Source organism: Lissotriton vulgaris, chromosome 8, assembly GCF_964263255.1.
Source record: "Lissotriton vulgaris chromosome 8, aLisVul1.2, whole genome shotgun sequence".
NCBI lineage: Eukaryota > Metazoa > Chordata > Amphibia > Caudata > Salamandridae > Lissotriton > Lissotriton vulgaris.
This window is the reverse complement of record NC_141696.1, coordinates 800,183,075-800,255,163: the sequence shown is the minus strand read 5'-3', so window position 1 is coordinate 800,255,163 and position 72,089 is coordinate 800,183,075. Positions and strand designations below refer to the sequence as shown.

The 72,089-nt window shown below is 45.4% G+C and overlaps 1 protein-coding gene across 1 annotated transcript; it reads right to left on the bottom strand.

Annotated features, from left to right (window-relative positions):
• Positions 1 to 23,664: 23,664 nt before the first annotated feature.
• On the bottom strand, positions 23,665 to 56,161 carry LOC147698005 (uncharacterized). Its single transcript, XM_086936171.1, has 4 exons — positions 55,796 to 56,161; positions 38,044 to 38,314; positions 36,907 to 37,277; positions 23,665 to 23,736 (listed from the first exon to the last, which is right to left on the bottom strand). The coding sequence occupies exons 1-4, from the start codon at positions 56,159 to 56,161 to the stop codon at positions 23,665 to 23,667; spliced, it is 1,080 nt and encodes a 359-aa protein (XP_086792297.1).
• Between the last annotated feature and the right edge of the window lie 15,928 nt (positions 56,162 to 72,089).

Here is a 72,089-nt window from a genome sequence, read left to right as displayed (position 1 = left end):
TCTCCTGAGAATGGAGGGCTCTTGTCTGTCTTTAATGTTTGTGGAGAGCCCCAGGCCACGAAGATGTCATCTAGCACAGGTAGAGTGGCACTTGCTGATGTCGACGATATCTGCCTCACAATCGGGAACCTTGAGAATTCATCAATGACGACCAACAGGTAATTTCCAGTCTCCAACGGTCCATAAAAGTCTGCCGCTAGCTCTGTCCATACTGCTTTTGGCAGTTCTGACATTTGTAGCGGTGCTGGTTTTGATGGCGGTCCCATCACTTGGCAGACATGGCAGCGTGTTATTGCTTCTTCCACCATGCCATACAGTCCTGGGAACCACACCTTTTCCCTCAGCATTTTCTTGGTAGCGACAATACCTCGATGAAACTCATGGGCTAGTTCAATTGTTCTCTTCCTCAGCCTGTATGGTATGACTATTCGTGATCCTCTCATTAGAATGCCGTTCTCCGTTTCTGACAGTTATTCATTTACTTTCTTGAAGGCCAGCATTTCTTCTTTTATTACCCCTTCTTCTGTGGGGCTGTTATTATTGATATGTCTCCATCTCTGTTCTCGCACTACTTTTCCGATGGCCTGCATGTTGGGATCTCTCCTTGTTTCTTGCTCTAGCTTGGCAATCGTTATTGACGTCGGAGTGTTTTGCTTGAGGATGAAGTTTAGGTATTCTTCTGCCATGGTAGTGTAAAATGTAAATTGATACTTGTATAGCGCACTACTCACCCGCAAGGGTCTCAAGGCGCTTGTACGAATACCGCTGTGAAACCCGTCCTGGCTTTCCCTGTGAGGCGTCCACTCCTGGGCACCCCCAGGGTGAAGTCCAGGCATCCTTAGCATTGTTGGGGCCATTGTGGAGATTAAGCAAGCTATTGGCCAGAGTTGCAGAGTGCGACTCCATGATTAGAATAAGCACCGAGGCGAGAATTATCAGGTCCGTGGAATTTTGAGCCCAAGACCCGCCGAGGCGGGGAATTGAACCCTGGTCCCGGGCTAGACCTCTGCATCAGGGTCTGCTGCTCTAACCATTGAGCCACACTTCTCTGTGGGGCAGCGGGTGTCGTGACATGTAGTCAGCGGGATTTTGTTCTTTTCCAGGTTTCTGAACTATTTTGAAGTTGTAGTCGATCAACCTTATTCCCCACCGCTCTATCCTTGGTGGTATCTTTGCGCTTGGGTTGCCATAGATGGTTACTAGTGCCTGGTGGTCTGTCACAATCGTGAAAGGCTTCCCATAAATGAACATGTGGTAGTGCTCACATGCCTACACCACAGCCAGACTCTCTTTTTCTGGTTGAGAGTACGCTCTCTCCACGCCTGACAAACTTTTGCTCCCATAAGCCACGACCCGTCGTGGCGAGTCCTTTACATGCTTGTGCTGTGCCAGTATTGCGCCCAGGCCCACTGGGCTGGCATCCACAGTGAGTTCGGTGCATAAGTTCGGGTCGAAGTACGCCAGGTGGTCTACTACCGTCACTGATGTCCTTATCTCTTCGAACGCCTTGCTGCATTCTGTTGTCCATTAAAACGTTTGTCATTGCTTCGTTAGCTCTCGCAGTGGTGTACTCACTGTCGCGAAGTCCTTGATATAGCGGGCACAATAGCTGGCAAGACCGAGGAATGACCGTACTTCAGCTATGTCTCTTGGTTGTTTTGCCTTCTCTAAGGTGTCTACCTTGCTGCGATCCGGCCTCATTCCTTTTTTTGAGAAGATGTGCCCAAAAAACACCAGTTCTTCCCTTCCTAGTTCACATTTCTTTTCATTTACTGTTAGACCAACTTCTTCTAGTTGTGAACATACTTCTCTCAGTGCTCTGTCATGTTCCTCATCTGACTTGCTGAACACTAACATGTCGTCACTATAGTTGAGACTGTTCTTGATTGGTCTTATTATATGTCTGATCGTTTCTTGGAAAATCTCAGCAGCTGATGAGATCCCAAAGCTCAACCTCTTGTAGCGAAACAGACCTAGATGTGTCGAGAACGTCGTTATGTACCTAGATTGTTGGTCCAGTTCTAATTGATGGTACCCCTTACACAAGTCCAGTTTTGAAAATCGTCGCACTCCCGTCAGACAGCTGATCATGTCATCCAGATGTGGCCCTGGATGTTGTTCTTTTTCGATGTTTGGGATTCTCATATCCACACATATTCTAATCTGTGCAGTGTCCTTCTTTGGTACTGCTACTATTGGAGATACCCATGGCGTTGGTCCTTCAGCTGGCTCGATGATGTCCTGATCCAGAATTGACTTTATTTTTTCTTTCCCAAATTTGTTACGGGTCTCTTTGCACCCCAGGTGAATACTTGTACTCTTGACGGTTGTAGGTGCGGTTTTCTCTTCATTTTCTCATATTCTGTGGCGCACATGATGTTGCACGTGGCGCCACTGTCTTTTGTACAAATTCTGCTTGGTGAGGCCCTACATCGATGGTCACAGATTCTGTTGTCTGTATTGACTGCTTGTCTACCAGTCCGATGCTTTCTTCGTTGTGTCCTTCATCCATGGACATGAGGTATAGGCGTTCTACTTTTTCTTTTGCTTCTTCTTCTCCTCCTGACTCTAGTGAGGAGCTTCTTGTTGTCATTTCCATGTGTCACACATGCCGGTTTGTCGTCATTCGTGGTCTCCCTGGTCTACCTCTTTCATTTTTGAATTGCATGCCTTGGCACATGGTGGCAAAATAATTACTTCTATTGCACCTTCGGCATGTCTGCCCAAATGCTGGGCACGCACCTTGGCGTGGAAACTCCACCCCACATCTGTAGCACTGTGAGCCTTGTTGTTACTTTGTCAGTTGTTCACCTGACCCTTTCTTCCAGTGGCCCAATCTATTATTCTCTGTCATTCTGTGTGCTTGTTCAACCCGTCTGTCCATTTGTCTCGAATGAGCCATCGCTCTCGCTTCTGCTCTTGCCAGTTCCAAAATCTTTTCTAGGGTGGTTGGCTCCTTTAATATTCTCGTGCGGAAGTCAGTGTCTCGACATCCTTCTATTATTCTTAGGGCCTGCTCATTGTCATATTTTTCGAACTCACAGTGGGTCACTAGTTTTCTTAGCCTTGTTGCGAAATCATCTAGTGACTCGTCGGGTTGTTGAAATGCGATGTTAAAACTGTATCTTTCAAAATCAATATTTCTCTGAGGGTCAAATTTGTTTGTTAAACACTTGATCAGTCCTGTGTACGTCTTTATCTCACTTGATGGTAGAGTTACTAGCAGGTCATCTACCTCATCTCCTACCAGGTTTAGGAACAGTCCTAGTTTCTTAGCTTCTACCACGTCAGTGGCGTCCATGTACCTTTCAAACTTAGTGATCCACTTCTCCCATCTTATTCCCACTTGTGGCTCCGATACGCTAAATTGTAGTGGTCTGCGATATTTTGCGCTTTGTTTGGTCTCAGCCATGTTCCTTTCCTTTATTTATTCTCTTTTGGTTCTTTGTTGTGCCCTTTTCTTGCTCCTTCCTTGTGTTGAGTGTTTTATTTCCACTCTATTTCTTTGTTTTCTTTTCTCTTTTGTTTATTCCTTCCTTTTTGGATCTATTGTCCCTTTTATTTCTTCTTTCTTTTTCTCTGTTTGACTTTATTTAGCCTCTTCTGGGCTTTCTTAGTCTTCTTTCCTCTTCATTCTCTTCTTATTTTCTCCCTTCCTGCCCTTAATATGGCAGCCCTGTTGTTTCCTATGCAATTCTTTTCAATGTCCTCTTTTTAAAATGGCCGCCGCTTTTCTCGCGAGATTTCGCGATCAAAATCACGCGCACCTGACTCCAAAATGGCTGCTTCCCCAGATCTCACCTCTGATTGGCCCAGCCACCTGATTCTAAGATGGCCGACGAGACTCTCAGACTCCTGCGAGAGCTCGCGCCTCTATTTTCAAAAGCTGCGCTTTATTCCGCGCTTACCGTAGTTAGCCTGATATCTCTTCAGAGGCGGTCGGGTGGGCTCCGATGTCGCTTGTTTCTTCTTCTGCTTTCCGCTGCCAGTACTTCCGGGGTGGGCACCTGGTTATTCCTGATGTCGACCTTGACGGAACACGCGTCGATTTACGCATCGGTTCATTTCCCTTCGTCGCCAGTTGTAGTGTTTACACTGGTAGCCAGGAGATACATCAATCACGAGACACAGGTTAGTCGGCAATACTTCTTTATTGATCTCTCTTACGACTGGTCACAGGTATGTCAGTCCTGCTTCCCGTCTTGGTCATTCTGTCCTCGCTTCCTGTCCCTAACCGGATGTGGTGTCCAGTGACCTGGTCACTGGCCACAGGGTCCTAGTGCCGTCCTGTCAGGTCGCCCTATCTGTCGAGTCACTACAAGTGATGGGTCAGAAAAACACTAAAATGCACAGTCTTCGATTCACAAAGTAATTTATGAATATATGAGGTAGTACTTATGCAGCATAACTGTGGTCTAAAATCATATACTCTTAAATACCTTCATAAATCGGGCAGAGTGGGTCAGCCTTCCTTTCGCCGAAAACCAATGACAGGATTTGAGATGTCATCATGTCATGAGTGATGTCACTGACCACGTCATGAGTGATGTAATATGTGACGTCATCAGCAGTGCATTGCGGGCGCGCAAGTTATAGCTAGCTGAACTAACTATAACGGGGATTTCTATGGTTTTGTATGAGTGAAATGTCCAACTAACTATAACGCCCCTGAAACCTATGGTTTTTTTCAGTGAATACATATATATATACTTATATACAGGGATGGTGAAACTGGCCAGCGCTGGGTGCAACAAATCTTCCAACAACATCTGTTGCACCCAGCGCTGTGTTTCTATAAGTGATTGTTTAAAGGAGTAAGTATGTGTACGGTTCTGTAGAAGTAAGTGTGGTGGTGTGCGTATAACTGTATATGCAATTAAATGGATTTTTGATACTTTGCATGTGTGACTATGTGTGTGAGTCAATCTATGGATGAGTGACGATGTGTAACAGGATGTATAGGTGTATGAGTACATATGATGAGTGAGTACATGTATGAGTGACTGTATAGGACCGTTGGTGAATGAATGGATATGTGTGTAGATCTTGGAATTACTGAATAGGTGTGTTGTAACTGGTATTGGTATGTCCATTGCTTTGAAAATGTTAGTTTCTATTTTTGAGTGTGTGCATCAAAGGTTATATTAGGGTGAGAGGAGGTCTGCCACTCTAAGACAAGGATGTTGTCATCAGTGATGTCATTTGAGATGTCATTAGGGATGTCATGAGTGATGTCACTGACCATGTGATGTAATATCTGACGTCATCAGCAGTGCATTGCGGGCATGCAAGTTATAGTTAGCTGAACTAACTATAAAAGGGGAATTTCTATGGTTTTCTACAAGTGAAATGTCCAACTAACTATAACGCCCCTGAAACCTATGGTTTTTTCAGTGAATTTCTAAGGTTTTTTAAATGCTAATTTCTAACTATAACGTGCCTGAAACCTATGGTTTTTTCAGTGAATTTCAAAGGTTCTTAAATGCTAATTTCTAACTATAACGTGCCTGAAACCTATGGATTTTTCAGTGAATTTCAAAGGTTTTTTAAATGCTAATTTCGAACTAGATAGCTGCCAACACTACCTAATTTGAAGTGCTGACAGCCAATGAGAATACAGCTCATGGTTGGGAGGGTGCACGGATCCACTGTGCCTCTATATATCAATATTATAATTTTTTGATTTACTCCGTAACTACTGAACAGATTTACACCATTTAAAAGGCAAGGGCTACCTTTATGCCAAATGTGGTGTAATTCCGTTCAGCAGTTCGAGCTGTAGCCGTGTCTAAAGTTTGCTATGGGAAGTGCATTTTTTTACCTCTTTTTTTTTTTTATTTATTAGGAACTACTGAACGGATTTACACCATTTAACAAAAAGAGTTCTTTTTTAACCAAGGGCAATTTGTGCAGGCTCCTCATAAACAGAAAATAACTAATTTCACTAAAGCTGTGCAGCAAAGTGGCAGACAATCACAAGCCAGAGTGCTACACATTAAACAGTTAAATAAATAAAAACAAACAAACAAATAAATAAATAAATATATCAAGGACAAAACACCATAATGCATTCAAACACAATATCTAAGGCACTCTGATTTAGGATCAATGTTGTGAAATGTCTATAGAGCCTGATAAGAGATCCTCGTGCTATTCCATCATGTGTCACTGGCTTATTTGTACATCAAGTACTGTGCTCGGGTACCTAAACTTGCCAGGTTATCAACAAATAAAAATAGTCTTATGCCATCATTGCTAATGTCATTTTTTGATGTAGTAATAAACAGAAACTGTGTTGTTGAAATAATGGCCATGTGGTAAAAAATAAGAGAAGGCACCCACTGCCTTTCTTACCTGCCTGGTACCGAATTCCAAACCTGCCCAAAATTGAGCACCGGTGCCCCATCACCTACAACCACTTGCACAAATTAAGCATTGGATATACATGGTGTGATGTCTCCTGCTCTGAACCTCTGCTTTACTTTGGGTGCAATTATGGCAACTGTTGTACTCATACCTTTACTCATATAAAATGGAACCCCCACATGTGCACTAAGGGTGGGTTCCCTTTGTCATGGACCACAATTTTGGCATCTTTGCAGTGAGCAATCTGCTTATATTTTCATGCCAGATTACACTGTTGAGCTTGTGTTGCTGCTATGTGTCTGTTCAGCTCTCTTTCACCAGAGGCCAGGTGCCATTACCTTAGACAAGTCTATATGGCACAACAATACGCTGCCAAAGACGGTGATTCAACATTCCATTGTTACTCACCTACAGATTGTTAAGAATATGCTAGTCACTACGAATTGTGTTATTTTGTCCTTACTGCAGGAATATTTCAGGTGTAGTGTGTCTGTTTCCGGCAATATTGGGTTTTACCTCAGAAAATTAGTTATGTGCACCTATCCTATCTGACAGATTTATTTCCCAGTTTATACACTAGAATGACAAAAAGGGCACCCATACCACATTAAAAAATCCTTGTAATAAATAAAGAAAGAAAGAAATACATACATATTTTGCTATGTCACATGCTAACATGTATGCACAGCATGTCCATACATTAATGAAACCTTGTCTGATGAGACCAGTTCACTGCAGTGAGATCTCATTGAAGTCTGAATTCACCCTTTACAATATAAAGCTAAACAGTGTCCAAGGGCCATATGTATCATCAAACTATTTTGCATTTCCTAAATAGTGAATTTTAAGGAATCGCTATTTAGGAAAGCGACCACTCAGCCCTCTCCCTCGGGCTGAGTGGTCGCTCTCCAGTGTCCCTCTGAGACATTTGGTATCGTTGTGGCGCTCTGCATTCTATAACTGCATTATTATTTTTGCCTGCTGTCTGCCTGATCGCCGCTTAGCTTTACTTGCACTTTTATTAGTTAATTCTGCTGATTTCACTCTGTTTGCGCGTTTGCTGTGCTCCCCCCTCTGCCTCCATTTTGCTTGTTGTTGTCGTCGTCTGTAGCCCGCCCCGCCTCCCAGCTGAGCCGCCCTCCCACTTACTAGAAACAGCGCTCCCTTACCTGAAGGCGCCGTGACTCGCTCCTCTCCCTCGGGCTGAGTGGTCGCTCCCCAGTGTCCCTCTGAGACATTTGGTATCGTTGTGGCGCTCTGCATTCTATAACTGCATTATTATTTTTGCCTGCTGTCTGCCTGATCGCCGCTTAGCTTTACTTGCACTTTTAATAGTTAATTTTGCTGATTTCACCCTGTTTGCGCGTTGTGCCGCATTGCATTCTATAACTGCATTACTATTTTTGCCTGCTGTCTGCCTGATCACCGCTTAGCTTTACTTGCACTTTTATTAGTTAATTCTGCTGATTTCACCCTGTTTGCGCGTTTGCTGTGCTCCCCCCTCCGCCTCCATTTTGTTTGTTGTTGTCGTCGTCTGTAGCTCGCCCCGCCTCCCAGCTGAGCCGCCCTCCCACTTACTAGAAACAGCGCTCCCTTACCTGAAGGCGCAGTGACTCGCTCCTCTCCCTCTGGCTGAGTGGTCGCTCCCCAGTGTCCCTCTGAGACATTTGGTATCGTTGTGGCGCTCTGCATTCTATAACTGCATTATTATTTTTGCCTGCTGTCTGCCTGATCGCCGCTTAGCTTTACTTGCACTTTTAATAGTTAATTTTGCTGATTTCACCCTGTTTGCGCGTTGTGCCGCATTGCATTCTATAACTGCATTACTATTTTTGCCTGCTGTCTGCCTGATCGCCGCTTAGCTTTACTTGCAGTTTTATTAGTTAATTCTGCTGATTTCACTCTGTTTGCGCGTTTGCTGTGCTCCCCCCTCCGCCTCCATTTTGTTTGCTGTTGTCGTCGTCTGTAGCCTGCCCCGCCTCCCAGCTGAGCCGCCCTCGCCCCTCCCCCTCCACTATCCATATATGACAGTGGTTCCCGCGCGCAGCGTTTACGCGCAGCGTTCGCGCCCCAGTCGCGCCGAAGGTGCACCAAAGGTAAGCCCGTCTACGCCCGTCCGCGCCTGGACCGCGCCCAGCGCCAGACCCCCTGGCCCTCGCATTGCCCAGCCCTCCCGCATTACCTACGATGCCACCACCCTCCTAGCCCTTAACCCCGGCCGTCCCCCCAACTGCGTCCAAGCCGCTCCTGGACACACCCATGGACCTTTCTCATGCTACTCCTGCAGATTCATCGGCACCGTCAACATCTCCGCTACGATCACACCTCAGATTCCCGACCCCAACCACCTACAATGCATCTTGCTCAACACCCGATCGGTCCACAGGCACGCCATTGACCTATGGAATCTACTAGACACCATCTCTCCGGACGTCGCCTTCCTTACAGAAACATGGATGAACGCCTCCTCCGCCCCAGACATCACCATTGCCATCCCAGAAGATTATAAGATCATACGCAAGGACCGTACCGGCCACACTGGAGGAGGAATCGCTATCGTCCATAAGAAATCCATCCACATCTCAACCAGCTCTGACGTCAATCTCGCCAACTCTGAACACCTTCACTTCCAGATCCACATCGACCCCAAGACCACACTCAGAGGCACCCTCCTTTACAGGCCACCAGGACCCCGCGCACAATTTAGTGAGGACATCACAGACTTCATCACCCCACACGCCCTCCCCTCCAAAGATTACATCCTTCTGGGAGACCTCAACTTTCACCTTGAAAAGAACAACGACCGCAACTCCACCACCCTTCTGGACAACCTCGCCAACCTCGGACTTAAACAACTGGTCACTTCCCCCACCCACATCGCAGGTCACACTCTCGACCCTATCTTCACCTCCAGCAATCATGTCTCCTTCAGCCACACTACGACTCTCCTCTGGACTGACCACAGCTGCGTTCACTTTACCTACAACAAGCCTAAACCCAACAACCACCCCCAACCAACTCTGCAAAGAAACTGGAACAAAATCACCACCGACCAGATCTCCTCATCGCTTCTCCTAAACCCCCCAGCCCACTCCTCAAACCCCGACCAGCCGCCACCAACCTCACCCTATGGCTATCCAACAGCGCCGACATCCTAGCACCACTGAAAAAACGACAAAGCAAACTTGGCAGCAAGAAGGCATCATGGTTCAACGATGATCTTAAGAAATCCAAGAAACTATGCCGCTCCCTTGAGAAGGCCTGGAAAAAAGACCCAACCACCAGCACCAAGGACGCCTTCAAAAACGCCACCCGCATACACCACCAACTGATCCGAAAAGCCAAGAAAACCGCCTTCAAGGAACGACTTGATAACAACGCCCACAACAGCAAGGAACTTTTCAACATCGTCAAGGAATTTACCAATCCCTCGGCCAACTCTAACGACATCACCCCCTCTCAAGCACTCTGCGACTCCCTAGCCTCATTCTTCCACAACAAAATTGCAGACATCCACAACAGCTTCGACAACCAACCCGAAGACCAACCCACCCAACCATCTGCTGAACCTCCACCCCCCTTGAACATCCTTAATGACTGGAACCCAATCTCCACTGAGGACACCATCCGCCTGATGAACTCCATCCACTCAGGATCCCCCACAGACCCATGCCCTCACCACATCTTCAACAAAGCAGATTCCATCATAGCACCGCACCTCCGAGACGTCATCAACTGCTCCTTCAAATCCGCCACCTTCCCGGAAAGCTGGAAACACGCTGAACTCAGCGCCCTTCTGAAAAAACCCACAGCGGACCCCACCGATCTCAAAAATTACCGCCCCATCTCGCTCCTTCCATTCCCGGCCAAAGTCATCGAGAAAGCTGTCAACAACCAGCTCGCCGCCTTCCTCGAAGCCAACAAATCCCTCGACTCCTCACAGTCCGGCTTCCGAGCAAAACACAGCACTGAGACCGCCCTCATCGCAGCAACAGACGACATTCGAACTCTACTGGACAATGGAGACACAGTCGCCCTCATCCTCCTCGACCTCTCCGCAGCCTTCGACACAGTCTGCCATAGCACCCTTCTACAGCGCCTCAGAAACGTTGGAATCCAAGGTAAAGCTCTGGAATGGATCACCTCATTCCTCACCGGAAGATCCCAGAGAGTCCGCCTTCCACCATTCAAGTCAGTGGCCACTGAAGTCATCTGCGGCGTACCACAAGGATCCTCACTCAGCCCCACCCTTTTCAACGTATACATGAGCCCCCTCGCGGCCATCGCTCGCCAACACAACCTCAACATCATCTCCTACGCGGATGACACTCAACTGATCCTATCACTCACCAATGACCCTAGCACCGCCAAAACGAACCTACACGAAGGAATGAAAGAAGTAGCCGAATGGATGAAACACAGCCGTCTGAAACTGAACTCAGATAAAACAGAAGTCCTCATCCTAGGTACCTCCCCCTCCGCATGGGACGACTCTTGGTGGCCAGAAGCCCTTGGAAAAGCACCCATCCCGACAGACCACGCACGGAACCTAGGCGTCATCCTGGATTCCTCACTTTCAATGAACAAACAAGTCAACGCCGTCTCCTCATCCTGCTTCAACATTCTTCGCATGCTCAAAAAAACATTCCGTTGGATCCCCACCGAAACTAGGAAAACAGTCACCCACGCTCTGGTCACGAGCCGACTGGACTATGGAAACACCCTCTACGCCGGGACTACCGCCAAACTCCAGAAAAAACTCCAACGAATCCAAAACGCCTCAGCCAGGCTCATATTACACTGCCAATGTAAATTAATATCAGTGACCTGCAAGCTCACTCTGTTTGCCTGATATTTCCTTTCACTTACTTTTACTTTCTCACTTCCCCCCTCTGTACGGCACAGGACTGTGCCCTACTATAACCCCAATGTTTCGGGTTATATGATGTATTTTGAGATTAAATAATCTATCAGATCATTAAATATTCCTTGCCCGGCTGGTCAAGGAACTCTGAATTATATAGAAGTCCATTGTGGTCTATATACAACATTTGTGTTTTCCCTTATTCTTGTATGCTCAGGACCGCTTGTTGTTTTGATAAATACTTGATACCCATGGTCCAGAGCCACTTAATGGGTTGCCCTTGTCCCTCTTTATTGAGTAAAGCTTGAGGCAGCATTGAAAAAATAAGACCCCCCAGAGCATTGCTGGAGCGGCATCGCACTTGCGACGCAACTCCAGCAATGCGCCGCTTTTACAGCACAGATGCGTGACGCCTCGGTGCCGTTTTAGCCCCATGGTGCGCCGCATTGTAAATGCGGCGCATCATGGGTGGCGGAGCTGCGGCGCACAAATACTGGTGCATCCCTGCTAATTTGCAGGGATGCGCCAGTAATTGTAAATCTGCCCCAGTGGTTTTTTTTGTGCTGGTTCATTTTTTATTTTTGAAGTCATAGTAAATAAACACAAAAAAAGTCAGAATGTTAAAAAAAATATAAAGGAATTCAAAATTGTTCCAAACAAAACAATACAATTATGTAAAATGTATGTTTGTCACAGTGTGAATATGTATATGTGGAGGATCTGAATGTGTGATTAATTGTATAAGTGAGTTAGTGTATGAATGAATAAGTAAATGTTTAGGGTTTTGGTGCCTGCCTTACTAAGTGAATGGGTGTATAAGTTATTATATAGTGAGTGAACTGGAGAATAAGAGATAATGGTGTCACTGAATATGTGATTGCTTATATGAGTAATGAGGGTGTGTGTGTGTTTAAAACCTGCATATGGGAGTGAGTGGCTAAATGCATGAACAGCTTAAGTAGTGGATGTTTTAGTAGGTGTATAGGAAAGTGTATGGAGGTGTGAGTGGTATATGTGTCACTGCCTGGTTGCTTGATTATATATATGGAAGATATGGGATCCAATTACGATACAGCCTTTAAAGGTTCCAACCTTCAGTCGGAGCCTTTAGGGCCGCATCGTAATGGGCCAGTCGGATTCCTTCCCAACCGCCTCATTTTGATGGAGCCCATCTGCCAGAAGGAATGCAGCTTGTATTCTCAAGGGCGGCTCTTTCTGCCCTTGAGATTACAATGCGTGGTTTCCAACATGGTTTCCATGCCAGCCGAAACCATGTTAGGGGCCCCAAGATTGGAGGCCGAGGGGGCACCTATGGTGCCCTCGGTTGATCCCTGCACCATGTGGCAGCCACCTTAAGGTGTCTGCCATGGGGTGCAGGGATGAACTGCACCTCCTATTTCACTATGGGAGCATATATCACAGCCGGTTTATGGCCGTAATGCATGCTCCCATAGTGAAATATCGGAATGCGACTGAACAGTGTTCGGTCGCATCCTAATGGGGCGGTCGGACCAACAACTGGGTCTCGGTTGGTCCCATCACTGAGTTGGTGTCGGTGCGAAAGTCATTACGCCCGACATCGTGATGAGCCCCTAAGTTTACATCAGTTCTTGTTTGAGGGAATGACTTAGTGTATCAGTTGGTCTAAGGATGGGGAAATATAGTTATGAGTAGTTGTATGGATCTATCATTGTTGAAGTGATTTATTGTGTGGATATGTAAATGGATGTGTGAAAGGTTGTATAGAAGTCGGAGCTCAATTCCTATCTGGGTGTTTTTTTGGATGTGTAATGAAATCTTTTAGAACCTTGCTAGCTCTGTTTCTGGCTATTTAGTTCTATAAATGTATATGTAAGTGGTGACATGGTTTGTCTCTTGGGTGTGTCAGTAAGTAATTACTTGTTTAGGTGTCAATGTTACTGTCTCGATTAGTGCTAGATATATCTGAGTTATGTTTGTGCATGTGAGTGAAGGTGTAAATGCTTTAAACACTGTCTTTGAGGCTGTATTATTAGCTCTACCCTTTAATAACTACTTACATGGCATTGAAGTCAACACTGCAAATATAAGTCAGCATTTGTTTTTAAAAATATACATATACCTTTCAAAACCTTCTAAATGAATATTTTTGGTTTCATGCACATACACTTTAACCTCTAGCCTAGCTTCAGAGGAGTCACTTTTAAGTAGTACTACAGCATATAAAGTCTTGTCAAGGGCTTTCACGTGCGCAGTCAGGCTAGCTGTATGACTGTATGTCCAAGCTGAACAGTACTGCGCCTGAGACATGTTGAAATGGCTACTTTTCTGGATGGTTCACCTGGTAATATCACAGCTTTACTAAATATTAGGATAGGTGTCTTAGTACCTGTCTATGTCTTTTTTCCAATATGAAGTAAAGTCTGTTAGTACACTTCTGGCTGTGTTTCTGGCTCTTTGGCTTTCTAAATATGGATATAAGGGGTGGCATGGATAGTCTCTTGGGTGTCTCAGTCCCTAATGGCTTGTTTAAGTCAGGGTATCACTGCCTTCATCAGTGTGAGTTAGATCCATACGATTTGAGCCTGTGCATGTGAGTGAAGGTGTAGATCCTTCAAACACTGTTTGAAAGGATGTATTAGTAGCTCTACACTTACATAACTACTTACAGAACATTCAACCGAATGTAGAATACTGGATGTATAAGTCAGTATATCTGCCGAAAAGTGTGCATATATCTGTGAAATACTTCTAACTACATGTGTTTGCTTTTATGCACATACACCTTAGCCTCTGGCCTAGCTACAGGCTACTTTAGGGGTGACTTTTAAGTACTAGTACAGCAGGTTAAGTTTCATCAAGGGCTTTGAAATACCAAGTTGGCCTAGCTGTAAAACTGCATGTAAAAACTCAAGGATGTAATAGTAGCTTTGCCCTTTTATGTTATGTGTCATATTATATAGCTTGTAGAGTGTGCAGCTGCCCCAACAAAGGGGCATACCGGCGCTAGTAACAATCAAATGGAAATACCACCGGAGAGGACTCAGGAACCTACGGTAACGGGAAAAGATGAGTCTTTATTGCCTTACGCCAAGTAGTTTTTCAAAATGCGAATAGGTAAAGGGAGAAAATTCCATAGTTTGGCTGCCCAAGTGCGAAAAGCGCACCCTCCGGCCTATACTCTCCTCACCCTCGGAACCACAGCCAGATGTTGGTCCGCAGAACAAAGTTGGCGGGAGGGAATGTAGGGTGAGGTAGTTAAATGCCAGGCAAAGGTAAATTCAAGATTTTAAAAGCGAGGCACAGGGACTTGAACTCCACACTTCTGGCCACTGGCAACCAATGTAGTTGGCGAATGGCAGCAGAGGTGGAGCAGTTTCTCGGGAGGCCAAGTAGGGTTCTGGCCGCCGCATTCTGAATCCTCTGTAATCTCAAGATCTCTGACTTGTTGGTCCCCAAGTAGAGAGAACTGGCATAGGCCAGTCTCGACAACCTAGCAGCCTGAATGATAATCTGCAGAGTGGAAGGGTCAAAGTATCCTCACAATGGTTTAAGCCCCCGCAAAATGCTGGTACAGGTCCCTGCCACTTTCTCTTGTTTGGGCGTGGAAGCTGAGAGCCAAATCCACCCAGATTCTTTACCAATACTTGTGGGGGGGGGGCAGCACTCAGAGTTGTGGGCTACCAGTGCTCATTCCACAGTTTTTCATCCCGCCCGACCAGCAGAACTTTAGTCTTGCTTGGGTTAAGCTGCAGGCAGTTGGCGGACATCCACTCTGCAATAGTCGAGAGATCGCTCCGAAATGTGGAGGCATCCTGCGCTGAGTTACCCGAGAGTGCCACCACCAACTGTGTATCGTCGGCGTACAATACTATTGTCAGGCCTCTGCTCCTAGCTACCGCTGCAAGAGGTTGAACATACAGGTTGAACAGCGTAGGGCTCAGTGCTGAGCCCTGTGGCACCCCTTGATGAAAAATATGAGTCCGAGAGCAGAAAGGGGGTGCTGTCACATGAAAGGCCCTCTCAGAAAGGAAGGAGGTAAACCAATCAAGGGCAGAGCCCTTAACCCCCACTTACTCGAGCCATTGCAACAGAATCTGGTGGGAGACCGTATCAAACATGGCACTGAGGTCAAATAAAATCAGTGCTGATATATAACCCTCATTGAGTGCGAACCTCAGATGTTCGATCACTGCTAGGAGGGCGGACTACGTGCTGTGGCCAGGGCGGAAGCCATTCTGAGAGTGGTCTAAGATATTATTATCTTCCAGAAAGCCTGTCAGAGTGGAATTGACATGGGTCTCAGCAATCTTAACCACCCAAGGTATGATATGGGGTGGAAATTCTCCGGTTTGGCTGCGTCCAAGGAAGGCTTTTTAACAAGGGGATCACCCTTGCTTGCTTCCATGTCCTAGGGACAGCTGCCTTGGATAGGGACATATTAATCACATGGCAAAATGTAGACAGAAGCACAGGTAAAGAGTTCATAATAGCTCCGATTTGAGGGGGTCAGCAGGAGAGCCTGATTTCACCTTGCTGCACATCACTCAATTCTCGGCCTGGGATATTAATGGAAACAACGCAAGAGTGTGGGTGGCGCAGGAACTAGGGGCTGGGACCAGGGATTGAACAGTTAGAGGAATGGGGTTGAAGATGTTCTCCACCTTTTCCACAAGATAGGTGGCAAGAGCCTCACATTGTTCATCTGATGTCATGTGGGGCGCAGGAGGTAACCCCGCCCGATTAAAGTCTTTCAGTGAGCTAAAAACCCATTTACAGTGAGTCTTTACTGCCCCTGATCTCAAGCTGCATAGTAGGCTGCCCACTCTGACTGGGTAGCCCTGTGATAGTCCCTAATAGCTGCTTGATAGCATCCCTTCGAGATCAGATCATAGTTGCGCCTCCACACCTATTCCAACCTTTTGCAAGCTTTAGGGATGTTGGCTAGCTTATCACTGTATCACAGACTAAACTTAGTATTGCAGCACTTAGACCTCCTGGGCAGGATGAGTATGTCAAGTGGCCACAAGATCAAGTCCGACAGTACTTTCTCGGCAGCATCAGGGTCATCCGGTAGGTTAGGGATGCTAGTAGACAGAAGGGCATGAAACTGTTCGGTGTTTAATTTATGCCACGGACGCCTACAGGAGAAGTGCTGGGCTGCCTTCTGAACGGGTTCTACCCCATAAGAGTCACATGTATTAGATAATGGTCCGACCAACACAGCAGAACAGGGGGGTCAACTGTGAGGAAGCAGAGATTCGAGAACACTAGATTCAACAAATGGCCAGCACAGTGAGTGGGGCCTTGAACCAGTTGAACCAACTGACATGCCTCAAAATCAGCCAGTAAGCTACCTATGTCCGGGTCCAAATGCAAGTTCAGGTCCCCAATGACGGTAAAATTGGCAGCTATCATAACCAATGAGCTGGCTATCTCTGCGAGTGCTGTCCTGACCTCTTTAGAGGGGCCTGGGGGCCGGTAGATCAGAAGAACAGACAGAGTTACCCCAGCATTGAAGGAGATCCCAAAGCGTGCAGACTTTCAGCCATCCAGGGCCATTTTGGCAAAGGAACAGGTATAACAGGTTTTAAAAAGAACTGCAATACCGCCTCCCCTAGTGTCTCTGTTAAGAGTCATGATATTAAAGCCCTGGGGAAGTGCCAGACCGGGCTCAGCCATAGAGACGGCAGTCAGCCAGGTTTCGGTTAAGAAATTAACGTCCGGGATTAGTTTTGCAGCATCTCATGAACAACTATAGTGCTTCACTAGAGATCGACAATTGAGAATGAGGATTTTAACGTTATGTCCAGCAGAAGAGGGCTTCATGGAGGGAGAGTCAGTAGGCCAAGAGTTGAAGCCACAACGTATGCAGCAAAAAGGGCCCTCAGGCACTGTATCCTGGGGGTGCTCACAGAGTTTCACTGTCTCCCTAATAGCCATTAATTTGCCAGCTGAGTATGTAGGCCTATCTCTAACCAAACCGCCAGCATGTTTGGTGTCTGGCGGTGGCCTGGCACGGACAGGTGCAGACGGGCTTGCCTTAGGGGCGTCCGGGGCCCCACCATGCTGAAAGAGGCGAGTACTGGTGGTCCGTAATGCCCCCTGCCACCCGGAAAAGCGTCACTCCAGGAGAGTCCCTAGAAACAAGTCCCTGCCCTCCACTCAAATGGCAACCTGCCGGTGTGAACTGGGGCAGAGCAAATTACAGTAAAGTAAAGGTTGAGATAAGCGCTTTAATGCAAAGCACGAAGAGATAGTGCGCCCCACGCTGCACGTCTCACAGAATTTAAAAGCAAATATCGAACAAAACAGCAGCGTTTAAAAACAAAGTCAAAGCAGTGTTTAAGACCAAAATAAAATCAGCAAGGCTAGGAGAATACCAGTGGCCTCGCCATAGACCGCAAAAGTGCCGTGGCCCACCATTCTGAAATAAGCAAGCACTGGTAGTCAGTAACGACCCCTGCCACCCGGAAATGCGTCACCCCACTACTTACAGGATATTCTACTCAATCTACAACACTGGATGTATGTCAGCTTATGTGCAGAATACAAACAATGGCTGCCTGATTACAATGTCAGCTCAAAGCATGGATGATTTTTTCTATATATGAACATCTGATTGCAGAAATAGTCAGAGGATTCAGTTCTATTAACTTAGAGATATTTCTCTACATGTTGAAGCTTTGGCCAACCTCTCACTGACATCTATGACAGGGGTGTCTAGTTTGTGACCAACAGAGTATCCTACATTCTTACCCAGCAGGTAACGCCTCCAATAAAGGGGTTCTTGTCAGAACATTAACCTACACCCTAGTGTTTTCAAGTACCTTCCAATGTTGAACAGTAGCCTCCTTTAAAAACAAAAGTGAAGTAAAATATGTTAGTATACCATCCTAAACACTAACAATACATTTTTTATAAACAATAACAGTAGATTATATTCTGATAAAAAAGATAATTTTCCCTTTTTTTACTGTTCTTAGCTTTCACACTACTTCACTATCCGCAATGGTGTGTATATATATAGCGTCACCTTCAAACAGTGGGGAAAAAGCAATCGTATGGATTGTACAGAAAAGTGCACAGTACATCATTATAAATATGCAATACTATGCTTTACACTCATTATAATTTGCTAATTCGTTTTTTTCTCCCTACAAAGTGAGTATAACATTTTTAAAGACAGCATAAGTTATGCCACAAAATGACGCCATGTAGAAAATTAGAGATGTAGCATTTTTCGACAGGAAAAATGAACAGCCACCCTAGGTGAGCAGTTAAAAGTGGGTTGTATTGCAAGTATGGGCTGTGGCGAAATTGCGCAAGTGCAATTTTGTAGTGTGCAGACATGCATGGTGTTAGGTTATACAGGGCAAGTGTCAGGTTAATGCGACAAATAATAAACAATACTTCGCAAGGGTAGATAAAAATCTAATGTTAAAAATGCCAATTGCGGGCTCAGTGAAGTATTGGTCTGTTTGGAGCATGGTAATGCTAATTAGTTGTTTCACCTACATTTACTTTAGTAGTTAAAGTAAATGGTTCAAAAAACACTTTATATTACTATTAATATACCTGGTACAATACTATGAGAAAATATATACTAGGCCTAATTATCGAAGATGGTTTTGAAATATTATCCCTACTAGGTGAAATGTTGTGTAAAACTTTAACTAGTGCAAAAACAACAGTTGATGGACAGAATGCAGAACAATGTCATACATTCACCCCAGTACAGAGAACTGGACCTAAATCCATCGTTTTTTTGCACTCCACACCACCCCAGTTCAGACATGGCCATATGCAAATCAGCCTTGTCCCTGTGCCTCATGGGAACAGTCCAGCCCGAACTGCCAAGCCATGTCTTTCCTGGAACGAAATCAAGCATCCTAGGACCGGTTTCTGGGTTTCAGCCGTCTTCAGCCAGGATAGCTTGACTCCAGTGGTGTGGAGATCATGGGACTCACGTCTGAGCATACACATCCCACTCGGGGTGACAAATGCAAAAACAACAGTTGATGGACAAAATGCAGAACAATGTCATACATTCACCCAGTACAGAGATCTGGGCCTAAATCCATCGTTTTTGTGCACTCCACACCACCCCAGTTCAGACATGGCCATATGCAAATCAGCCTTGACCCTGTGCCTTATGGGAACAGTCCAGCCCGAACTGCCTTCTTTAAATACACTGCTATGGGTGTTGAAAAAAGCTCTGTCTATACTTAAACCTTGAGATGTGTGGATAGTTACAGCATATGCTAAAGAGACTGGAAACTGCTGTCGTCGAACATACAAGTCCTTTACAAGCAAAAAATGTACACCGTCCAACCTGCTTTACTCCATCAATATAATACAATTTTACAACTAAGAATTCTATCTGATTCCTGTTCTGAAAATGAACTAAATCAACCTGAGAGCGCCAACGACAATCACATAAAGGCGGAGCACCCCGGCAGAGCGGGGGAGACCTGTGCAGTAACGCCGCCACCGCCGAGAGTCTGAAAAACCTACCTGAGGGCTAGAGGACGCAGCCCATTTCGCCGCCACCGCCGCCAAGAGTCACAATACACCAGCCTCCGCGTCGCCGCTCCGGGAGACTGCAAATCCCGGCAGGCACCGCGGCGGCGCGTCGGAGTGACGCGGAAGCGCCCTGAGAGCGCCAACGACAATCACATAAAGGCGGAGCACCCCCGCATCGCGGGACGCGAGCGGGACGCCCGGGGCGAAGCCCGGGCAAAGGGCGGGCCCTCTACGGCCCTCATCGGCAGGAGGAGGCAGGGGCAGGGCCAGAAACCCTGTCCCAGTAGAAGTCGCACCTACAAGTAAGACACTGTCGTTGTCCCTGTTTTATTCGTCAATAACATATTATACAAAGACTATGTCTAAAAAGAAACCTGCTGCTTTGACCGTAAATACCATGCATAACTATGTTGTACAAACAGTCAAGAAAATTAATGAACAGAGGAGGGAATCACTTGGCCTGAGTCAGTCACCAGACTTGTGTAGACTAAGCCCCACTTTACCTCTGTCTACTGAGGATAGCCCTTTTGTGCTGGTGGAAACCAGGGTTTCTCCAACTGCCCCACTAATTACTGAGTCTAGTAACCAGCCATCGACCATATTACCTTCCCCTGTCATTCTGGACGGCGACTCAGAAAATGTTATAGACTCAGACCCAGATACTGAAAATGGTCCTGTGGAGGAGGATGTACCGCCGGTCGAGTGCACACCCCGGCCTGGGCGCACCTGTGTGAAGAATCAGCGGAAGCAGGGCGGCCCAAGGCCAAGAGTGAAAAGGAAAAGAACACTATCCCCAGGTCCTTTGAGAGTTCCCCAAAAGACTGTTGGGGATGGGTCTTTCAGAAACAGAGGAGATGATGAACTGCTGAGTAAACTGCTTGAAGTTGTAGAGGGTAAATTAATAGAAATTGTTAAACCTCTGATTTCCAAAATCGACAAATTGCAGGCTGAAGTGAAAAGACTTGGTAGTGTGCAAACTAAATTGACGGAGGAAATAGGCAACCTTAATACTTTATTAACAATGAGAAGTAGTACTGAAGGGATTAATCTAGCGGGAGAAGGGGCATCTGGTGTGCTGAGTAATCCAGCACACGTGCCGGCCCCGATAGTTAATCAACCTGTAATAACAGCAGAAGGGCGTCCGTTAACAGTAAATATACCACAAGCACAAGCTCACGGTACTGACCCACTACAGTTCATAGAGGAAGCCTCACCCGTTGTACTGGTGTTAGCTAACGTACCTCCTTTGGATGACGGCATTACCGAGTCATCTAGCTCTTTGAGCAGTAAGGCCCTCCATTGGCTCTCAGGTAACATGAGGTTAGCACCCGGAGGGACACAGCAACTGTCGCATGAAATCAAAACAGCTAAACGTGTCCCCTGGATAGGGAATCGCCCCAAAAGATTTAAAGGGGATTGTGTGGTGGTTACATTTGCACACCCCGATACACTACCAAATGTCTTAACACATATTCTTCCGCCTCAGCGCAGAAGAGGTTCGGTTGTTCCCCTAACATTAAAATTCTTCTACGGGGAACACCATAATGTAACCCTGCCTAAAACGCCAGCACTAGGATGGGACAATAATTTAAACCTAAATATACATAACCGCTGGGCGTCTCCCCTGGTACCGAGCCTACTATTACATAACAGATTTGATGCCCTGTCTGGTCTTAATAACTGCGATTGACAAGAGGTTAGTCATGAGATGGCCGAAGTGTTCGCAGGAGTAGACTTGCTTCAGCTCCCAAATTCTATAGGTGGCACATTGCCTAAGTCTGTGGGTGCTGTTTGTAACATCGTAAAAGGGGCATCAATATCTTGCCACATTGCTAGTTGGAATATAGCAGGATTAGTGTCCAAACTTGAAGTACTAGGATGGTTAGAATTAATTAGAACATTCGATTTTCTTTGTTTGCAAGAGACCTGGTGTTTAAATTTTAAGGGACTTGACGGTTTTGTAGCATATGAGCTACCAGCAGTAGCAACTACTTCAGGGAGGGACAAAGGTGGTTTGCTGACTCTGATTTCTGTGAAAATGCGAATTAGGGTGAAGGAGCATATCACCGTGGGCAATAATTCCCAACTGTTATGGTTAGTGGATGTGGCAGGCAAAAACATTCTGTTGATAAATATGTATAATAATGTTTTTGATGCTAGTAGATATACTGTTTTTTAGAACTAGACGTCGCAATCAAAAAATTGATGAAAGCTTCCAATACTGTTTTTGAGTTTATATATGTTGGAGATTTTAATATTTCTGTTTGCCCACTCTCTAATCAAAAGATGTGTGGTACATTGAACCGTGTTGGAGAGCCAACCATACATTTCCAACACAATACATATGGAGAAACCCTGAACTCTTTCCTACTGGCCCACGACATGGAGATTATAGAGATTGAGCAGGATGAGAAGGGTGATAGCCTGCCAACTTTTGTAGGGAGAGGGGCGAACTCTGTAATTGATTTTATTTGCATGTCTTCCGAACTAGCTATTTTTAGTTCTGGTGTCAAGGTTTTAGACCACATGATTAGTGACCATAATTGTCTTGTTATTGAAACCAGGTTTTGGGATGCTTGCATAACCCCAGATAGTAGCCCTATCACAAATATTGAAGTACACAGGCCGAACGGATTCAGAATAAGGTGGGCTGGGGATAAGGCTGAAGTAACCTCAAATTGTATTATCTCTGGCTGTTCAAATGACATTAGATCAATTACCGATGAGAAGTCAAATATGAAGGCCTGTATTTTTCACTTTACAAGAATCAATGTTTTTATTAGTGATAAGTTTACTAGGGCTGCTAGAAATTCCAAAAATAAAGCAAAGGGTTGGTTCAATAATGCCTGTACTGTGGCATTGAAAACCCTAAAAAAGGCATTAACCATTAAACCTAGAGATAAATCAGCTGTAGCTAAGCTTAGATCTGACTATAACTCAGCTCTTAAGCAAAGGAAAGCTGAATTACGTGAGGAAGCTTGGGAGCGTTTTGATCAAGCGGCTGTTTCAAACAACTGTACTCTCTTCTGGGCAGCAGTTAACAGCCCCTTTTTAAAGGATGACAAACTCCCCGTGTTGACCTCAAACGTTGGTAAGGAATCATGGGTCCAGCATTTCTCTGGCATTTTTAATCCTAAAACTGAAATGTTGCCGATAAGTTGCTCCTGGCCAGTACTTAACATAGATATTACCTTACAGGAGGTCCTAAGTAGTATTCAGGCAAGTAAGGGTGGAAAGGCCCAGGGACCCGACGGTGTCCCAGTGGATGTATACAAATTTGCACCTGAGACCTGGGGGCCAGTACTAGTCAAAGTTTTTAATGCTGCTGTTCACTGTACTATTCCTTGTACCTGGTCTGAATCTATAATAGTTCCGATTCATAAAAAAGGGGACCGAGGAAACGTCAAAAATTACCGGCCAATCTCTTTGCTGGATTCGTCCGTCAAGATTATGAGCCGTGTACTCCTCGCCCGACTAGAAGAATGGGCAGAGTCTAATCAGATAATGACAGACTGCCAATACGGGTTCAGGAAAGGAAGAGGTTGCATTGAACAATGTTTAAACCTGGAACTCCTGATAGGGAAATACACCCGTGCAAAAAATGGGTCACTCTACCTCTGTTTTGCTGATTTGAGCAGCGCCTTCGATCTGGTGGATCACGCCATACTATGGACTACCTTGCTAGAAATGGGAGCACCTAGGGAAATTATATATTTCCTGGCCCGCCTGTACGAGAGACTCAGCTCGAGTGTCCGATATGGGCCTTCGGGCGAATGTACAGATAAATTTCGGGTTAGGAGAGGTATTAGACAAGGGTGCGTTCTGGCACCCCTGCTTTTCACTCTTTTTATTAACGAAGTAGACTCGATCCTTAAGAAAGCACCAGCGGACGCCCCTAGAGTAAACACAAGTACCATCCCCGTGTTACTTTATGCGGACGACGCTGTGTTGCTTTCTAGGACCCCCCGGGGTCTACAGCTCTTGATGGACAAATTTGTGGCCTTTATAGAAAAAAGAAAGTTGGTCATTAACAAGAGCAAGACATATGTGATGGAGTGTGGTGCTAGCAATGTTAAAACTAAAAAGCCCTATAGGTATCACATTGATGGCCAGGTGGTGCAATGTGTGGAAAATTTCTGTTACCTGGGGGTTACCTTTTCTAAAAATGGGTGCTGGGATGTTGAGCACAAGGTGGTGCGTGATAAAATGACCAGGAGCGCCAACGGAATATTTGCTTTCGCAAGTAAACTAGGTAGTAGAAGGCCCAAGGTAATGCTTAAGATTTTTGAAGCCAGGTGTCTCTCGGCTGCTCTTTACGGAGCAGGGGTTTGGGGGGTATGCAGGGTAGAACCTTTACAGGTAGAAGAGAATATTTTTCTGAAAAAATTACTGTGTCTCCCGACATCCACTGCTAATAGTCTGGTCCACAAAGAATTAGGATTACAACATCTAAATGATCTATTACTGTTGAGACCTCTGATGTTATGGCGCTCGGTCTGGATGAAAGACGAAACCTCATTTAACAGGGCTATTATTGAGGATTGTCTACGTCTAGACTTTTTTCTTAAAATCCCATGGATTAAGTACACAATTGAATCCTTTTCCAAGGTGTTTGGATTAAACGTTACACTAGATCACTGTTCTGCCTCGGACCTCTCTAAAGAGAGTCTGAAATCAATCTTTTTAAATCATTGTGCAGAAAAACGAGATATGGATGATCTCAAACTCTCCACCTGTATACGTTATAATCAATTGAACGAATTCGTGGGCCTACATCCCTACCTCCCCCAGGTGACCAAAGGGCAACATCGGTTTGTCCTCACCAGGATGAGGATGGGTACGGCCCACCTATTGGTTGCATTTCCTGAGATTAAGATGCGCCCTACAGGTCCATGTCGGTGTGACAACTTTTCAGAACAAAGCACAGAGCACTTTCTACTTGTATGTAACCTGTACAGAGAATACCGAAAATTCTTTTTAAAACCTTTATTTATTAAATATGGAGCAAGAACTATTAAAGCGGCAATGAAGTTACTTTTTAATCTACATCACCCTGACATCTGTTTTTATACGGCTAGTTATATACTCAGGGCTATCGGCTCTAGGAAAAGCATGATTTTTTAAATTCACAATTTTAAAGTAATTTATTTATTGGAACCGTTTTTTATTATCTGACATATATATGTATCTTACTGTATTTTTAGCAGATTGCGATTGCCAAGTGTATTTTTCGTTTAATATGTGGTGTATGTATTGTTATGTACTTTTATGGACATGATTTACATGTTTCCGAATAAAGTTTTTGACTTGACTTGAACTAAATCAACAACATTACCCATTGCACATTTGCCAATCCTTCCTCTACATTTAAATTATGTTGAAAAATAACTGAACAGTTTCTACAGATGTATAAACACTTTTCAAACCCTGCAGTCTTTGATACATACTTCTCTAAAGAATCTAATTTTGCTTACAGTTTTTCAGTCAGTAGGATTGTTACTCCCTAGTGCTCCATTTTATCTATAGCTATAATTTCCAAAATATATTTTTCTTTTCCAGTTTCAGTAGTTCTTCATTAAAGTTGGAACACTCTTGCAGTGTAGGCATTAAACAAACTATGGATTTGTCGTCTGAAATTCTATTATACATTAGTTCGAGTGGTGTGTTTTCAGAAGTAAATAGTCAACTTTCCAAAGCTTCTATTCCACCTTTTGACAAAACTCCAATTCTTATGTCTTTAAGGATATTTCCATATTCTTCATCAGCTGCTTGTCGCATATTCTTCACTAGTTCTTTGTATTCAAAGTGTAGCCAAATGTTTACATTTCCAATGCTTCCCAAAGAATACTCTGTTTTAACATGCAGGAGTGTTTTAAAAAAACAGGTTGCCCTTTAAAAGGAGTCAGTTGCAGTAGATCTCTGAAGACAATTAAATGCTTTCCTCCAAACAGCATGTCCTACTCTGTTTTTAAAATCTGTTGCTTATTCAAGTCTACAAAAGCAAGCATTACATTTTAGACCATGCTCACCTCATCGATGATCAAAAGCTTCAGTTTCTTCAGTATTCTTGAGACTTCATGACAAGCTTCTCCAGATAACTACTGGCATTCCATTTTATTATCAAGTTCAACAGTTAGCTTAAGTAGTTGATGTAAAGTAATCCCTTTAATGTTGTGTGCTGCTAATCCAGTAGATGATGTTACTACACAGGATACATTTGATTCTGTAGTCCTGTATAGATAACTTCTCAATACTTTAATTAGGAAAGTTTGTCCCATGCCAGCTTTACCACTAATGTATAACAGAATAGGTTTAAAAGATGAGCATTGACATTCTTTCTTGTCATGGAGGAATCCATGTTCTATTTTGTCTTTCACTTCCAAACATATTTATTTTTGTTCAGCTTTATGTTGTCCTTCAAACAATTCAAAGTTAATAATGTCCGATTTTGCTTACTTCATTCATACCTCATTCATAGCTACTGCTGTTTCATTTTGATTGATTGGCTGTCCAAGAGGATCTTGAGTTAATGGTCCAGAACTTTGATTACTTTATGAACTTTCTCTAGCTATTTCTGCTGCAATGGTTTCTTCTTGCTCAAGCTCCTCATTTAACAATTTCACATAGTTTGAAAAAATTGAACACTGAATATTGTTTTTTACAATGTTGAAGAAATCTTCATAGGTGTCAAAATCTTTAAGCAATTCTGTTTCAGCTAGCCAAGGCTTGCATAATTGGAGAAGTGCTAAATGGAAATATTCTCTTAAATGAAGTTTTGGCAACTGAGGATTCGATAGTTAATATGATTTTCTTTGGCATGTTTGACCAAACATCCATCCCATCAGATTACTCAATACTTGTCTTCATCTATATTTTCTATAACATTTCTTTTAAAACTGTTGTGTTGCAGTATTTCATGTGTGTGTTCAGCATTTTCAAGAAGGCATACATTTTCCAGATCTGGGCTTCTTCTTGGATAGTGTGTATCCAACATATTTGTTTTATAAATATAAGTGCTTTCTGGTTGCAACTCCGCTATGTATTGAATTTCAGGGAAAGACTTCAAAACTTTGTTGTGTGTGTTGGCTAAGCCTAGGCTTACCCAAACGATTCCTCTTGACTTTCAGTATAAACTGGCTGACATCAACCGATCCAAGCAATAATAGGATCCTATCTCTCGATGAGAAAGCATGTTCAAGCTGAAGCTGTACAATTTCTTGCTGAGGCTCATCTCTGTGGAAATCTCCTCCCACATCTCTTTTATCTCTGATTTTTGTGATTTTGTAATGTAGGATGTGACACAATGAGCAGCAGCAATGGAGTTGCCTGCAACAAACTAAGGGGTCCATTAGGATGTCGAGCGGTGGCACCACCGTGGTGCTGGCGGGGCAGGGCAGAAAAACTAATGTTTCCGCCTGCTAGCAGCGGGAAACACGTCCGCCATATTAGTATTGCAACACATAGGTCTGCGCAGCCATCAAAGTGCGCCCACCACCATGGCGGTGTGAACCAAGAGAGACTCACCGTCGAGGGGAATGACGTCCGCCCGCTCCACAAATTATGATGGCCCAAACAAGCAGACTCACCTCAGCGGAGACACCGCCCAACCAGAGATGGCAGAAGCTCGACAACGGAGTGCAATACCAGAGTCCCGGTCCACACCACCCGGTCACGACCGCCATGGACCCAGCTCTACATGTGTTCCCGGTGCAGTACCTGCTACATGACTACCAACTCAAGGGCCGCAGCGGATGCCGCTGCAGGTACGTAACTACACAAATGCAACACACAACACACGGGCTGACACAGGGTCCAAATCCACAACAGACACCCTGCTGGGGGCATTAACACATTCACAAGTCCACCCACCCATAACCCACCTGCCACTAAGTCACCCCTCTGCATCCTGGACACACATCTACCGCGATCTTGCAGCAATGTCCTAGTATGGTCATCGCAGCGGTGAATACCTGTGCACAATGCAGAAGACAGGACCACTCCAAGTCATAGGCAGGGCACAAAGACCCCAGGGACACACCTCCGCCTACCACACATCAGCACACCCCATGAAGGCACAGGCCATGTGCCCATCCTGGCCACTCCAAAGCACAACAACAAGCCAGGTCAATCCACACCCTGCACAATACAACAAACAACCAGGGAGACAGCCACTGCAGGAGTGGCTGCATAGGAACACACAACACACAGCACAGTGCCAAGGAAACACACACACCACAACACCACCACACACATGGAAACAAACATGAGTACAAGCACAAATGAACACATACAAGGAACAAACATACAAATGGACACACAGCCTGCTTAGTCCCACATACATACCACACATTCACACACAGACACCCAAAATGCCAACAGCAATGGAGAACAACAAATCAGCAAGCCAAAGTGGGATGTACACAAATGGAAGGCCATTGAGACACATAACAAGCATGTGCACATCACATGCAACACAAGGAACACAGAACACCCTCCTCAGATCATCAAACCACACATGGCTTTTACAGTCAGTGAAGTTAAACTACAGGCACCACAGTGCAACAAAACAGGGAGACAGCAAGGCATACCAAGTAAAGGCACAAGTAAGAAAGGAAGGCCTGGAGGTGTAACTGGGAACAGCCACACATGCACACAACCACCTCACAGGAGTACACCTGCAGTACAACACACAGGGTCTATATACATACTCCATTACCGACAAACACCAGGAGGAATGTACATACATACCCCCCTCACAACAGCAGCACACAACACCAGTGCCACACACACTGAAGGCTGCCAATACTTGCAAGTCCATACACACACTCAAACACACACACACCCTGGTTGTAGCCACAAACAGCACTCACACACAGGGATACCAGAACAGATATCTGCATAAAAACAACACACAAACACAAAACACAACTGAAACACACACAGAACCCCAACAGAAACAGACATACCCTGTCAGCCAAACTGTGGAAAGGCAATGGGAGCAAAGACACAACAGGAGTGCACATCCTCATCACTCAGGAACAAAACACACACAATATACCACAAATAAATCAAGAAGTACACCATCACAGAGCAACACAGACACATCAAATCAACTACAAATGCACAGTAAAAAAAAACTGAACAAACACTGCAGGATATCAGATGATGCACATCAGGCAATGACAATGCCACATACACACTGCACTGTATGCACAACAAGAAGTGTGTGCACACCAAGTATAACAGTCACAAACAGACATGAGTGACACAACATCAACCCACACAACACCAATCAGCACCGCACAAACACAACAGCACACCCAGGAAGTTAAGCAATACCACAGCCAACACACATACATCCAACCCAACAACAGATGCACAAATCTGGGATTGAAAGGCAAACCATCTTGACCAGAGCACTGGGCAGCATACACACAGCTGAAGTGCACATGAGCAACCATGAGTGATAACCAGCACAATGACATCACATATAACCCATTGGGGCAATGTCCTGAGTGGAACATTTCTCCTGGCCAAAGAACTGCACCACTAAGCACAGTGTCACAAATAAAGTGATGGGTAGGCACACACACATGTAAACCAAGGGTACAACTGACATCACAGTGAAGTGTCTTGCATGTCAGTGGTGGACATGTAAGAGGTATACCATACACAAATAGAGGGAGGGCAGACTCACAATGGGTAGGCATAAGAAACACACATAGGGGATGGCAACACGCCACACAAATCATGCCAAACAGGAGGATAAAAGGTACCATGTGCCTGGAATGCTTGAGAATCACAAACACAATGGCAGTGTGGAGCAGCAGGTCTGCACAGTGTACAGAAACAGAGTCAAGTCACATGGATTATCATACAAACACAACACTGATGTGCAAGTGACACACTCTGTACACTCACAAGTGAATTAAACAACAAGTAGGAGTCAGACAGAACAGCATGGACACACTAACACGCTGCACAGTGCACCATAGACAACTCACACATATGCATACAACCACATCCACAGGGCTGAACAATCAAAACAACTGGCACACAATTTCTGGGTGACACAGGTGTGTGTCTGAAAATACAGGGGCACACACACATCCACACCTACTACAAAGTAACGCCCTTCACACTGCACACCTCTTGATTACCCAAGTGCACACATCTTAGGTAGGCCATGTGACCAGGATTACGGGCCATCACAAGATGACCAAACACAAACACAGCTGGGCACACATTAAGGAATAACACACATACATGATGACATTGCCTAGCCTACATGCAAACAAGTGCACAGAATCACACCCTGTGCTGGCAATGCCCCCCAATCATACATGTGAACAATGCAGTCAACAATAGAAAACCTGGAAAATGATATCCGCACAAAAGGTAAAATTGACAACACAGATACCACAAGTATCATTGTCTGAAACAACTGAAGTCTCTGTCACCCCTGTGAAAAAATATCAGACGGGCTTGGCAATGTTGAAGTGCCACATAAGGCATAGGGCACAGTCAACCATATGCACACACCTAAATAACTTTAATCTGCAAGGACACTGACAAAACAGACAACCGGAGTAACTGTCTTTATTCACATATTGCACAGATGTGACGGTAGATCAACAGTAGAGAAGAGCAAGGCACACAATGATGAGCATATGCATGAGAATCTGCACATGAAGGCTCAAAACAGGAAGGCCATAGGCCAGTTCAGGGTGTACAGCAAGTACATGAGAGGCTGCACAGGATAGAGTCCAACACAGCAGAGCAACAGGGCCAGTGTCCAGGGCAAAGTGCACAGCAAGTACATGAGAGGCTCCAGAGGGTAGAGTCCAACACAGCAGAGCAACAGGGCCAGTGTCCAGGGCAAAGTGCACAGCGAGTACATGAGAGGCTGCAGAGGGTAGAGTCCAACACAGCAGAGCAACAGGGCCAGTGGGCATGACAAAGTGCAGAGTCAGGACATGGAAAGCTGCACAGGCAAAGGCAGAAAAGCCGTGAATGACAAGGACAGTGGGCATGGCAAAGTGCAGAGGGAGTACATGAGAGTCTGCACAGGCCAGGGCAGAACAGCAGTAAATGACAAGGCCAGTGGGCATGGCAAAGTGCAGAGTCAGGACATGAGAATCTGCCTAGGCAAGGGCAAAACAGCAGTGAATGACAAGGCCAGTGGGCATGGCAAAGTGCAGAGCGAGTACATGAGAAGCTGCACCGGCCAGGGCAGAACAGCAGTGAATAACAAGGTCAGTCGGCATGGCAAAGTGCAGAGCGAGTACATAAGAAACTGCACAGGCAAGGGCAGAACAGCAGTGAATGACAAGGTCAGTGGGCATGGCAAAGTGCAGAGTCAGGACATGAGAAGCTGCACATGTCAGGTCAGAACAGCAGTGAAAGACAAGGCCAGTGGGCATGGCAAAGTGCAGAGTCAGGACATGAGAAGCTGCCTAGGCAAGGGCAAAACAGCAGTGAATGACAAGGCCAGTGGGCATGGCAAAGTGCAGAGCGAGTACATCAGAAGCTGCACCGGCCAGGGCAGAACAGCAGTGAATAACAAGGTCAGTCGGCATGGCAAAGTGCAGAGCAAGTACATAAGAAACTGCACAGGCAAGGGCAGAACAGCAGTGAATGACAAGGTCAGTTGGCATGGCAAAGTGCAGAGTCAGGACACGAGAAGCTGCACAGGCAAGGACAGAATAGCAGTGAAAGACAAGGCCAGTGGGCATGGCAAAGTGCAAATTCAGGACATGAGAAGCTGCACACGCAAGGGCAGAACAGCAGTGAATGACAAGGCCAGTGGGCATGGCAAAGTGCAGAGTCAGGACATGAGAAGCTGCACAGGCCAGGGAAGAATCCCAGTGAATGACAAGGCCAGTGGGCATGGCAAAGTGCAGAGCGAGTACATGAGAAGCTGCACAGGCCAGGGCAGAACAGCAGTGAATGACAAAGCCAGTGGGCATGGCAAAGTGCAGAGCGAGTGCATGAGAAGCTGCACAGGCAAGGGCAGAACAGCTGTGAATGACAAGGCCAGTGGGCATTGCAAAGTGCAGAGTCACAACATGAGAAGCTGGACAGGCAAGGGCAGAACATCAGTGAATGACAAGGCCAGTGGGCATAGCAGAGTGCAGAGTCAGGACATAAGAAGCTGCACAGAGAGTGTGTCAGACTGCACCCTTCCATGGGCAGCAAAACAGTCAGGGGTAAACAATAGGCTGGACAGGCCCACCTGTGTGAGAGACAGGTGCATGAGGGGGACTACCACTCACACTTGGTTGTCAGGCGGACTTTGAGCTGGCTATGTGTTGGGGACAGCAGGACCACTTGACTGGGGAGAGAGAGGCCCATGTGAGGTAGGGCTATAAGTGGCCTGGCTAGTCGAAGGGCTGTTTGGACCAGGTGGTGTAGTGGCACGTGGAGGTGAAGTCATGCAGACCTGTGACACCGTGTGTGTGGGAGATGTTTGAGGGGTGCCTTTCCACTTCTCAGGAATTTGAAAGGGCTTCCCTGTACTGGGATTAATGGAAGTGGTATGGACACAACAGGCATACACACCAACAAAGCTGCATCAAGTGCAGACACTGGCAATCTCTCTGTGGATGTGCTGTATCCTGTGGAATGCTTCGTCTGGCTTCGCCTCTGGCCCTCCTTCCTCTGTTTGCCAGGTGTACCCCCTACAGTGCCCTCCTTCTCCAGCTTCATATGGCTTGGAATGGGAGTCAAGGTGGTTGGGGAATGAGCCTCTGAGCCCTTCCTAGGTGTACCCTTGCCATGCACCAACTCAGTGGACACAGAAACTGCATGCCTCCTTTTGCGTGATGCTATAGGGACAGGATAGTCCTTAGCTGAGGATGCCTCTGAGGCATGTGAGCCAGAGGTCAGCTTCTTAGCTTTTTGGGCCTTGCTTTTGGCAGACAGGAGTTTCTCTTTGCATTCTGGGCTGGCTTTGCTCTTCTGTGGAGATGGTGTCTGAGGGCTGGACCGCTTGGTTTCTTTTTGCTGTGTGCTCCTTGTGCTATATCATCAGATGTGGCCACTACCTGGGGGGTAGACAAAGACTCGGGAGCAGGAATGGGAGTAAGTGCCTGTTGAAGGGCAGATGTCACTGTGTTGGACAAGGCCTGGACAGTACGGTGCAGCCCACCCACGTCGGAATGTATGCCCTCCATGTAGGCAACCACCTGGGCTCATTTTTTGTCATGGTCACTTTTGGACTTGGCCCTTTTTGCAGGGTCATCCCTGAACTTTTTGCCTCCCTCCTATATTTTTTCTGACCCGTTGTTGGCTATTTTATGACTCTGGGCACTTTACCACTGCTGATCAGTGCTAAAGTGCATATGCTCTCCCTACTGCAAATGTATGTATTCATTGGTTATTCCATGATTGACTATTTGGTTTACTGGTCAGACCCTAGTACAGTGCACTGAGTGTGCCCGGGCTTGTAAACCAAATACTGCTGGTGGGCTTGCAGCACTGGTTGTGACAACCACAGACGCAGCCTTGTAAAATGTGTCTAAGGCCTGCCATTGCAGAGCCTGCGTGCAGTCTGGTACTGTCATGCTGACTGGGCAAGTGCACCCACTTGCCAGTCCATGAACCTTCCCTTTTCGCCATATCAGACACCACTATGGTAGGCCCAGGGCAGGGTGCGTTGTAAGTAAAAGGTAGGACAAGCCCTGATGTGTGTGGCATGTCCTAATAGTGAATTACAACCATTTTTGTTTTTCACTATTGCAAGGCTCCCTGTTCTCCGTAGGCCAGAATGGGCTGCTAGATTTGTACATGTTTATAATCCTAGCAGACTCAGAGAACAAGGTAGAAATTTGAGCTTAGTATGCCTGGACTAAGAATAATAAAATACATCTTTTAGTAAAGTGGGGTTTAACATTCTGTGTTTGCAAATTCCACTTTTAGAAAGTAGGTATTTGCTTGCCTAACCATTTGAGCCTGCCTCTGCGAGGTTGTGTATTCCTTCGTCTGGTTTTGTGAGTGACAGGGCTGGGGTATTCCAAGAGACAGGCTGGGGCAGCCCAGAGGTGAATAGGGAGATCTGCATCTACATGGGAGGGAGGAGTTGCACCTGGGACCGGGATAGGGCTGGGCCTTCCCTCTACAATGCCGCTCCACCTCCTGTGGGGCGTCTGATATTCCTGCCCTGCACTGTGAAAGGAAAGGAGAAGTCTGGTAACCAGAGTGCTACAGAACTGGTTTGGACTGGGCACAGGCCCGCCTCCCCTCAGAGAACAAAGGATTTTGGAGTATAAATATTGGGACCCTGATCCCAAGAAATGGGATCACTTTTGGACTTACAAGACAAAACCTCTAATGGGGAGAGTAACCTGAAGAAACTGAGGAGAGACTATTCCCAAGCTGAAGTGCTGCCTGGGGGATTGGCTTGCAGTGGTTGCCTGACTGCCAAAGTGAGGAGAAAGAACTTTGTGTACTTTACTTTCAACTTGTGCAAAGATCTCCAAGGGCTTGGAAGAGAGCTTGCCCCCTGACCGAAGTATCAGGACCAGTAGACTTCACCAGCCTTTGAGGATTGCTGCTGGAAACCCTATTTCAGTGGCTACAGAGGCAGGGAGCTGTGACCCACTCTCATGACCGGCCTGGTGTTAGGCACTGCATCAAGCAACGTCCGCCTCGAACAACGCAAGATCTGAGCTCACCGACTCCATCCTGACCATCACCGAGCCGTTGCCTGCACCGCCACTGGTGAACACCGCGATGTGCAATGCCTCACTACACCGACTCGTACTGGTCTGACCGACACGGTCACTGCTACTGACTTTAAGTCCTGTGAACGCACTGGAGTTTGGCACCGCCTCACCCGCTTTGCGACCCACCGTCTGACTCGCACCACTGTCCGGCCTGATCGACGCCAGCTCCTGAACTTCGGCTCCGTCGCCGCACCGCAAGCTGCAAGCATCACCTCGAAGCACCGTCTCACCCGGTAACGCACACCTTGGATCCACCGACTCTGTCAACGGGCCGCTGCCTGCACTGCATCGAGGGACAAAGCGTCCTGCAACGCTATCTTTCTGCACCGCAACGAACACCGGTACCGGCTTGCACATCCGTGCCGGCCGCCTCAATTAATAGCTACTGTGACTGAGTCTGTTGACATTTGAGTGGGCCCGTACCGACGCGGTCCGCTGGATGTGCTAGACTCTGTGTTATTTCAACAACGCTGTAGCCAGACCGGGCTACCGACTCTCACAGAAGCTTGAATTAAGCCTTTTTACCAGAACTCTTGAAATCTAATAGTACAGCTCCCGAACTCCTGCTCTGATGCCGGAACGCAAGCTGCAAGCACCGTCTCGAAGCAGTGTCTCGCCCTGCAACGCACACCTTGGATCCTCCGCTTTAACCTCTCTCAAATCAAAAATTGAACAATTCCTCTCATTAATCCTTAAAACTGTGGTTAATCTATCTGATCAAACAGTTCTATTAGGATTAGTAAACTGTACTAATTTGAATACTGGGCACGAACTGATTTTTATCTCGATGGCCGTTCTAAGAATATGTATAGCATCGGCTTGGTTAGATCCTATCGCCCCCTCATATCAACAGTGGTTTTCAAGACTGTTAGCAATTTTTAATTTAGAAATGGCAATATACAAAACTAAAGGTAGGAAACGTAGAATAAAAGGTTTAAAAATATGTTCTCCTTTAATAGAATGGTCTGAACTTTAGATACTCATTTAATAATAATATGGTTAAAACTGTTTAGATGTAATGTATACCCATCTATCCTAATGTATATCTGTATCTTGATGATTCATCTGTTAATTTAAAACATTCAATTTTATGTACTATTATTATTTATAAGCTCTTGAAATTCTTTTTGTTCTACATTCAATCTGCCCGATCAGAGGGGGGAGGGCTGGGGGTTGTCTTATGTGTTGTATTGTCTTTTCGTTGTATAAAATCCAATAAAAAAGATTTAAAAAAAAAAAGGATCCACCGACTCTGTCAACGGGCTGCTGCCTGCACTGCATTGAGGGACAACGCATCCTGCAACGCTTCCTTTCTGCACCGCGACGAACACCAGAACCAGCACGCACATCCGTGCAGGCTGCCTCAAGTAAAAGCTACTGTGACTGAGTCTGTCAAGTCAAGTCAAGTCACATCCTTTATTTTCGATAAATTAATATCATATAAAGACAAGAAAACACAGTCACAAAAAGTATACAGTCAAATACAATAAATGCAAAGTTGATTACAAATTTCTAAAAATAAAACAACGTTTTTCTTAAAATTCATTCCATGTAGTATAAAAATTATGCATTTTAGATTTGTTTCACATTTTTTTTTTTTTAATTTCCTAAAAACCACATTTATGTATAAGTACCATAGGGTCAGCCTGCCCTTAATGATGTTTTTTCTGAACATGGGGTCTACTGTTCACAGATATTTAAGAGCTCCTGAACTTCGGCTCTGTCGCCGCACCGCAAGCTGCAAGCATCGCCTCGAAGCACCGTCTCACCCTGTAACGCACGCCTTGGATCCACCAACTCTGTCAACGGGCCGCTGCCTGCACTGCATCGAGGGACAAAGCGTCCTGCAACGCTATCTTTCTGCACCGCAACGAACACCGGAACCGGCTTGCACATCCGTGCCGGCCGCCTCAATTAATAGCTACTGTGACTGAGTCTGTCAACATTTGAGTGGGCCTGTACAGATGCGGTCCGCTGGATTTGCTAGACTCTGTGGTATTTCAACAACGCTGTAGCCAGACCGGGCTACCGACTCACACAGAGCCTTGAGTTAAGCCTTTTTACTAGAACTCTTGAAATCTAATAGTACTGTGGATTCTTTTTGTCGTTATTGGTCTTGTGGTAACTCTATATTAAATATACTTATTTTTGATATACAACCTTATGTGGTGTCCATTTGTAGTGTTGTCACAGGGTTACTGTATGTGGTCACAAATGCTTAACTTACAACGCCTCTGAGATAAAGCCTTACTGCTCGTGCCAAGCTACCAAGGGGGTGAGCAGGGGTTATTTTAGGAGTGTAATCCCCTTATCCTGACTAGAGGAGAGGGTCCCTATTTGTCATAAGTACGTTCCTGTGCCAACAAGAGACCCCCAATTCTAACAGTCACTGAAGGCATTGAGGAGAGCTGTCTGGCCCACACAAAGATGGCACCATAGCTCAACCGACTCAGCACTGAGGACAGCAGGGGGGACAGGTGCAAGGGCAGCGGTGCCAGGTGTGAATGTAACTCGTCCCCTTTTACTGTCACAGACACGGGCAGCACTAGAGGAAGTGGATGGGAGGGTGCGCACTGGCCTCTGTGTGGTAGAAGATGATGCTGAGTCTCCATTCCCTGTGCTCGTAAACATGGATGCATCTCCACTGGCATCAAATGATGTGGTACTTTGAGTATCAGGCTGGGATCCCTTCTGCAGACTGCGGTCACCCTCTGAGGCGTTGGTGACATCTGTGTCACTGGGCTCCTGTGCAGCTGTAGTGCTAGTCTCACCACCACTGGTGTCAGGCTCCTGTCCCTCCGTGAAAACAGGTGAATCTGCATGAGAGAGATGCAGGGTCAGGTCAGTGGCAGCAACAGAACAAACCTATGCAATTAATGCAGTGCAAAACAGGACTAAATCGACATGTTGCAAACCACACTCTGCAACTGACTTGCAGACACTCACTACAGAGACCCCAAAAGTGGATGTAACTCTGACTCTCTGTCATGACTGATCCATGTCATGGCCACACAGCACAACACCCTACCTGTGGCATAAGTCTACTAGACACACAACTACCTCAGCACACACTTAAGGACATTATATGGGCACACTACTTGTTGCCACAGACAGACCTGGAGGGAACAGGAGAGGATGAAACAGACACCTATTACGACATGACAGTTCACAACGGCAAACAGCCCATGCCAACCAACATGTTGTACTCTGGGGCCCAAAGACTAGTGCACCCTGTTGTCAGATGTGTAGGCCTCAACATTCATGGTGCATGCAATGTATGCATAGATGAAGTCCCACTCAATTTGGGAACACTGCTGTTCACTCCCAATTTGAATCCCCAGACTAACCCAATGCTGAAAGACCATGAAGAGCATAGCACAGACGGCAATGGGAATGCACAGCAGGGAGGATCACCTTAGTAAGAACAGTTTGTGCAAATGCATGACACTTGCACCCATCCCAGGAGCCACTTACATGACACTGCAGTGCACCACTACACAAACATCACATAGGTCACTGCTGGCATAGGCCCTGTACACATCCATCCGCTCCCAGCCAAAGTCACCCTCCCCAAATACTCACCCCTGCCTTGCTGCTGATGCTCGTTCAGATGAGCATCCAACTCAGGATGAGTCACTGCCAAGATGCGGCCCATTAGTGGTGTCATGCTGCGCTGTGCCAACCGCCCTGTGCCAGGGAGCAGCCCCAAGGTCATCTCTGCCACGTTCTTTGCCAGCCGGCTCATGTCGTCCCACCTCTTGTGGCAGGGGGTGTTCCCTTGACTAGATACCCCCAGATCTCGTACCTTTGCTACAATGGCCCTCCACATGGTCTTACGCTGGTGTAACTCGAGCTGCAGGCATGGGGGCAAGTGGGGGAAATGATCAGTGACACAGTGTCATGTACCAACATCGATCAGTACAGTAGCAAGACACAGACACATTAGCAAATCTAATCTCTGTCCATCCCACCCTGGGGTACATCTCACATGGGCACTCTGCATGGGCTAAGCTGATGTGATTACATGCATTTCTGAGGGCGTACAGAGTCCATGCACATCTCACAAACAGGCAGGATGACAGCACTGAACCTCCTAAATGGCTTGCAAACATCTCCAGTCCTATGCATGTATGGGCACATCATACATCACATATGGACCTGTGTCTGTGTGCAAGACTGTGCATCACTCAATGCCCATGCCCTGTGAATATATCAGTATGTCATGTGTGTGGCATTGAGGAACATGGATTCACAAGCAAAATATGGATCTATACAAGTGTGGTCATGTGCAATTATACAGGGCTGAGATGGTGCATAGTTTGATTTGACTGTGAAAAAATAATAGTAAGGACACAGTAACTGCAGTGAAGTGATCTTGTCTTGGTGGGCGGGCACTGTGCAGAGCATCTGGGCTCTCACTGAGATGGACAACAGGGGCACACATAGCCATTCAGCCAGGCAATCACTGTCCTGCCACCTGCATGGCCAACATACTGTGTCACTCTATACCAGACAATGCAGCACACTTCACTAAGATCTACAACTGCAGGCAGGGAAACGTCTGACTTTGGGACACACATTCCTTCCCCCTGGAGACAGCATGACACAACCCCACACCCTCAGGCATATACTGCAACAGTCCAACTACTTGTGTGCCCCCCTTCCCTACACCTCCGCTTTCGATGACTTACGACGATATTAGGGGTACCATACAGCCTTGGGTACTGTGTGAGCACCTCGTCCACCAGGCCATCCAGCTCCTCGCTCGTGAATGGACTGGCTTGGATTAAGCATGGGTGAAACAAAGGGTGGCAGTGTTGAAACAGAGGGTGCTGTGAACCTGTGATGATGAACCAGACGTAGAAACAACATAGTCGCGACCGTTGCGTGCCGACAAGTAAGTTTGCAATTGCGAACTGGTACAAAATCCTCGCGATCTGGCAGAAACCCTTGCAAACACTATAAAAACAAAAAAAATCCGCAAATTCGCGAGAATTCGCGGATTTTGCGGATTGCGAGTTCGCAAACATGCAAATTTGCGAGCGCCAGATTCGCAAAATTCGCCCATGCTTAGCTTGGATCTGCTCTGTCCTTTGCTTCCCTGTGAACATGGAACACCTGTGTTGGAATTGGGTGGTGGGGGTCTCAGGCAGCAGTCCCTGGAGGCAGCAGCAGATTAGGGGTCTCAGGCAGCAGTCCCTGGATGCAGCAGCAGATGAGGGGTCTCAGGCAGCATTCATTGGAGGCAGCAGCAGCAGGTCAGAGGTCTCTGTGAGCGGTAGAAATGTGAGGCTCTCTCCCACACATATATAGCCCCCTGGGGTTGTTTCAAAGGTGCCAAGCTGCAACAACTGGTTGTCCAGGTCTGCCTCATTCAAAAGCATCCAATGACCGCCACACCTACCGCGATTTTCAAAATTGCATCATGCCACCGCATTCATCATTCCCATTGGCTCTAGGGCTTGCTCCATGGTGGTGATGCACTGCAGGGGCACGGTGTGCACTACCGAGATGGTACAGCTTTCAAAAGCATCCAATGACCGCCTCCGTGGTGGTGGAGCACGTCTACTGTGATTTTTCAAAATTGCATCATGCCACCACAATCATGATTCCCATTGGCTCTAGGGCATGCTCCATGGTGGTGATTCACCACAGGGGCACTATGTGTGCTACCACAATGGTGCATCTTTCAAAAGCATCCAATGACCCCCCCCGTGGTGGCGGAGCACGCCTACCCTGATTTTCAAAATTGCATCATGCCACCACAATCATCGTTCCCATTGGCTCTAGGGCATGCTTCATGGCGGTGAGACACCGCCGGGGCCAGGCGGTACCTACTGCGATTTGGGTGGCGGAGTATGCCAACTGTCATCTTCCCATCTCTCTATGGCTATCACCACTGCACTTGTGTGAATGCAGTGTGCTGGTGAGACACCGCTGGTGCCAGGCGGTAGCTACAGCGAATTGGGTAGCTGAGCATGCTAACTGCCATTCGTGCATGTCTCCATGCCATTAACTACAGCACCTGTGTTAATTGGGGGAGCTGGTGAGACACCGCAGGGACCAGGCGGTAGCTACCGCGTTTTGGGGCCGATACAATGGCAATGTCCATCGGGAACACTTCAACAGTGCCCAGTGGCCACATGGTGACGGGCACATCATCGTGCACACAATGCCAATGTTCCATTGATTCCACAGGTGCCTACATGTGCCATGGTTGTGTATGTGTGACATACATTGGTCTGTAGTCCCTAACATGTCACAAATGCATTAGATAGTTGATGAGGCAGGACAGTGTTGTAGTGGACTCTACTATGTGAACACATATCAATGTGTTGTGGGGCAGTGATGACCTCGGCAAGGCTTGTTTCAGTGTATGATGTAGTTACTTACTTGTGCTATTCTGTCAGATCATACACGCAATTGTCAGTTTACCGCCAACGGTGGTCATTGTGTTGTGGAGGTGTGCCAATTTTGAATGATGCATTGAGGTGTGACAGGTACAGCAGATGAGTATGAGACAGTGATGTTGATTTGTTGCACATTGGCAGGATGCCACGCTCCTAGGCATGTACATGTGAAATGTGGCCATAAACTAGGTGCATTCACATTGACCTATGTGGTGTTTGAGGCACTTGTGTATTGTAAATGGAGAGGTGTGCCCTCTGTGTGGCTCAAACATCCACCCATGTAACCTGGTGTCACTCCTTTATCAAGTCAGTAATTGTTTCTATGTGTCATCCTGAGCAGGATATGCTGTGGCCATCTCATGATGTATGTCATTGACATGTGTCCACTTTCATCTCACCTAGGAGGAGGCCTAATCCGGTACGTCACTTGACACTGCTGGAGGACATGGAGCATGTTTCCATCATTCACAAATTCTGTCTAGATAGAGCCACCCTGAAGACCCTTTGTGATCTGTTGGAGCCCCACCTGCAACCTTGCCGCACATACCCAACAGCTTTCACTCCAACTTACAAAGTGATGGCAGCCCTCCATTTTGTTTGCCACTGGATCGTTCCAGGAGACCGTGGCCAGCGCTGTAGGGAAGTCTCAACCCACGTTTAGCATGGTGCTGTGAGATGTTCTGTCTGCCATGATTATCCACAAGGACAGATATATACATTTCCCCAGGGGTGCTGAATTGGCAGGTGTGAAGGGAGAGTTCTAACCCCTTGGGCACATCCCCCATGTTGTTGGGGTCATAGAATGCACGCATGTCGGTCTTGTGCCACCACAGGCAAGTGAGCAAATTTTTCCTAATCCAAAACATTACCACTCGATCAATGTGCAGGTGGTATGCCTGGCAGATATGATAATCTCGCATGTGAGTGCCAGATTCCCCGACTCTGCCCATGACTCCTACATCCTGAGGAACAGCATTGTGCCCCGGCTGATGGGTAATCTTCTTCCTGAGTGTGCTTGGATTGTGGGTGAGTATACCTAGTCATAAGGCGTTCTGGGTGTGTGACCTGCTGCCCTCTGCCTGTGCAACATTGCAATGCGTGTTTGTCATTCCTAGGTGACTCTGCATATCCCAGCCGTCCATGGCTGCTGAGCCCACTGCGTAATCCCAGAACCACGGCAGATGTTTGATACAATGAGGCCCATGGCAGGACATGTCGTGTGGTGGAGCGTACTTTTGGCCTGCTCAAGTCACGTTTCCCCTGCCTTGACAAAACCGAAGGTGCGCTGGCATACTTGCCTGGGAAGGGGTGTAAGATCGTAGTGGCAGTTTGCTTGCTCCACAACCTGGCCATTCACAAGCAGATTCCCCTGCTCCTGATGATGATGTGGACCCAAAGCACCCGTCTGCACAAGAACCCGAGTCCAGTGATGAGGACAGTGGAGAGCAGGAAGGTGGTGACATGCGTCAACAGCTCATCACCCGCAACTTTACTTGAAGGTGGGTGATGAAGTACAACATATACGTTGTGTGGTGAGATTGCTGTTGTCCTGAAGGGCTATGTGCGAACGGTACAGACAACCAGATGTAAAGTCACCTGTGTGTGGACATTTAACAGTGACATATCATCTGTGAACGTATACGGGATGTGTTTGTTGACACTTGTTGGCCATTGTGTTGTCTGCATGTTGGCTTATGTAGATGGTTGGTGTAGTGTAATGTCTTTGATGCCACACTCACACCAGTGAATGTAGTTCTGTTGTGTTTCCCTAGGTGCCTCAAAATTAACCATGCCTACATACAGTACATCTTTCAGATACATTATGGACATTTGGAAGACTGTACATCTTGCACTAAAGACAGAGCTGACACAATAAAAGTGTGTAAGGTATTTTATTTACAAAGTTAACATGTGAGGGGGCAGGCAGATTTACATAAAGGTGGTGCTGGAGCAGTGAGTTGACAGTCAAGGCAAATTAGATGATGCCATTCAAAAGGCAGTGTGGGGAAGGACAGTCCAAACAGTCAATGCAGTGGGGAAGAGGGTTGGCATCACAGCTGGCTACGTGACTGGCGTTTGGCTGGTGCTTTGCCTTCAGAGACTCCCAGGCTCTTCTTCGTACGGCCCCTTGGTCGCTTGGCTGGGGTGGGCCCTGCTGTGGTGCCAGCGGCGTTTGAGGACTCACCCCTCTCTGTGCCCGCAGGGGAGGATGGTGAACTGTCATCCTGCAGCACAACAGAGGGGGGTGGAGGTATTGTTTGGGATGCAGGCCTGTCCCTCAGTAACGCCACTTGCTGGCCTATGAGGTCCACCATTTGTCCAATGCGGGTGTCGATGGACCTCATCAGCAGGATGAGCTTATGTAATAGTTCATCAGACCGACCACTTTGTCCCTGGACCTGTTTGTGGGCCCCAATGACTCTGGTGAAGTAGTCCAGGTCTGGCGCCCCAGCCTCCTGATGTCTGGGGGTGACCCTGGCCCTCCCACCTGCCCTGCTGCCACGGACCTGTTGCCTCACCACTGTGGGTCCCCGCACACTCTCCCTGTCATCCACAGTTGTTGGTGTGGGCTGGTCATCCCCTGGGACAGGGAGGGTGTTGCAGGTGGCACTGGTGGTGGTGGCAGTGGAAGTACAGGCCATAATAGCAGGGGTCTTCTGTGCAGTTGGTGTTGCAGCAGATGTGGTGGTGGGGAGGATTGGGTCCTGGGACCTGTTTCTCCCTGGCACACCAGATGGGCCGGCCTTAAGCTGATCGTCCTGAAAATTCTGGGAGTCTACATCCGAGAGTCCATGTATCAGGGGTGGGGACTGGCTCTGCTGGTCGTTGGTGTTGTCCTCAGCAGTGAGTTCTTGGTCACCTGTGGATTAGATGTGGAATGGTTAGTGTTGTGCAATTCTGTTAGCTGTGTGTCATCCAGTGTCTGTCACTACACAATTGACTGATCTTCACATCGTTTCCTATGTGCACTACCGTGCCTCCTAACATGATGCAGAGGTACATACATTACTTGTACATGTTGTCAGGTATCAATGCATACCGTGCAAATCGTGCTGTGATCATGTTCACAGGGACTTGTCGCCATGTAGGGACCAGCACAAATGATTTTCATGGTTCTCTCACTGTTGATTCATATGACCACGCAGTTGTCACATTTGGCCAGGGACTGGCCATTGTATTTGCCCTGTAATGTACATATTTGGATTTATAAGATCACACATGCTTTCTGTGATCTTGAATGGTCCTTGCTGATTGGGCAACCTTAAGTGCACTCATCAGTGTGTGCTGTGCATGGTTGTGCACAGTCTTCCTTGTGCATGTGTATTGGTGTGTCACTCTTTGGTAGCTGTGACAGTTCCCTTTGCTTACCTGTGTGCACACTGTGCGTGTCAAGCCGGGTCGGTGTGCATATTTGTGCAATGAGAGGGCTGGTGTTGCCATATGGCATCATTTAATTTGTGACAAATGTGTGGGTGCACGTGTATGCTACCTACCTGTTAGGTGAAGGTGTACAATGCAATAGCTCTTAACTGCTTCTGGGTGGTGGGGGGAGTGCTACATCATCTTAGGCTGTGGGACAGGGTGCATGGTGGGAGTAGTGGTACAGGCCTCCCACCCCCAAACAGCCAGAAGGGGGAAGATGGCTACCTACCTGTGAGTTTGTTTGTGGCGATATAATGGCTTTAAAATTCTCATGGGTGGGGGAGTGCTCCATCCTGCTCAGGTGTGGGACAGGGGGCGTGGTGGGAGTAGTGCTACAGGCTTCCCTCCCCAAACAGCCCTCCAAAGCAAGATGGCTACCTACCTGTAAGTTTGTTTGGTGTACTGCAATGGTTTCCAACTGCTTGTGGGCGGGGAGGGCTCCGTCCTGCTCAGTTGTGGGACAGGGGGCATGGTGGGAGTAGCAGTGCAATCCTCCCACCCCCCACAAACACCCCCCACCCTCACTGTGAAGATGGCTACCTATCTGCAAGTTTGATTGGTATACTGCAACGGCTTCCAAGTGCTTGTGGGTGGGGGAGTGCTCCATCCTGCTCAGGTGTGGGACAGGGGGCATGGTGGGACTAGTGCTACAGGCCCCCCTTCCCAAACAGCCCTCCCAGGCAAGATGGCTACCTACCTATTAGATTGCTTGGTGTACTGCAATGGCTTACAGCTGCTTGTGGGTAGGGGAGGGCTCCATCCTGCTCAGGTGTGGTATACGGGGCATGGTGGGAGTAGTGCCACAGGTCTCCCTCCCAAAACAGCCCTCCCTGGCAAGATGGCTACCTACCTGTAAGATTGTTTGGTGTACTGCAATGGCTTCCAAGTGCTTGTGGGCGGGGGAGTGCTCCATCCTGCTCAGGTGTGGGTCAGGGGGCATGGTGGGAGTAGTGCTACAGACCTCCCTTCCCAAACAGCCCTCCCAGGCAAGATGGCTACCTACGTGTTAGTTTGCTTGGTGTACTGCAATGGCTTCCAACTGCTTGTGGGTGGGGGAGGGCTCCATCCTGCTCAGGTGTGGGACAGGGGGCATGGTGGTAGTAGTGCTACAGGCCTCCCTCCCCAAACAGCCCTCCCAGGCAAGATGGCTACCTACCTGTAAGTTTGTTTGGTGTACTGCAATGGCTACCAAGTGCTTGTGGGTGGGGGAGTGCTCCATCCTGCTTGGGTGTGGGACGGGGGCATGGTGGGAGTAGTGCTACAGGCCTCCCTCCCCAAACAGCCCTCACAGGCAAGATGGCTACCTACCTGTGAGTTTGTTTGGTGTACTACAATGGCCTCCGACTTCTTGTGGGTGGGGGAGGGCTTAATCCTGCTCAAGTGTGGGACAGGGGGCATGGTGGGAGTAATAGTGCAGACCTCCCACCCACAAACACCCTCAATGTGAAGATGGCTACCTACCTGTAGGTTTGGTGTACTGCAATGGCTTCCAACTGCTTGTGGGTGGGGGAGAGCTCCATCCTGCTCAGGTGTGGGACAGGTTTCATGGTGGGAGTAGTAGTGCAGGTCTACCACCCCCAAACAGCCAGAACAGGGAAGATGGCTACCTACCTGTAAGATTGTGTCAGTACCTCAATGGCTTCCAACTGCTTGTGGGTGGGGGAGGGCTCCATCCTGCTCAGGTGTGAGACAGGGGGCATGGTGGGAGTAGTGGTACAGGCCTCCCTCCCCCAGACAGGCCTCCCAAGCAAGATGGATATTTATCTGTTAGGTGAAGGTGAACCAAGAAAGATGAAGGTGAACCAAGTAAGATGGATACCTACCTGTTAGGTGAAGGTTTCCAACTGCTTCTGGGTGGTGTGGGGGTAGGGCTCCATCATGGTATGCTGTGGGACGGGGGCATGTTGGTAGTAGTAGTGCAGGCTGCCTGTGGGCATGCTCCCATTGTAATTTTGCTAGCTACGTTTAGGGTAAATGAGAGTGAATGACTGTTGGATCTGTGAGATAGGTTTTTGTGAGTGTGTGGTGCTGATGAATGGAATTTATTTGGAGTGGTGTGTGTTTTTGGTTGTGCAAGACAGTACATATCAGTGTGTTGGTTAACATTTGTTTGTACTTACTAGCCTCCACTCCCCCGGATACTCCTGAGAGACTATCCGGATGCAGTATGGCAAGCACCGTCTCCTCACATGGTGGGAAGGTTTTCTGTGGGATGGGAGGGCCACTGCCAGTCCGATTAGCCAGCTCCCAGTTCTTGCTCATCCTCTCTTTGACAACCCTCTTGAGATCATGCCACAGCTTCATGATCACTTCATGATCTCCTTCTTGGATCGCGGGGTATTCTCTACTGCATTGACCCTTTGGACTATCCTTTGCCACATTTGAGTTCTTGTAGCTAATGGTGTCAGTTGGACCAGGCTACCAAACAGTTGTGTTTCCACTCTGACTATCTCATTTACCATGACTGTCAACACACTCTCTGTGAATTTGGGCATTTTTTGTGCCGACATGATGTGTAGTGTGCAAAGTGTTTGTGGGTACAGGAGTGTGGCTGGTGGGTGTGGTGTTTGTGTGTGAGGGGTGTTATGTGCTGGGGGATTGTTAGTGCTGATATGAAGGTGATGGTGGTGGTGGTGTTGAGTGTGCTGTGTTCTTTTGCCTCTCTGGTTAGGTCTAGTGGGTGCCCTTCTCTTCTGGAGTGTTGCAAAGGTTTTTGGTCAGTGAAGGGACTGGTTTTATACTCAGCTATGTGGGTGTGTCCAAATGGTGTTTTGCTGTCCAGTGTGTTGTTGGAGTTGTCCTGGGAAATGTATGTTTCTGTTTGGCATTTATCTGTTTCATTAGGATGTGTTTTGTGTATTTGGGGAGCATGGCTACTTTGATTTGTGCAATGTTTAGCATAATTGTGGTGTTTGTGCATCGTCCGCCATGTTTTCTATGGATTGTCCGCTGTGGTGGCTATGCTGCAGCTCTTCCGCTGGCTCTCCCATTGATTACAGTGTGCGACCGCAGCAGTCAGAAACAGCGGATCGTACCGCTGGACCATCGGGGATATCCTAATTTCCATTGTGGTGTCTCCGCTATGCTTGAGGGGGGTTGTAGATTTTCCGCTGCTTTTCAGACCACCGTCCGCTGCTTTTCCGTCCACAGCGGTCGGATTTTGGACATCACTGCCCATGACGGGTGTTTTTTATTTGCCCGCTACCGCCGGGATTGGTCTTTTTTGGTGGTTGATCCTAATGTAACCGCCTGTTTATCCACGGTCCCGGCAGACGGTTATGTTTCGCGTCCATGGTGGTTGGGGTGGTTTTCTGCACGACATTCTAAGCAGCCCCCAAATATCCATGTTTGCATTCTACATTTTCAAAATGTCTGGATTATAGTCATTAATATACTTTGAAGCTTCTGTTCTCCTTAGGTTGTATGTGTTTTTGAGTAATTTCGGGTTACTGTATGTCTTACCACTGAGAAGAAGCTGTTTACTCTTCCTTGTGAAATGACACGTCGGGGAATCCATAACGACATCTTGTATAAAATTATCTTTGCATTTATATTTTTGACTCCATTATTTTCCACATCTATGACTTTTCAATTGCAAAGCTTGTTCTCTCAAGCAGTTATTTCCACCTTTTCTAGGAATGGCACATGTGACTTACTGAGCAAACATAAGAAGATGATGGACGGGGTGCTGAAACTTTTCAGACACTCACCCCGTCATAGATCTAGGTTAAATTCATCCTTTTTCTTTAATTCAGTTCAGAACCAGCCAAATGCAAATCAGATTTGACCCTTTTCCTCATGGGAACAGTCCAGCCTGAACTGCTAAGCTATGTCTTCCTGGAAAAGTAAACAAGCATCCTGGGACCAGTTTTGGGGTAACACCACTTATCAGCCAGGCTAGACTAAATTCAACGGCAAAGTAAGCAAGTGACCCATGTGTGGGCATACCTTGTCAACTTAGGGTGAACAAAGCAAACACAAGGAGATGATGGAGAGAGTGCTGAAACATTTCAGACACTCACCCCCAGTCACAGATCTGGGCTGAATCAATCATTGTTTTTAGCTCACTTTGCCACCTCATTCAGACCCAGCTATATGCAAATCAGTCTTGAGCCTGTGCCTCATGGGAACAGTCCAGTCTGAACGGCTTAGCAAGGTCTTCCCTGGACCAGAAACAAGCATCCTGGGACTGGTGTCGGGTGACACCCATTATCAGCCAGGCTAGCTTAAATCCAGTGGCAAAGTGAGCAAGTGACCCATGTCTGGGCATACCCTGCCAACTTAGGGCAAACAAAGCAAACACAAGGAGATGATGGACAGAGCACTGAAACTTTTCAGGCACTCACCCCCAGTCACAGATCTGGGTTAAATCCATCATTGTTCTTTATCTCACTTCGCCACAATGTGACATAATGTTCAATGAAAGACAGAACAGCCTAATTACTATCTCTCCCAAATGTTGCTGCACCCTTTATCCATAATAGCATGTGTATATGAGGAGCACCTCTGGATTGGTATTCTTTGTACCAAAAGAAATAAATAACCTCTCCAAAAGGGGGATTACTTTTGTTGCAGATAAATGACATCATAGCTTCAAACCAATGGTTAAAATATCTGCAAACATTGGCAGGATCCACTGAACAAATTTCTCCGTCTGCCTTCAATGTTTTTGATATTTGGATTTGCTTCTTATACGATTTGAAGTAGATCATCCCATGCATACTCAGTACAGCTGAGCGTTAGAAACCAAGCAGGTGTCCCAAGATTTCTTAACACGCATTTAAGTTCACCATGACAGCAATACCAATAGACATTGGTGCCATGCTGTCACACCAGGAAATTGATTAAGTGCAATTCCAAATGTTTATCCTTTTGTTCAACTTTCTCCATCAATTCTCTTGTGAAAATGTTGTAGATGAACCTCAGATTTTAATATATGATTCACTGCATATGAAAGTGCAGACAAATTCCTATAAGAGAGCAGATGAAATATATACAGAATTCATTGCCAAAATCTTGAATCTTCAGAGTATAATCTTGTTGACTGGTATTCAGATGTTGGAATCCGTACAAGTGGGTCATCAAATCATCCACCTTCTCCAGTGGGGAAAAGCTGTGGAAAAGAGCAAACCTCTAAACTTTTTTTGCATATATTATGGGTACTCCTTTTGCTTCTTTCATTTGAAATAATTCAGTGGTGTTACCGATGACCTATTTTGAATGGAGAAACTGTATGCTATAATGTTCATAAATCTCTTTTGATCTGGATTCAACTACTTTTTCAATTTGGCCACTTGAAGCTAATGTTTCATCCTGTATATATGTTGTATCTTCAAGAACATTAACGTTCCTGTATTAAACATTATTTTGTAACAGGTATAACGTTGCATTTCTAACTTTACTAATATCTACCAACTCTTTCCAGGTTTATTTATTACTTGTAGGGACACAATTTACTGGAATAATCAGTGGTTCCTTAGCCTCTCTGTCTACAAGCCTCTCTGTCTACACCAACAGTTTTTGTATTCTGCCTAAAATCTAAAGGTAAGTACACAACCCTTCCTTTAAGGTTTTTTTGTAAGTCAGATGGTGGCAGCTTACCTGTCTTAGGCTCCATACGAACTATAGCCTGGAATGAGTGTACAGATTGAATAAGAATAGACTCATAAACATAAAAAATCTGACAGCTCTTCAGGTATAGGTACCAACTGTAAGTTAATATGTACTCCTCTAGCTGGCATTTTGTTTTGTCCTAACTTGTGGTAACAGTACTTACATACAACTTGTTCAGTGGACAAGTCAAATTGTTGTGCTACAAATAAATAAACAGCAAATTGTCACCACTTATAATTATTTTCTTTTTAACTCTTTAAAAATAAATCAACTTTCTTGTTTCACTTGTGTAGTGAGTGCGTCGACAACAAATACAAACACAGTTTGGTTTTTTAGATGAAACAGTGTTGAACTTTGGAATTTCTTCTGAAAAATAATCACTAGTAATCTTTCTATCCTGTTCTACTACATCTGTAGATATCATGTTCTCACTTTCCCCACACTCCTCTTGAGGACCAGAGAAACGAAACCTTACTTCATCACAAATTTTCAGTACATCTGCTACTGTACCATGCAAAAGAGCTCTATTAAATTCACCTAAATATAGTGCGAGGGTTTTTGCATAGTAAAGTCTCCGAACTAACTTCCAATTTCAATTTCAATTTCAATTTTAATCTTTATTCGGTTTAAAAAACCTTGTAAGATACAATACATTTGATCATAATACATCATATCACAATAAAAAAAGAAAATTTGTTTGAATACATAAAAATAGCGGGTGGATAAAAATATCGACACACTTCTTTTGCATATAATACATAGAATTCAATTCATTTCCCAGATTGTCCACTTGGGGGTAGCTTGGTCCTAGGCGGCCCCTCTAATGTACAAGAACACTGAATAAATATACAGAATAAAACAATAAATTAAACATCTGTTTTTGTTAAAAGTGTACACCAGAACAGTAAAGCAAGCAGCACTTTAGCAGCTAACAGTTGACACATTAACATGGTAAACTAGCCTATTTCTTTAAGTTTTTTGGTCTTTCATCTTCCTAATCAAGGCTACGCATAAGAGAAAACGGCTCAGGCTGAACACAATCGGTTGGGCAGTGTCTTCCTTAAAAATTCTGAGCCCAACCTTAATTTGTCAGAGGCCTAGCTTTTTACAGATTGGCTTTAGCCATTTTTTCCTGGCTTTAAGGTATGCTGGGCATATAAATAAAACATGAGACACATCCTCTTTCAGCCCCATCTCACAAAACTCACATATGTCGGAGCCAGCGGCCCCGGCCAACCCCTTATTGCAGTTCCAGCTAGTTGTCCTTTCTTTTAATTGCAAAATACCATACCGGAACTTTAAGTATAGGCTTTTGGCCAATGGAGGGTAAATTTCGTCCATAAGGGGATCTAATTGCATGGTCACTTTTAATTCAAAAAAATTCGAGGTTAGAGTCCCTGTTCTGGGGTTTGATAACACTGAGTCTCTAATATAATCCCAGTACCTTTTGTTTCAAGATCCTTTTTTGAGCTATTTGTAAGAGAATCAGGGTCAAACCAAAAATCACTTAACCCTAGTTTTTCAAACCATTTTTTGACGTACTCTAACCATGGCAAATGCGTGATATTCCTTATAGCCATTTTCTCTTTCAATGCTTCTCTGTAATCAGTCAGCTCCTCAGTGGACCATAAGCGGACCCAATAGAGCAGCGGACGAAGAGAAGCATAGTCATCTGTACGTCGAAAGTTAAGGTCTCATAATACGGGTGTCAGTGGTGTTGACCCAGGTATCCCTAAGAGTTGCCTAATAAAGGAATTTTCCCTCACTCGGAAAGTATCCTTTAAAGCATAAGCCCAGAGATCCGCGCCATAAAGTGAAGATGATTGCACTTTGTACTTGAATAGTTCAATGGCTGGTGAGACTGCTTTAAAATGGCTATTCTTATGCCTCTTTAAAATCGGACACTGATTTTGAGTCAGCCTTAATTTGGAGTTCTCCAATTGTGTTTTCCATGTAACGTTACTGTCTAAAATGATACCCAGGTATTTAAAATTGGGGACTTCTTCAATGGGTTCGTTATTTATCTTAAAAACTTTACTAAAACCTTTATGAGGGTTGATTGTCATAACTTTTGTTTTTGAGGAATTGATTTCTAGTTCCTTGTCATCGCAATACAAGCTAAATTTATTTAAAAGGTTTTGAAGCCCCCTGGGTGTCTGAGAGATTAAAATGGTGTCGTCTGCAAACAACAATGCCGGAACGGCTTGCCCACTCAGTTTGAGAGAGTCATGCTCGCAGCCCAAAAGAGTGTCGGGATGTCATTGACGTATAAGGAGAATAAGGTAGGTGCCATTACGCACCCTTGCCTTACACCTTTCGCTATTTTTATCTTCTCACTGACTTCTCCGTTTGGTCCCCATCTAACTCGTGCATAGTTATTCTCGTGAAGTCTAATTAAAATTTAAAGGATGTTCCCGGGGACGCCCATCTTGTTTAATGTCTTCCATAGGGCTACCCTTGGAACCATATCGAAAGCTGCCTTCAAATCAACAAAAGCCACGTATATATGGGAACTTCTTATAATCGTATATTTCCAGACTAAACATAAAAATCTAAAAACCTGGTCTACAGTGCTTATCTTTGATCTAAAACCTGCCTGGTATTTTGTATAGATAGAGTGTTCTTCAATCCAAGTGGAAAGCCGGTTTAGGTCTTGACGTGCAAACATTTTTTGCAACACGTCAATTAAGCTGATATACCGATAATGCGAGGGATTTGACCTATCACCCTTCTTGAACAGTGTTACAATCTCCGCCCCCTTCCAGGTTTCTGGGACAGGAGCTCCTCTAGCAATATCATTAGATAGTAGATTGATATAAGGAGCCCAAATATAGTTCTCGTGCTTCCAAAGATCACCTGGTATTCTGTCAGGGCCTGGCGCTTTCCCTGGCTTAACTGCCTTGATTGCTAGAATTGTTTCTGTCAAGGAGAAGACAAGAGGTGTGTCATGCGCAGCCAAAAGAGGCTGCCCTGCAAGCTGTCCCAACCTTCAATCTCGCCAGAACCTTCACAAGCATATAACAAGGTAAAATGCTTGACCCAAATTCCCTCCTCTAAGAATTTATCTTTGAATTCAGTCACCCCCCTGGTGCCTCTAGCGATGAGGCTCCAAAAGGAGGTCTGGTCTTTACACTTACATGCGTCCAACAAATCTGACCAAACCCTTTAGTCCCACTCTTTTTTGGCCATTAATAGGGTTCTTTTGTACTGAGCTCTCTTAATTCTCAAAATGTCCGCTGCATCCCCCCTAACCGCTGTAATTAGGTCTGCTTTAGCTCTCCGGCATTCCTGGTTGTACCAGGTGATCCCTGTTTGTTTACTCTTTTGGGTGTTGTGTGATCTTTTTACCGCCCTGGTTAGGATTTCGCCAAGCTGGTCAATTAAATGATCATGAGATTCTATCAGACAAGGATTTTGAGTGACAGTACTATTTCCTAAGAGAGGGGACATGTGCCCCACAAATACATTATAGATTTGACTAATGATTGTTGTGTTACCTAAAACCACTGGCCACTTCAGGAATCTACGGTTGTTTGCCACTAAAGGGTCCTGTGGTAAGGAAACAGTACTTTTAGCACTTTTATCAAGGGTTTTAAAGATCTGAGTCTGGACAGATAAAATCAATGGATAGTGGTCACTTTCCGTGCGGTCATCCACCATTAGGTCGATGATCATGGGCCATGAATTCAGAGAAACTATAAAATAATCTAAATGGCTGGGATTCACCCCTCTGGTAAATGTTGGTTTACTGGGGCAGTCTGAGGGCAACCGCCCATTGCTGGCACGTAGGCCTAGCTCGAGAGTCAAGTTCAATAGTTGTAGGGCACTCACTGTACACGGGTGCTTTATAATTTGTGTCAACCAAGGGGATATTGTTGACGCTGTCCTCGTCCTTGTGAATGTCTTACAGGCCTATTATAGGTTCGAAACCTCTATTGAAGTCACCACCTATAATCATTATTGCATTTTGATCAAACCCCGCCACAATATTACTCAAATGGGTTACAACTGGTGATTCTTTGCACGATTGGTGTGGTCTGCTGTAAATATTGATCACATAAATGCTACAACCCTTAGTGTTTTTTAACTCAAGTAATAGAAGGTCGGGATTATTTGTATCAATTTGCTTAAAGGACAGGCCGCCTGTGATTTTCACCCATATTGTTAGGCCGCCAGAAGGTTTTCCCTCATTTGTGTTAACTGCGGGGATAAAAAAAGATCTATAGTCAACCTTAAAATAATTCTCGATCCCCCAGGTTTCCTGGAACATGATTAGATCCCCACCAGCCAGATAGTCATGCCAGGCCGGATCTGAGAGGTTTTTTTTCAAACCTGCAATATTCCAACAGATTATTTTTGCTATTTCTAAAACACCTGGTTTCCCTGTTACCTGCTGTTGTATAATAGACCCATTTACATCTAAGTGTGGTGTTTGTGCCATTGTGTCAACATAGTGCAGTGGCTGTTGAGAATTTTTAACAAGTGCGATCTGCTTTGGTACTGCTTCAGAATGCAAACTAGGATGTGTATATTCTATACCACATGACATTGCCAAAGCCCCTCCATCAAGTCAATCGCAATCAGCTAGACCAGCTAGGGCCCCGAACCTATTTGAGGTGCTAACTCCCCAATTATAAGATGGGTCCCCAAGACCCCAACCATTTGCTGGTACATTCCATCTAGGTGCAGGGGTAATAGGATATGCTGGATTCTGGTGAGCACCTAGCCATCCTCCGTTATGGTTGCCATTGCCTATGGGTGCAGGGGTAATGGGATATAATGAATAGTGCTGCACACCTGGCCATCCTCCGTTGTAGTTGCCATTACCTAAGGCCCCACAATTGTTAGCAGATGTGCCCGGCCCTCGTCTGCCCATTAAATTCCAATTTTGCCCTGGAGTGGTGAAACAAGGAATGTTATGTTGATTAACTTGCCATGGACCAGCCCTATTTTTAGAAGCATAGTTCGAGTCAAACATTGTAGGTCCCCCACCCCATCCATTATTTCTCGCTAACCAAGCTGGCTTCAGGGACTTATGATTGTTGGCTTTTTGCGACTCATTGTAAAAGAATTCTAATGTAAGGGGGAATATAGAACTACTTCTTTGTGGTGGAAAAATATTGGATAGAATATCGGGAAGAGCAGCTGGATTTGAAAGATTTAGTACCACACAGTCGCCCTTCCATTTTTTTTGCTTATTTCCTATCCATCTAACCCTCCTTGCCATTTTGATTTTGTCAGCCAGCCGCTGTTCACCCCCCTGTGCTATCCGCATATTATTTGACAGCCAGTATAGTGCCTTACTTATTAGTGACGGTGTTGACTCGGTTTGACCCGGTGGTAGGGTTGGTGTATTAGCTAGAACTAACACCAATGGCGATGCTTCAACTACAAATTGTGTTGAGTCTTCTTCAGAACTAGGGGGCACTGTAACATGTGGTGGATCAGTTAATTGAGCAATTGGGGCTTCTAGTGGCAAATCATTGATATTGGGGCCAGTTTGCGGGCATTCCGGAAGAGTTGGCCCTGGTGGGGTAACATCTGATGTTGACCCAGATTCGTTATCTTCCTTTGGACAATCGTGGCCCTTGTTAACATTACTTAAGACATTTCCTATCACATCTACTAATACATTTTGTGTACCTCCCAATTTCTTTATGTCCGCAGAAAGTTTATCAATCTTGCTAATAAGTGGCTTGATAAGTGTATGAATTTTTATTTCTAGCAGCTCTGCTATTCTTGACATTAAGTCCTCATCCGATATCTCCCTCGAATTGTCCTCCTCATGGTTCTGGCGAGTGCTTTTTGTCTTTGGTGGTGACGTAATCTTATTTTTTCCAGAGCGTGCCCCCCCCACATTTGTTTTGTAATCTACGACAGGCTCTAACTGCCCTCGTGGCCCGCTTTGCAGGTGGTTCATCCTCCACTTCTTCTTTTTCTTCAACCACAATGACAGCATGTGCATCTAAATCATTGTCCACATGTGGCTCAGTATCCGCCACATTTGCTGCACTGGTATCGATACTGACATTTACTGGGGAGTTTTTTTCATGAGCATCATTATTAGAGTCTAATAGCAGAGACTCATTTGTTTGTGAGGAAGTGGGTGGGCTCATGGGAGGGAAAATAGGTGACTGACTCAGTCCCAACGACTGTCTGCGCTCACTGTTTATCTTGTTGACCATTTGAACAAGGTAGTTATCCATGGTGTTATTTGGTGTTTCAGATGCCATGTGATTATTTCTTTTAGGCATGATTATACAAAAGGGTGTGATAGTCTTGTACCCACAACTCAATAAAATAACAAAGTGTAACTCTCAAGGTTTAAAAGCGAATGTCTTACTTCAGCGCCTTATACAGGTATCCAGGAAACTCATTTCCTGCTTCGCAGTGGTGTTGGATCTGCTATGAACTTCTCATCGAAGGCCCCCTCCTCTTTCCAAGCTCCTGGGCGATTCGGTGGCAGCTATACAGACTACTTACCGACCCCCGTCTGGTAACTAGGACTTGGGAGGCGGTCAACCAAAAGCAATAACACTTCCACTGTCAGTGAGCTGGCTGGAACTGATCCCTGGTGCTCAGTGATGAATTTTTAGGGGGGTGGCCTAGCCTCGCCTACTCGTGCCGATGAGGGCCGTAGGGGGCCTGCCCTTTGCCCGGGCTTAGCCCCGGGCGCTCCCGCGACGCGGACCTCAACGCCGTTTTGAAGCACCTCCTGGTGCAGGCGCGGGTCAGCAGCGTCAGCGGTGCACGCCGCCGCGTTGGCTGCCGGGAGTTGGAGTCCCGGAACGGCGGCACGGATGTCTACCCAGCTGACTCTCGGCGGTGGTGGCTACTGGCGGGTGTCCGTGCCTGTGCGCCTCTGCGCTATACCCTGGACTCTCGGCGGTGTCGGCTTGTGTCCTCTGGTGCCCAGGTAAGTGCTGTGCTGCTCCTCACCGCTCTGCCGACCTCAACGCCATTTTGAAGCACCTCCTGGTGCAGGCGCGGGTCAGCAGCATCAGCGGTGCGCGCCGCCGCGTTAGCTGCCGGGAGTTGGAGTCCCGGAACGGCGGCGCGGATGTCTACCCAGCTGACTCTCGGCGGTGGCGGCTACTGGCGGGTGTCCGTGCCTGTGCGCCTCCGCGCTATACCCTGGATTCTCGGCAGTGTCGGCTTGTGTCCTCTGGTGCCCAGGCAAGTGCTGTGCTGCTAACTAACTTCCGCATTTCAGAGTGGTGGACAGCTAACATTCTAAAATGATGAAATGTGCTTTGGAACACTTTCCTTGATAGACAAGCCAAAGTATGTCTCTGTTTTTGCTATATTTTCTTATTTTCCATGAATCTAATACTTGCAATGCAACATACTGTTTGATCCTTCTATCTGGAAATTTAAGTAAACAATTTCATTATATATCTAGTGATTCTTGCCGAATAGAGATACTGCTACAATTGCATCCATATACAGGAGCCTGTCTACCGCTTCCTTATATTTTTTCAGCTATTACTTTCACAACATTTGTAGGAACCATCTCCTCTTTTGCAATTGGAATTACATTCTTTACCTCATAACATTGACCATCTGTTTCAGCTGTATGCACTGATATGTTCTATTGTAAATAGCTTTTCCACTAAACAAAGGTTCTGTACAGAGAGTGTGTTTCCAAACTTCATTAAATAATTTACAAAAGTTACTTCATAGAGAGCACTGTTTTATCCAGTGTTCTCATTCTGTTCAATATTAAGATAAATAGTTTTAGCTTCAAGTCAAATGCTTTATCTACTACCCTTTCAATGTGTTACTATTGCTTATAAACTGCTGATCTTCTCTAATACTGTTTTATATATTTTAGAAAATTTTGAATTACTCTACTTCTAAGCCATCGTCTTATATCTTTAGACTGTTTCTGCCTTCTTGTTAGTTAAGTTCTTTTTCGTTCATTATTTTCCACAGATTTCATTCTTCTTAATAATGTTTTAAGAACCTGCTGAATCCTCTTACCGGTAGATTTTTCTTCCTCTTAAATATTGTGTTCCTCTTTTAGTTTTTTCTTTTCAGTCTTCCTTAAGTATGAATGTTTTTTGTGCTCTTTTCCTTTGTTTTATTCTTGTCATATTTACCTCTTCTTCTGCTTCAAGTGATCTAGATATCTGAAAATAAAGTATAATTTCAATAGTATGTTATACATGTAGCATTATGTAACTTTTTTTATACATCAGCTTAAGTGTACTATGTCTACAACATACAAAGTGAGTCTAGCAGTAGAACTGCATGCACAGGATTAAGTGCACAAGGCCTCTGACATTTTAAAACAGCTACTGTTATGGATGGTTCAGTTTATAGTCTAAGACCTTTACTACATTTCTCAGTTTCTATCTGAGTTTTTTTTCTACATGTTGTAAAGTCTCTGAGTACATTGCTGGCTCTGTTTCAAGTTGTCTGGTTCTGTAAAAATATATGTAAGAGATAGTAGGAATTGTCTACTGAGTTTGTCGTTCACTAATGAGTTGTTTAACTGAGAGTGCCATTTTCTCCATTAGAGTTAGATACTTAAGATTTGTGTCTGTGCATGTTAGTAAAAGTGTACATGCTGAAACACTGTCTGAGAGGATTTATTAGTAACTCTAACCTTTTATAAGTAGCCACATGACATTCAACTGAATGCAGAACACTGGATGTATAACTAAGCATATCCACCTAAATGTGTGCATATACCTGTGAAGAACGTCCAACTATATGTCTTGCGTTTATGAATATAAACTTTACCCCCTGGCCTAGCTACATGCTATGGAAGCGGTCACTTTTAAGTACTAATACAGCTGGTTAAGGCTCATCAAGCTCTTTGAAATAATAAGTCGGCCTAGTCATAGAACTGCATTTACAAGCTCAAGTATACTAAGCCTGAGCTATGTTGAAAGGCCTACTTGTCTGGATTGTTCACTTGGTAATGTCAGAGCTTTACTATGTATCAGAATAAGTGTCCCAGTTGCTATATAGACTTTTTTCCAATATGCACTAAAGTCTCTTAGTACATTGCTGTCTCTGTTTCTGGATAATTGGCTCTATAATTCTATATGTAAAAGGTGGCATGGATTGACTCTCATATCAAATATCAGTATCTCTGTAACTCAAATGGGATGGAAATGAGTGTAGAACATTGACTGCATAAGTGAGCATGTGCTTTTAAAAGTGTGCATGTAGCGGTAAAAAACATCTAACTTCATGTCCTTGTTTTTATGCACATACAAAGTTCCCTTTTACCTTGTTACAGACTACCTTGGGAATAACTTTTTTGTAGTATTACATCAGCGTAAAGGATGTGTAAACGACCATATTCTCTTGTAAATGTACATATAGCTCACACAAAATCAAACATATGTGTTACTTTTTAACTACACATTAGCATGCACTATAGCCTACCTACACGCTACTGTATGGATGAGTTGTATGTGGAATAAGACCAAGTTATCGGTTGGCAAAGCTGTTTTAGATACCAGTCCTGACTAAATTCAAATACTCAAGTGTCCTGCTGGCTGTTTCATTATGTAAATCCCTGTGCATAATACTGTATATATACATATATATTAAAGCTCCAAAGTCCCACAGACGAGGATGCACACAGGCTTCAGCACATATATATATATACAGTATGTGCCAGGGGGCAGCGTTGCAGAGAGGTGTAATGAGGCCACGCCCCTTTTACACCTCTCTGCATGGCAGCCCCCTGGTGCAATTGCAGAGGGGGAACTAATCCCCCTTGCACACTGGGGGTCCCTGGGGGCCCACCAGGTACCTCCAGTATGCGCCAGGGAGCTGGATTGCAGAGAGGTGTTCTGAGGCCACGCCCCTGTTTACACCTCTCAGCAACGCAGCCTCCTGGTGCGTTTGCAGAGGGGGAACTAATTCCCCTTGCATACTGGGGGTTCCTGGGGGCCAACTAGCCCAACAGGAACCTCCAGTATGCGCCAGGGAGCTGCGTTGAAGAGAGGTGTTTTGAAGCCACGCCCCTTTTTACACCTCTCTGCAACGCAGCCCCCTGGCGCATTTGCAGAGGGGGAACTAATTCCCCTTGCATACTGGGGGTCCCTCGGGCCAACTAGCCCACCAGGAACCTCCAGTATGTGCCAGGGGACTAAATTGCAGAGAGGTGTAATGAGGCCACGCCCCTTTTTACACCTCTCTGCAACACAGCCCCTGGCGTGTTTGCAGAGGGGGAACTAATTCACCTTGCATACTGGGGTTCTTTGGGGGTCAACTAGCCCACCAGGAACCTCCAGTATGGGCCAGGGGGCTGCATTGCAGAGAGGTGTAATGAGGCCACGCCCCAGAGAGGTGCAGGGAGAGTGGATGGCCTCCTCCCGATCCCGTTTTTTAAAATTTACTTTAAAGAAGGGGGGCTGTGTATTCCCCCTTCTTTTTCTTTTGTTTTTGGCCATGGGGTCCCGATCCCCAGGGCCTGCCTCCAATTTTTAATTTTCGGGAAGGTGGCTGCGTGGCCCCCCTTCCAAGTCCATACTCTGCATTTTGTTTATTTTTTTTTAATTAGGAGTGGGGTTGCTTTGCCCCCCTCCTGTGGCAACTCGTGGCCCCTGGAACCCCATCCCCTGGAACTGTCCCTCCTCGTTGGGGGCTGTGGGGGGATCCCCAAGCCCCCCACAGTCCCTGGCCCGTTCCCCGCATCCTGCAGGAGCTGGCATTGCTTATCTGCATGGGGAGCAGCTAACATGCTGCTCCTCATGCAGAAAAGCAATCCGCTTTGATTTTTGAAAGAGAGAGCAGGCTTCCCGCTCTCTCTTTCAAAAACCAAAGCAGTTTGCTATGGTAGAGTGAGAGCTGCGAGGCTCCCGCCATACCATAGCAAACAGCAGTGTCCCGGGGGTAGGCACCCCGGGACGCTGCAGAAGCCTGCCCTTGGGGGTGGCGGTCACCAGGACCATCAAGGGCTCCAGGAGGGGGGCCCCCTCCCAATAGTTAAAAGCCCCTTCACGGACCCCTATTTTGAATAGTAGTGCCCCGGGGAGGTGGCAGTCCCTGGGGCGTGTGGGGGTTTGAGCACCCTACACAGGTTTTTTTCTTTTTTTAAAAGAAGCCCCTGGGGTTGGGGTCCCCGGGCTGCGGGGGGCCTTGAACCCCCTCCTATACTTTTCATGGAAGCCTCAGGGGTGGCGGTCCCCGGGGCTGGGGGGCCCCTCTGGGCCCCCATTATTACAAATAAAAAAAAGTTAGGGGGGGCGGTCCCCGGGGCTGCGGGGGCCTCAGAGCCCCCCAATCCTTTTTAAAATAAGCCCGAGGGGGGTGGAGGTCCCTTGGGCTGAGGGACACCTGTTTAGAAAGAGTATATTGCCCCCGGGATTTGCCCCCCTTTGGGGGCTAAAAAAAAATATGCACATTTTATTTTTTATCGGCAGGGTATGCGTACCTATGCATATCCCGCGATTTTTTCAAAACCCCCCAAAAAATGTGGGCATTGGGGTTCCTTGTGGGACCCCCTAAGCAGGCCTAGGGGGTCAGGGTTTTTCTACCCTGCCCCCTTTTTGCGTTTTTTGCGTTTCTTTTTCTGTTTTCTAAGATGGCAGACAGTTAACAGCCAATTAGCATGCATCTCATGCTCGTAATGGTACACGTACCGTCCTCGAATGGTATGCGTACGGTACAACTTAGAAAATATATCTATGATTTTACTTTTGATTTTCTAAGGAACTACTGAACGGATTTACATCATTTAACAAAAAGCGTAATCTGCAAACCAAACTCTACCTTTTTGCCAAATTTGGTGTAATTCCGTTCAGCAGTTTGGGCTGTAGCCTCACTTAAAGGTCCCTTTGGAAAATTGCATGGGGAAAACACGTTTTGTGACCCCCCCTTTTTCTCGGCCCCCACTTGATCAATCACCCCGAAACCTCTAGGGAAGGAGTGGAGCGGAGCAGGCCATCTTCTTTGAGAATTTCATGAAGATTCGCCAACCGGCACCAAAGTCATTCTAAATAGAATGTTGCGGATTTACTATAGAAACTAGGTCCTAACTATGACTACCTACTGGCGACCGCCAGTAGGTAATATATATATATTTTCCCTTCACATATGGCTTCATGGTTGTCACCATATAAGCTTTCTCTCACTTTTTATTTTTGGGTGATCAAAATTTCTTTTCACTCACATGTCTGGACACAGCCACGGGGTACTACTTGTGAATTTCTGTTTTCTGCCCAACTATATTGCGAACATCCTATATCGTTTTTTCGCAATCTAATCCATTTTTTGGATTTAACATATTTGGCCATTTGCACTTTAAACATTTATACTCTTTATTGCCATGTTACATCTGAATACATATATAACCTTGCCATCTTGGATTTTATCCAACTGTTTACATTCTTTGCGTAATTTGCACTAATTGCATTTGTCACTTTATTTGTTCATATTGCATTTGCACTTTATGGAAACATTTATAGAAATATGCACTTTATCGCGTATTTTGCACATTGACAAGGTTTTTTTACATAAACTGTACTGTATTCAATTGGATTTTTAAGATGGCTTCATGAATTATATTTTTCTGCATTATATGCATTTGTTTACTATGTGAGAAACCATTTTATGTTTGTTACATTTTATGTTGGCCATTAGTTACATTTCCTTAAAAACAATGGTTTATTTCCCTTTGTTCTTAAAGTGGATTTTAGCCACTTTTAATATAGTTAAAAACAGCGTTTAGCAGAATTGTTTGAAAAACAGACTTCCGAGTACTAAGTTTGGAGTATGTCCTTTATTTCTATGAACACATGGTGCTATGTTTGAGAAAGAAAAAAATGCTAATTGAAAAAAACTGTAAAGCACTGTGCATTTAACTGTGAAAGTCTTACTAACTGACTTTCTGTGAGCAAGGGCGGATGCCCGAAACGCGTCAGATTTTGTTGGACTCAACCTTTGAATAAACTATGTGCCTTCATTTACTTTGGATGTGTGTGGTTTTCCTGGGTCGTTGATACACGGAGCTTTGGAAACTGCTGTTGATATATATATATATATATATATATATATATATATATATATATATATATATATATATATATATATATATATATATATATATATATATATATATATATATATATATATAACCTACTGGCGGTCGCCAGTAGGTAGTTATAGTTAGGATAATTTTCAATGTTAAATCTCAACATTCTATTTTGAATAACTTTGGCGCCGGTTGACGAATCTGCCTGAAATTTTCAGGAAAATGGTCTCATGGCGGTCCGGTCCTTCCCTGAAAGTTTGGGGGGGATTCGTCAAGCGGGGGCCGAGATAAAAGGGGGGTCCCAAAACGCGTTTTCCCCATGTTAATTTCCATAGGGCGGTCGATTTCACTTTTAGCCCGAACGGCTGAATGGATTTCCACCAAACTTGGCAAAATTGTAGGGACTGGTAGCCCGATGTGCCTTTGCTATGTCTCAAGATATGTGCTCCAGTGGATTTTGAGTAATTTAGGTTCAAAAAAATATATATATCTATAGGCGCTCTCCCGTGCGCGCACCGGAGTGCGCTCCAGGCGCGACACGCGACTTGCGCGCAGGAAGCTGATTGGCTCTCAGTTGTCTGTAAACATTCTAAACAGTGCGGAGCGGCCGCCATCTTGTGTCTCGGTAAAATCGAGACACAAGGGGTTTGAAAAAAAAAGGGGCAAATGACCATAAGGGGGAAGAGTAGACCCCCTCTGACCCCCTAGGTTTGATGTAGGGACTAAAATAGGGTCCTGCAGGGCATTAAAAAAATTTTTCGTTTTGCGCGGGGGAAGCGCATGGTACGCGCACCGGCGAAGCACGGGGAAAATCCAGGTCCATATTTATGAAGGCCTTGCGCTGTTAGTTTTGCGCTTCCTGTGCGTCAATTTTTGTGACGCACCAGCGGTGTAAAAAAATGCGCATTGTTATGCAATATTTAAAAAGTGACGCATCTATCTAGATGCGTCACTTTTTAAATATAGTGCAACGAGGTACATTTTATTACACTGCTGGTGTTATGCGTCACTTTTCTGTGCGCACTCCTTATGACATTCCAGATGTGTCATATTTAATGTATGACGAATCATGTTGCAAGGAGTTACAGATACGTCAGTATTTCTGACATATCTGTAAACATAAAAGTGATGCGAGGCAGGTGCAAGATTTTGACGCAACAGCATCCTAAAAGTGACGCAGAGAAATCTTATAGATTTCAGTACGTCGTTATTACCAAGCTTTTTGCGGGGGAATGCCCCCTTTGCATACATTATACCTGATGCAGATACAATATGGCGCAGAGTTTTAAAAAGTGACCCATGTACCTAGATGCGTCACTTTTTAAAAATAGCGTCAGGTATAATGCATGCAGAGGGGGTGTTCTCCCGCAAAAAGCTTTGTAATAGCGACGCAGTGAAATCTTTGAGATTTCACTGCGTCAGTTTTAGGATGCTGTTGCGTCAAAATCTTGTGCCTGCTTTACAGCAGGTGTTAGACTGAGGCAAGACCTTTCATATGCTGCTTTCCCCATTTGAAAGGACACATTACTGGAGTTGCGTCACTTTTGTGACGCACTCCAGCAATGCGTTACTTGGAATGTCATAAGGAGTGCGCACAGAAAAGTGACGCATTGCACCAGTAGTGTAAAAAAATGTGCCTCGTTGCGTTATATTTAAAAAGTGAGGTATCTAGGTAGATGGGTCACTTTTTAAAATCAAGCGCCACATTATATCTGCGTGAGGTATAATGCATGCAGAGGGGGTGTTCTCCCACTAAAAGCTTTGTAATAGTGACGAAGTGAAATGTTTGAGATTTCACTGCGTCACTTTTAGGATGCTGTTGCATCCTTTAAATATAGTGCAACGAGGCACATTTTATTACACTGCTGGTGTGATGCGTCACTTTTCTGTCCACAGTCCTTATGACATTCCAGATGTGTCATATTTAATGTATGACGAATCATGTTGCAAGGAGTTACAGATACGTCAGTATTTCTGACATATGTGTAAACATAAAAGTGATGCGAGGCCGGCGCAAGATTTTGACGCAATAGCATCCTAAAAGTGACGCAGAGAAATCTCATAGATTTCAGTACGTTGTTATTACCAAGCTTTTTGCGAGGGATTGCCCCCTCTGCATACATTATACCTGATGCAGATACAATATGGCGCAGAGTTTTAAAAAGTGACCCATGTACCTAGATGCGTCACTTTTTAAAAAATAGTGTCAGGTATAATGCATGCAGAGGGGGTGTTCCTTGCAAAAAGCTTGGTAATAATGACGCAGTGCGTCACTTTTAGGATGCAGTTGCGCCAAAATCTTGCGCCTGCTTCACAGCAAACCTTTCACATGGTGCTTTTTCCATGTGAAAGGACACATTACTGGAGTTGCGTCACTTTTGTGACGCACTCCTGCAATGCGTTACTTTTGTGTTTACAGATATGTCAGAAATACTGACATATCTGTAACTCCTTGCGAATTGATTAGTCATATATTAAATATGACATATCTGGAATGTCATAAGGAGTGCGTCCAGAAAAGTGACGCATCGCTATTTTCACGTAGCGATGCGTCACTTTTCAGAAATGAGGCCTCCAGTTTATTCACTGTGTCATAACTTTCTTTTCTAACACTCACCTTCTTTCATTCCTCCTACTTCACTTCCTTTCACCTCTCATACCTTTCTGTTCTTTCTTACTCATTCTCCTTTCAATTATCAATGCACTATATTTCACTTACTCTTCATTTTTTAAGATTATAGCTCTTTGATGAGAATTGGAGGTAGTTCTGAAAAGAACTTTTGGTTTTCTTCTTTTAACTGAAGAGGAACAAAAACAGGGAATAGAAACTGCTCAACAGGAGCAAAAAGAAAAGAAAAAAATTAGGGGTGGGAAGGGCAGTGATGGTTCTCCAATGCCCGAACCATGAGCAGGACACTTTGCTCCCCATAGGTGAGGAGTTGATTGCAGTATCTGCATCTGACGACCCCATGGTTGAATGCAGGTTGAATGTTTGCTACCTGCCCCTGAGATTGTTCTCTTCCAGAAGAAGTTGCTCCTCCTGTTGATGTAGAGGCCCCATCTCTGGGAACCTCCTGTGCCAGAGCCCTGACACTTTCCCGGGCAAAATTCTGGGGGTGCCTCCTCTCCACATGGCGAATCATGGTGAAGTTGCCAAAAGAGTATTTTTTTGGGGGGTTACCCCGTGACAGGACCTGTTTGCAGATCCTGCACTCTACTTTTGGTGCATTCACCTTCTTCTGGCCTGCTGGAAACTTAAAAAATTTCCAGATGAAATGTTCCTTCACCTTTGGGGTAGGAGGCTCTTCATCAATGAAATCATTGGAGTCATCTTCACTGCTGGATGGTCTGGCAGCCATGATGAATCCAGGAATATGGAGCAGCAAAAAAGGCAGGTCTTTCAGTCACAAAAGTGAAAGAAGAAGTGAAGGAAATGGGTGGGGATTTCATTCATTGTAAAAAAAAACTGTTAGCAACCAATGAAAAGTGTTATTTTAGGGTCACATGACCCGACGCGTTTACGCTGCGCGCTCCGGAGCACTTCCGGGTGCGTTTACGCAGCGCGATCGTAGGCGCTTCCGGGGCGCAAACGTGGCGCGATCGTAGGCGCTTTTCCGTGCGTTTATGCGCCGCGCACGTATGCGCTTCCGAGGGCACTTACGTTGCGCGCCGAAGTGACGTCATCAATCTTTTATAGAAATGCATAATCATTTTCCATATTAAAAAAAACAAATTTTATTTGTATGGTACGAAATGTTTTGCATTATTATTAACTTTTCATTCATATTTTTTTTTCACGAACGACAGTTGCGCTCTGGGTGCGCTTTCAGATGAGCTCTCGGAGAAGCTTACAGGAGAGCTTAGCTGAAAGCTTCCCGGAGCGCGCACCCAGAGCGCAAAAGAAAAAAATTATAAAAAAAAATGAATACTTAAAAAAAAACAGCAAATTGTAAAAAAAAAAAAGGTTAGAAACTCGATATACAAAGGAATTAGCATTTAAAAAACCTATGAAATTCACTGAAAAAACCATAGGTTTCACACCAGTTATAGTTAGGAATTAGCATTTAAAAAACCTATTAAATTCACTGAAAAAACCATAGGTTTCACACCAGTTATAGTTAGCTGGAAATTTTACTGATATAAAACCATTGAAATTCCCACGTTATAGTTAGATGGACTCACTATAACTTGCGCGTGCAATGCACTGCTGATGATGTCTTATTAAGCCAGTTAACCAATCAATTTTTAAAAACCATCCATTTAGACACTTATTTAAACATTTATTCTTCCATCAACTTTTACATATACATATATAAAATATATTTATTTTTCAGAAAGACACACATTCACTGGATGGTGTCATCAGTGATGTCATGAGTGATGTCACTGACCATGTCATGAGTGATGTAATATGTGATGTCATCAGCAGTGCATTGCACGCGCAAGTTATAGTGAGTCCATCTAACTATAACGTGGGAATTTCAATGGTTTTATATCAGTAAAATTTCCAGCTAACTATAACTGGTGTGAAACCTATGGTTTTTTCAGTGATATATATATATATATATATATATATATATATATATATATATATATATATATATATATATATATATATATATATATATATATATATATATATTCACTGAAAAAACCATAGGTTATAGACCATATATAGTTAGGGATTAGCATTTAAAAAACCTTATTTTATTTGCACAAAACCATTGAAATTCCATATATAGTTAGTTGCACTAACTATATATCGCGGACCCGCAATCCACTGCTAATGATGTCACATATTACATCATTCATGACATGGTCAGTGACATCACTGATGACATCACTGATGGCATCTCAAATGACATCACTGATGACATCACTGATGACATCACTGATGACAACACCCAGTGACTGTATGTTTCTGTAAAGTTAAAATATGTCTTACATATTGAAGAATGAGTGGATGTATAAGTGTCTGGATGAAGGATTTAGTAGGTGCATGACTGACTGTATGAGAGAATGATTAAATGTGTCTCACTGAGTGTATGGGTTAGTGATTAAAGTGTCTTAATTTGGCAATCATTATTTATGTTGTTCTGTAAACTGCTGCATGTTTAAATCAGTAGCTATATCAGTAACTATATGGGTTATTGAATGGTTGCCCAAGTATTTGTATGGGAGACTGAGTATGTGTGTGGGTGGCTGGGAGGTGTATAACTCTGTGCATAGATGTGTGAGCAGTTGATTCCCTAGGTGTATGGGTTCAAAAGTGCATGTAGAAACAGCTGTATGGACAGTTGACTGTGTGCATGAGTATATTGGTGAGTGAATGGATATCTCAGTGCTACATGTCAAAGTAAGTACATATGTAAAACACACTCCATGTGAGAGTTGACATATATAAATAACTGAACATAAGAGCCAGTGAATGTGTGAGTGGCTGTATGAATCATTGTGAACTTGTATCAAGGATTGTATAAGAGAGTAAATATGTGTTACTATATGTTTGAATAAGTAAGGTGTGTATAACTGTATAGTTGAGGAAATGGAGATGTGATTGATTCTTTGCATGACTGACTAGGTGTGTGAGTAACTCCATGGATGTGTGACAGTCTGTGAGTGCCTGTTTACACTGAGTGTATCTAAGGTTATATTAGAGTCTGAAGATGTATTATCACATAAATGATATCATCAGTGATGTAATCAGTAATGTCAAATGAGATGTCAGTGATGTCATCAGTGATGTCATTTGAGATGTCATCAGTGATGTCATCAGTGATGTCATTTGAGATGTCATCAGTGATGTCATCAGTGATGTCACTGACCATGTCATGAATGATGTAATATGTGACATCATTAGCAGTGGATTGCGGGTCCGCGATATATAGTTAGTGCAACTAACTATATATGGAATTTCAATGGTTTTGTGCAAATAAAATAAGGTTTTTTAAATGCTAATCCCTAACTATATATGGTCTATAACCTATGGTTTTTTCAGTGAATTTTCAAGGTTTTGTAAATGCAAATTCCTAACTATATATGGTCTATAACCTATGGTTTTTTCTGTGAATTTCATTGGTTTTTTAAAAGCTAATATCTATAGCTGTAAAATATATTCTTTATTAAGTGACGTATCACGTAGCCCGTGAGACGCCTCATGATGCATCGCATAACCGTGACGTATCGTCTCTGCAGCGCAAACCAAACCCAAAACGTAAGCGCGCCAGAACACGCTTAAAGATATATATATATTTTTTTAACCTTAATTAGACAAAATCCACACGTGCACATATCACAAACGTTCAAAAAACACAATATGTCGGACTCCCGTTACGCTGCCGGTTAGCTGCCCGGTTAACGTACCAGGAAGCACCTTTACCGCGAAAAATCGCAATTATTTTTTTCTTTTGCCCCGCAGGGAACTTTAATAGCCCCCTCATCAATCCTAGGGGTTCAGGAGGGGTCTGCCTTACCCCTTTCATTCATTTACACCTTTTTTTTTTCCACCTCTTGTCTCTCGATCCTACCGAGAGACAAGATGGCGGCCGCTCTGGACTGTTTACAATGTTGACAGCCAATCAGCTACTCCTCAGGATTTTTTTTTTTTTTGGGCCCCGCGTGGTTTTATAATATCCCCCTCATCAATCCTATGGAGTCAGAAGGGGTCTACCTTGCCCTCTTTCCTTCATTTCCCCCTTTGTTTTGGTCTCCTCTTGTCTCTTGATCCTACCGAGAGACAAGATAGCGTCGCTCCGGACTGTTTACAATGTTGACAGCCAATCAGCTACTCCTCAGACTCCCGTTACACTGCCGGTTAGCTTCCCGGTTAGCTGCCCGGTTAGCTGCCCGGTTCGCTTACCAAGAGGCGTCTCTACGGCGAAAAAATCGGATTTTTTTTTTTTGGGGCCCCGCGTGGCTCTATAATATCCCCCTCATCAATTCTAGGGGGTCAGAAGGGGTCTACCTTGCCCCCTTTCCTTCATTTCCCCCTTTGTTTTGGCCTCCTCTTGTCTCTCGATCCTACCGAGAGACAAGATGGCGGCCGCTCCGGACTGTTTAGAATGTTGACAGACACCGGAGGGCCAATCAGCTTCGCATCGCAAAGTTCCGATACGCGAAAAGTTCGCTAACCGGATCGCTGCCCGGAGCGCTGTTACAGATATATATCTTGATTTAAACGTTAATTTCTCAAAATCCACTGAAGCACATATATTGAGACCTAGCAAAGGCACATCGGGCTAACAGTCCCTACAATTTTGCCAAGTTTCGTGGAAATCCATTCAGCCGTTCGGGCTAAAAGTGAGTCCAACCGCCCTATGGAAATTAACATGGGAAAAACGCGTTTTGGGACCCCCCTTTTTTCTCGGCCCCCCCTTGACGAACCCCCCCCAAATTTCCAGGAGCTGCTCAGAAGCAAAATGTGCCATTTTCCTGAAAATTTCAGCCGATTCCGTCCACAAACGCCAAAGTTATTAGACATAGAATTTTCAGAAATCCCATAGGGAAAAAATCCTAACTATATATACCTACTGGCGACCGCCAGTAGGTAATATATATATATATATATATATATATACATATATATATATATATATATATAAGCTCCAAAGTGTGCCAGAAAATGAGTCACTGAGTCACTACAATGTACGGGTGCTGTATTCGCGGTGGCGTGTCCGCGATATATATATATTTTACTCTTGGATGTGTGGGATCGAGTCATGCCACCCCTAGTCTGCCTACTTACACCGGAGCCCAAGATTTTCACCCCCCACACCACCGACCCACATGCAAAATCATGATGCATGTTGGGAGTTGAAGTTCGAACATTTACCACGATCTCCAACAGGTGACCTGACTGCTAGGGGAGGAGCCAAGTGGTGTCACCATTACTTCAGGTGGAGCAGAGCTACAGGGTTCATTGCTGGACTATCGTGAGTGAAGGGCGCTGAAAAAGGCTAGAAACTGCCGAAATGCATTTGCCGCTGCTCATTTGATGCATCCGTGAAATAAAGTATTTTCCTGCTAACCCCCTCTGGCCTCCGCCTTTCTCTGTTTGGAAGGAGTTCTTGCATATTTTCCGTGCCTTGCCAGAAGCGTGGTTCGGATGGCCCCGCTACTTCAAGTGACCCAGACTACTCTGGCACCGCACTGTTGGGCAGTGTTTTCTTGGCTCGAGGGATCGAGAGCTCCGGAGTCCGCCCTGAAGATTGATTAACTATTGCGGAGTGGGGTTTTTTACCTCTAGGATGTTATGTGCTGCATGGCTGTCCCTGCACATACTGTCTTTTTGATCTTCAAGGTTGTAGCGGCCCGAGGGGACTGGAGGAGGCGCTTTTGCTCTTGGATGTGTGGGATCGAGCCATGCCACCCCTAGCCTGCCAACTAACACCGGAGCCCAAGATTTTCACCCCCCACACCACCGACCCACATGCATAATCATGATGCATGTTGGGAGTTGAAGTTCGAACATTTACCACGATCTCCAACAGGTGAGCTGACTGCTAGGGAGGAGCCATGTGTTGTCACCATTACTTCAGGTGGAGAAGAGCTACAGGGTTCATTGCTGGACTATCGTGAGTGAAGGGCGCTGAAGAAGGCTAGAGACTGCCGAAATGCATTCGCCACCGCTCAACTGATGCATCCGTGAAATAAAGTATTTTCCTGCTAACCCCCTCTGGCCTCCGCCTTTCTCTGTTTGGAAGGAGTTCTTTGTGTATATATATATATATATTACCTACTGGCGGTCGCCTGTAGGTATATATAGTTAGGATTTTTTCCCTATGGGATTTCTGAAAATTCTATGCCTAATAACTTTGGCGTTTGTGGACGGAATTGGCTGAAATTTTCAGGAAAATGGCACATTTTGTTTCTGAGCAGCTCCTGGAAATTTGGGGGGGGTCGTCAAGGGGGGGCCGAGAAAAAAGGGGGGTCCCAAAACGCGTTTTTCCCATGTTAATTTCCATAGGGCGGTTGGACTCACTTTTAGCCCGAACGGCTGAATGGATTTTCACGAAACTTGGCAAAATTGTAGGGACTGTTAGCCCGATGTGCCTTTGCTAGGTCTCAATATATGTGCTTCAGTGGATTTTGAGAAATTAACGTTTAAATCAAGATATATATCTGTAACAGCGCTCCGGGCAGCGATCCGGTTAGCGAACTTTTCGCGTATCGGAACTTTGCGA

Bases quoted from the DNA above. Each gene is read 5' to 3' on its own strand.
- LOC147698005 (XM_086936171.1), bottom strand. From the start codon at position 56,161: ATGCCTAAAAGAAATAATCACATGGCATCTGAAACACCAAATAACACC. The intron at 37,278-38,043 runs GTGAGTATTTGG...TCTCTCATGCAG, and splicing joins GCATCAGCAGCAAGGCAGGG to ATTCACCTGTTTTCACGGAG. The intron at 23,737-36,906 runs GTTGAGCTATGG...TTTTCTATAAAG, and splicing joins CTGTCCTCAGTGCTGAGTCG to GCCACAAATTTGTCCATCAA.